At 41.5% G+C, this 71233-nt stretch overlaps 5 protein-coding genes and 1 pseudogene across 6 annotated transcripts; all 6 read left to right on the top strand.

The window, feature by feature from the left end:
• Nucleotides 1-4958: 4958 nt before the first annotated feature.
• Nucleotides 4959-9277, top strand: LOC143129387 (sulfotransferase 6B1-like). The gene is made up of 7 exons (XM_076289905.1): nucleotides 4959-5268; nucleotides 5716-5828; nucleotides 6155-6244; nucleotides 6452-6575; nucleotides 7001-7095; nucleotides 8450-8600; nucleotides 8940-9277. The coding sequence occupies exons 1-7, from the start codon at nucleotides 5079-5081 to the stop codon at nucleotides 9065-9067; spliced, it is 891 nt and encodes a 296-aa protein (XP_076146020.1). The 5' UTR covers nucleotides 4959-5078; the 3' UTR covers nucleotides 9068-9277.
• Nucleotides 9278-21387: 12110 nt separating this feature from the next.
• Nucleotides 21388-27757, top strand: LOC143129339 (sulfotransferase 6B1-like). The gene is made up of 7 exons (XM_076289902.1): nucleotides 21388-21755; nucleotides 23984-24096; nucleotides 24368-24457; nucleotides 26126-26249; nucleotides 26366-26460; nucleotides 26634-26784; nucleotides 27208-27757. Exons 1-7 carry the CDS (start codon nucleotides 21554-21556, stop codon nucleotides 27333-27335), a joined length of 903 nt encoding a protein of 300 aa, XP_076146017.1. The 5' UTR covers nucleotides 21388-21553; the 3' UTR covers nucleotides 27336-27757.
• A 354-nt stretch (nucleotides 27758-28111) lies between these two features.
• On the top strand, nucleotides 28112-33939 carry LOC143129323 (sulfotransferase 6B1-like; annotated as a pseudogene).
• Nucleotides 33940-35119: 1180 nt separating this feature from the next.
• Nucleotides 35120-40752, top strand: LOC143129355 (sulfotransferase 6B1-like). Its single transcript, XM_076289903.1, has 7 exons — nucleotides 35120-36129; nucleotides 37351-37463; nucleotides 38115-38204; nucleotides 39226-39349; nucleotides 39691-39785; nucleotides 39932-40082; nucleotides 40543-40752. Exons 1-7 carry the CDS (start codon nucleotides 35928-35930, stop codon nucleotides 40668-40670), a joined length of 903 nt encoding a protein of 300 aa, XP_076146018.1. The 5' UTR covers nucleotides 35120-35927; the 3' UTR covers nucleotides 40671-40752.
• An 863-nt stretch (nucleotides 40753-41615) lies between these two features.
• On the top strand, nucleotides 41616-48756 carry LOC143129296 (sulfotransferase 6B1-like). 2 transcript variants are annotated; one of them, XM_076289901.1, is made up of 7 exons: nucleotides 41616-42138; nucleotides 43270-43382; nucleotides 45250-45348; nucleotides 45794-45917; nucleotides 47342-47436; nucleotides 47695-47851; nucleotides 48048-48756. In XM_076289901.1, the coding sequence occupies exons 1-7, from the start codon at nucleotides 41928-41930 to the stop codon at nucleotides 48173-48175; spliced, it is 927 nt and encodes a 308-aa protein (XP_076146016.1). In that variant the 5' UTR covers nucleotides 41616-41927; the 3' UTR covers nucleotides 48176-48756. The 2 variants fall into 2 exon arrangements, with proteins under 2 accessions (XP_076146016.1, XP_076146015.1); XM_076289900.1 differs by having other exon boundaries at nucleotides 47692-47851.
• Nucleotides 48757-55179: 6423 nt separating this feature from the next.
• On the top strand, nucleotides 55180-65870 carry LOC143129280 (uncharacterized). Its single transcript, XM_076289899.1, has 18 exons — nucleotides 55180-55195; nucleotides 55829-55856; nucleotides 61245-61440; nucleotides 61621-61740; nucleotides 61838-61876; nucleotides 62012-62065; nucleotides 62167-62241; nucleotides 62322-62408; nucleotides 62522-62635; nucleotides 62735-62827; nucleotides 62927-63019; nucleotides 63119-63211; nucleotides 63475-63555; nucleotides 63642-63698; nucleotides 64315-64484; nucleotides 64633-64697; nucleotides 65323-65417; nucleotides 65682-65870. The coding sequence occupies exons 3-18, from the start codon at nucleotides 61248-61250 to the stop codon at nucleotides 65795-65797; spliced, it is 1545 nt and encodes a 514-aa protein (XP_076146014.1). The 5' UTR covers nucleotides 55180-55195; nucleotides 55829-55856; nucleotides 61245-61247; the 3' UTR covers nucleotides 65798-65870.
• Nucleotides 65871-71233: the final 5363 nt, after the last annotated feature.

The following is a 71233-nucleotide window of genomic DNA, read 5'->3' as shown; positions in this document are numbered from 1 at the left end:
ATAACGGGAGTAATGACCTTTCTCCGTTTCCGCCACCGGAACTCTTTGGATAGTTCCCTTGTCTAGAAGGGATGCTATTTTGGTTTACAGAACCCGGGCAGATTCCTCCTGAGCCTCTGAAACTAAAACCAGAGACTTTCTAATGTGGAGACACAGCACTCAAAAAATCCTCCATATAAATGCATGGGGCTAGTTTGTCACGCCAATATGGCCGTGTCTACACATATCCCACCCCTTCCTCTGCAAAACGTCGACATGTGAATACATTGAGCCAATCATGTGGTGTGATGTGAATACATTGAGCCAATCATATGGTGTGAATTCGCTGCTGGAGCATGTTGGTGTCGTGAAGCCTTGCGCACCCGCATTTCTGCTGAATAGGATGCCCGATGAGTGCCCAAAAAGCGTTGCCATATGGCCACCGAGTGGAGGGACTTGCCTAAAAGGACTTTGCTAAAACCCTGTTGAAATGAGGTGGTTTCTTTATCAGCTGTAACTGAAGGCCCTTCGACACGGTGGAGAGCACCTAAGGGTGGGCTCCACACGCACGCCAGGCCTATATGTATGCGTCGTATGCTGAGGGCCTGGATGTGGGAGAGAATGTATTGTTTGTTCGTGGCGGGAGAGATTATTTGCTGACACCGGTCGCACTTTTCTCCTCTCCAGTGGAGCTTCAAGAGGGGGAAATGTGTTTGCAGAAGTGCTTGTGTAAACTGACTGTGAAATGGGGAAGTTGGACAGGCCATGGCACATGACAGATAGCCCTAGGAGCTGGCTGTCCGTCCTGTTTTGTTGTTCCCCTGACGGTTGCCCGACCGATGCCTGGCGGCCGAGGAGAGGGCGTTCCTCCCCCAGGACCTCGGGGCTGATGCCCTAGGCTGGATGTCCGGGGCTTGCTCTGCTTGCTGGGGTCTGGGTGGCCTGGCAGGCTGCTGGAAGCTCATCGGCTGCTGCGGAGGTGACGCTGGGGCACGAGCCGCTGAAGTGGGGCGGGGTGCCGGCTTGTGAGGCAGGCATGGGTGGAAGTGAAAATGCACAAGTTTGAGCACTGAAAAAAAAAAAGACATTATTTCCCATGTTCTGTAATGCCGATATTACACCACTTGTGTCAGTATAATGACGGGGGAGATTACACTGTGGAAAGTTGATGTCTTGTCCAATGTTTTGTAATTGTTATATTTCCCTCAACATACAGTAAATTGTTAGGACATCTCTCTAGACTTTAGCAGCTACCACTACTCTTAATACTCTCTCCTAGATAACAGCTGTAATACATTACAGTAAGCTATAAGCCCCTAGAGGCCGTAGGTTCCAGTTATTTTAGAACATCTAAGGGGTGCGACATGAAACAGGGTGCCTAAAACCCCCCAATGGAACCTACAGTCTTGCTGGTCTTATTGCTTTTCAAAAATGGTTACTGCATACAGTATAAGTTGCAAGAGGCACAGCAATAATAAATGCAATGATGTATTCATAATCATTCTAATCCGCCAAGAAATATGTTTCTAATATTAAATTGGGTTGTTGTGTGTATAAGGGTAAATGTTCCTCCTTATTACAGGATGACAGGCTGAACGAGCAAAACATAATCTAATTTTTTTCTTTTCGTAATATAAGTTGACATGACAATAGTGAGATAGGGGCTGCTAAGTGCACATTTTCTCTGACATGAATAAGTTGCAACAACATGGCAAGATTTGTATTTATTACTGGAGTTGAAGACAACTTGCATGACGATTAGCCAGTGAGTGTGGTGCCAAGCTTATTCTGCTTCTGTGAAAAAAAATAATTGAATCCATTTTAAGATGAAAAATAACAAAATGTGGAAAACTTGAAAGGATCCAGTTGCACTGTAATCGTCCTTCAGGTCTACTGCAGTGAACCAGTTCCCCTGATCGGATAGAGCTGAACAGTGTTTTGTGAGTGAGCATTCTGAAGGTGAATTTTCTCAAATGACCTTTCAAAACTCGCGAATGGAGGATGTGGCGAAGCCCTTCGTCTCGTTTTGGAACAAGGAAATAACGGGAGTAATGACCTTTCTCCGTTTCCGCCACCGGAACTCTTTGGATAGTTCCCTTGTCTAGAAGGGATGCTATTTCGGTTTACAGAACCCGGGAAGATTCCTCCTGAGCCTCTGAAACTAAAACCAGAGACTTTCTAATGTGGAGACACAGCACTCAAAAAATACTCAATAGAAATGCATGGGGCTAGTTTGTCACGCCAATATGGCCGTTGTCTACACATATCCCACTCCTTCCTCTGCAAAACGTCGACATGTGAATACATTGAGCCAATCATGTGGTGTGATGTGAATACATTGAGCCAATCATATGGTGTGAATTCGATGCTGGAGCATGTTGGTGTCGTGAAGCCTTGCGCACGCGCATTTCTGCTGAATAGGATGCCCGATGAGTGCCCAAAAAGCGTTGCCATATGGCCGCCGAGTGGAGGGACTTGCCTAAAAGGACTTTGCTAAAACCCTGTTGAAATGAGGTGGTTTCTTTATCAGCTGTAACTGAAGGCCCTTCGACACGGTGGAGAGCACCTAAGGGTGGGCTCCACACGCACGCCAGGCTTATGTATGTGCCGTAGGCTGAAGGCCTGGATGTGGGAGAGAATGTATTGTTTGTTCGTGGCGGGAGAGATTATTTGCTGACACCGGTCGCACTTTTCTCCTCTCCAGTGGAGCTTCAAGAGGGGGAAATGTGTGTGCAGAAGTGCTTGTGTAAAAGGACTGTGAAATGGGGAAGTTGGACAGGCCATGGCACAGTGCTGATACTTTTTTAACATTACCCTGTACCAAAGCACAATGAACTGGCACGTCAGACGCCTCCTCTTCTGTGTACGGGGTGAAGCGCTGTGGGCGAGAGGGGACCAGACAGATAGCCCTAGGAGCTGGCTGTCCGTCCTGTTTTGTTGTTCCCCTGAGGGTTGCCCAACCGATGCCTGGCGGCGGCCGAGGAGAGGGCGTTCCTCCCCCAGGACCTCGGGGCTGATGCCCTAGGCTGGATGTCCGGGGCTTGCTCTGCTTGCTGGGGTCTGGGTGGCCTGGCAGGCTGCTGGAAGCTCATCGGCTGCTGCGGAGGTGACGCTGGGGCACGAGCCGCTGAAGTGGGGCGGGGTGCCGGCTTGTGAGGCAGGCATGGGTGGAAGTGAAAATGCACAAGTTTGAGCACTGAAAAAAAAAAAGACATTATTTCCCATGTTCTGTAATGCCGATATTACACCACTTGTGTCAGTATAATGACGGGGGAGATTACACTGTGGAAAGTTGATGTCTTGTCCAATGTTTTGTAATTGTTATATTTCCCTCAACATACAGTAAATTGTTAGGACATCTCTCTAGACTTTAGCAGCTACCACTACTCTTAATACTCTCTCCTAGATAACAGCTGTAATACATTACAGTAAGCTATAAGCCCCTAGAGGCCGTATGTTCCAGTTATTTTAGAACATCTAAGGGGTGCGACATGAAACAGGGTGCCTAAAACCCCCCAATGGAACCTACAGTCTTGCTGGTCTTATTGCTTTTCAAAAATGGTTACTGCATACAGTATATCTTGCAAGAGGCACAGCAATGATAAATGCAATGATGTATTCATAATTATTCTAATCCGCCAAGAAATATGTTTCTAATATTAAATTGGGTTGTTGTGGGTATAAGGGTAAATGTTCCTCCTTATTACAGGATGACAGGCCGAAAGAGCAAAACATAATTACATTTTTTTCTTTTCGTAATATAAGTTGACATGACAATAGTGAGATAGGGGCTGCTAAGTGCACATTTTCTCTGACATGAATAAGTTGCAACAACATGGCAAGATTTGTATTTATTACTGGAGTTGAAGACAACTTGCATGACGATTAGCCAGTGAGTGTGGCTGTCATGGCTATACAGCAGAGCACGTACTGTTGGGGTCCGCACACAACATGCAGGCACATGTAGCATGTCACTGTTATGTAGCCTGCAGGTGCACTACAGCACGGCCTGGAGGAGACACACCTACTGTAGGTGTGCCATCCGTCTTATTGTGTCAGATGTATACATGTATGTATTTGTGTGTGTCTGTGTGTGCGCTGAAATCATGCTTACACAACTGCAATAGCTAAGAGCAAAAGGCACCGCATGCAGAGTCCTAGTTTGATTGCCATTGTGTGATTTGTTGCCATGAGCAGTGACATGTAAGATGGATCATCATCAGCCTGTGTGTGTGTGTGTGTGTGTGTGTGTGTGTGTGTGTGTGTGTGTGTGTGTGTGTGTGTGTGTGTGTGTGTGTGTGTGTTGCGCTGAGATCATGCTTACATAAGCTCAATAGCTAATAGCAAAAGACGCATGCAGAGTCATAGTTTAACTGTCATTGTGTTATTTATTGCCTTGAACAGTAACTTGTATGGATCATCATCAGCTTGTGTGTGTGTGTGTGTGTGTGTGTGTGTGTGTGTGTGTGTGTGTGTGTGTGTGTGTGTGTGTGTGTCTCCAGTTGGCTAAAGTGAATGGTTCATTCTACAGTAGCAGTATTCCATTACTGTAGACCACATACCTGTACACATATGTACACTCAGCTGTACAAAGACAACAATGAAAGAACCATTGCATCCAGTGAAAACAGTTAAATTCCTTAACTGAAATACATAAACCACAAGCATGTAGTGCACGGCAAACATTCAAGAAGAACTGGATTGAAGATGCCATTTTACTTGTGTTGTCTTGCTTAAAGGTGCTCCAGTTCCAGGAATAATTTTTTATATATTTTTTTATATTTTAGGAATCATTTCACCACACATACACACACACACCACATATACTGAACCAGCTGAATCATGATCTTTCTGTCACTCACACATAACACGTGTCAAACACACACAGACACACAATATCTCTCTCTTCATCTCTCTCTCTCCTCGTCACCTTTGTCCAATTGCTACACCCACTCTATGAGTTAAATACGCCTCTACTCTTTACTTTCTCACTCATTGACTCCTTCGCTCCCTCTCGTTCCTTCGCTCCCTCCCTCTCTCTCCCTCTAGTGTTTTTCTCCTCAACGCTCTCTCTCTTCGTCCCCCTCCGTCCGTCCATTATGACCCAAGCGCCGGCTCCGCACCTCGCCATACTGGAGAGGTCCAAGAATGTCAAGGACGAGGACAAGATGTACCGCTTCGAGGGTCGCCTCTACCCCTCCATCGTGAGCCCCGCCGAGAACCTGGAGGCCCTTAGGACCATGGAGGCGCGGGCCGACGACGTGATGCTGGTGGCCTATCCCAAGTGCGGTGAGTAGATGTGGGAAGTCCTCAACTTGTATACTGACTGGTTCGTCTTGTTCATTCATTGCCTGCCAAAGCACACCTATGCAGTATACTATGCAGTATGCAGGGCAAAAGGCAAAGCATCAAGTTTCATTATGCAACTACAAAAAGGAAAAAGAAAACTAAGACAAAGGAGACTTCGGGGAAAAAAATATGATAATCAGTGCCCAGTGTACAGTAATTTCTTAGGTATATGGTGTAGTTCAACATATTAGTCTTTGGAAGAGGAAACATGAGGAGAAGTTTAAAACAATGTAAAGCAAACATTTCTGAACCCTGGCATGCTTCACCTGTGTATGATGTAAGTGTAGATTGGCCTCTGATTTCATGTGGAAGCTTTCATTTCTGTTTTCTGCATATATCACACCACAGATCTCTCATGGTTTCTCTGATTGCAACTCCATTTCCCAGGATTCAACTGGATGGTGGCAGTGCTGCGGAAAATCATAGCAGCATGCAGCGGAGTTAAGGAGTCCTCAGACATGCCTCCACTGATTGAGTTCTGCACACCAGAGAGACAGGAGGTAGGAGAACCTCTGGTGTTGATCTGTCACATCTACAAAAATAAATAAATAAAAACCTTGATTGGGCTTTTTAGTCCAGATAGACTACAGTAGGCGCAGTTATGAATCTGATTAATTTTGAGATCAGTTGAACCTGGTTGATCCCTTTCTCTCTCTCTCTCTCTCTCTCTCTCTCTCTCTCTCTCTCTCTCTCTCTCTCTCTCTCACACACATACACACACACACTCACACACACACACACACACACACACACACACACACTGTATATGCACACACCTAACAACACAACAGCACTTAATCCATTTTCATGTGCATTCTCTTGGCAGGCAATAGCTGAACAGCCTTCTCCAAGGCTTCTTGGTACGCATCTGTACCCTGAGATCATCCCCGCATCTTTTAAAGACATGAAAACTAAAGTGAGTGAGGAACTTTCACTCCAGTCACATTAATGAACTACATGCTGTTTACATCTATGCATTCGGGGAGAAAAAACTGTCTGGCGAAACCATTTTTATTTGACTATGTCCAAAGACCCAATTCATTGGGCTTTTTACGACTTGATAACACACATTGATTGGGGGGAAAAAGTTCTGTTTCGGACTTATGACCTTTGACCCCTGCAGATGCTGGTGGTGTGGAGGAACCCCAAGGACACGCTGGTCTCCTACTTCCACTTCATGAACAAGAACCCAGTGCTCCCCAGCGTGGAGTGGGATCAGTTCTTCTCAGACTTCATGAGCGGAGAAGGTACATGTTGGCTGCAATTTGAAAGTGCTTCTGTGTCCGCATAGCAACTATAACCTGCACAGATCGTATAGCCATACAACAGTTGTAGTTCAAGTCCTCTGGAGACTAACTGATTTCTTTCTAACAGATTTTATCCACTATAATTGATTTGGAGTTACAGGGTTATGTAGTGTCCATCTTTGGTCACTGCGATCATGGAGCCTTTGACCTCTGACACAGTGCATGGTTCACTGTTGAATGGGGGAGTGAGTTTGTTGCGCTTGGGTTCATTTTCCCATCGGTAGTTTTGGCTGCACCGAGCCATGGCGAGCTCATTTGCATTTCCAGCTCATTGCTGTCTATGGACTCCTAAATGTTGTGTGGATTTTGCTCAGTATTGTATTTATTCTAAAATTTCTGTCTTTCTGTCTGTCTGTCTGTCTTAGTCGGCTGGGGTTCATATTTTGATCATGCTCTCGCCTGGAATAAACTTATGGATGATCCAAATGTAAAGACTGTTACATTTGAGGAGTTGAAACAGGTATGCACGCACACACACACACACACACACACACACACACACACACACACACACACACACACACACACACACACACACACACACACAGCCCAAAAAAACACAGACACATGCTAGCAAACACTGATATTCCTCCAAACACACACTCAAATGCATAACAAACTAGCTGAAGCTTATATTCAAAAAGCACATGCATATATAAACATTGGGCATACGCACTAAAATCCTGTTTAAAGGTGCAGTCAAGAGGTTGTGTTTCTTTATGTTTATCTTTATATTCAAAATTATTAGCAGGCACTTTTTTTTGTGATTAACTTTTTATTAGGTTTTTAGTAAACACAAAGACAAAACAAAAAACAAACAAACAAACAAAACCGTCATCCTCATAACATGAAGTCAGGGAATAGTGGCCAAAGGGAGGGGGGGGGAGGGGTCATCCAGTGGGGCAGTAACCAAAGAAAATTGTTCAAGGAGGGATTAGCAGGCATTTTTGTCCAAAACAATGTAAATTATATTTTAACCAAAAACCAAATGAAACACGCTAGAGAGGTAGCTAACCCCTCCCTTCAATATACTCCACACAGTCAAAGGTTTTTTTTTTGTTTGGGGGACAGGCTGACTGGATTTGTTTCCAGTTTTTTGGGCTGCGCCTACAGAGACCTGTTTTTTTTACAGTGTACTCACGGAATGGGCAGCTAGCGGATTGTGGGGAGACAATTACTGAATGTGACAAAACATTTTATGGGCTTTAAATCGTGTACGATCGCTGACCACATCTTTAACAGTTTCCTACACATGAAATGGTATTTTACAAAGAAAAAAATGCTTACCTCTGCACATTGTCTCAAGGTGGGGTATGCTTGAAGTGTGTATTTTGGCAATGCCAAGAGGAACTAACTCTGATGAAAGCCAAATGGTCTGTTTATGAATCAGTGTGGTCATTTGCACGTATTGTTTATTGTGCACATTGCAACCATCACTGAACTTTGTAGCTGGTCCTCATGGGAAGTTCATGATATAGGTTTATTAAACTGAGGCCGATATCAACAGTTGTTTTGTAGTTCTGTCAGGCAAGTCTTTGCAATAAGCAGTAGGCCTACTGGTTTACCATTTGACTTCTTAATGTGCATTAAGCAAGAAAATCTGGAAACACTTGAAATGAATATTCCATCTTCTAATGCACATTCGATTTGCAAGAGGGCGGTTTATTATCAGATTAACTATCGATTCACATTTCTACACAAATTGTGAGATTGTGTGTACAGTACACATAGATTTACGGCAAGTTGTACACATCAATTGATACATGTGTCCCATGGTCTTGAAATCACACATCCTTGTTCTCCTACCATTCCAGGACCTGAGTGAGGGCATCAGGCAGATCTCCCAGTTCTTTGGCTTCCCCCTTACTGAAGAGCAGGTCCAGACCATCTACTCAGAGACAACCTTCAGCGCTATGAGTGCCAACAGTGTACACGGAAAAATGGGCAGTGTCTTCTTCAGAAAAGGTGAGCTTGATTATCTGCGTCTGTTAATTTGAGTTAATTTGCGTTTATTTTTTCAGAAAAATGTTGAAATGTCTGTCTATTTTAGTACTAAACATTGCATAATATAGGCTTTAGCAGACTAGCAAGCTTTTGACATTGTAAGCACTACTGTTATGTTTATGCATGTTTTTTTAGGTTATCCATTTTAGACCAAAACTCCTTTTTCCAGCAGCCATCACTGGCACTGGCCCTTACAGAAACCATATCAGTCTTTATCAGTATGTTTTAGTCTACAGTAAAACACTTAACTGGATTGCAGTCAGTGTTTTACTATATTATCACTGCTGTTGTCTTGACCAGGTGAAGTGGGTGACTGGAGGAATCACTTCAGTGAGGCCCAGAGCCAACAGATGGACGAGGAGTTCAACAAGAGACTAGCAGGAACCAAACTGGGGGCCCTGCTCCAATACGACACCTACTGCAAGTAGGGAGAAAATAACCAATGTGCCAACACCTTACAAGATGTGTATTTTTAAATAGACATGTTAAAATATTGTTGTTACAAAACACAAAGCAAATGTGAATAAGTACCAAAATAATAAATAACAAAATGTTACAAATTTAAATGAGATTACACACTGAAGTATTCTAAACATGTATAAGCTTTTTGAGAAAAATAAAAATCCTGAAATCTGGAAGTATTTACATTCTTTACCACTAGATGGTGGTGTGACACACACACACACACACATACACATACACACATCCTTGTTTTCTTATTATTCCATAATGGTGATTCTAATTGAATCACTGAAGCAAAAATAGTTTCAGTGAACAATTAAGCACAGTAATATTACACAGTGTAGGTGAAACTACAGAGACGGGTCAGTGTCTACTGCACTATAACGTGATCAAGTCAGCACTCTCTTCCACCCACCATGGAGAACATTAAAGAATCAATCAATTACTTCTGACCCTTTCAGGCAACAGTAAGAAGGAATTTACCACTTTCAAGGCATGTTCAACTGGGCAAGTGACAATCCTTAACCATTTTGACTGAAGGGTTCCCACACATTCTGGAAAAACTGGAATTTCAGAGACTAGTTTTTCCAGTCATGGAAAACACCTGAAAATTAATTGAACTAACCAAATACCTTGGAGATGATCTATGTAAGGGATAATGTATAGAACGCTGGTCATTATTGGGAAAATAGGTCCCGACAGGGCGAACCGGACCCCGACGCGCAGCGGAGGGGTCTTGTTCCGCCCTGAAGGGACTTATTTTCCAATAATGACCGGCGTTCTATACAGTGGCCGCTCAGGTAATCTGTAATCCAGGATACCAGGTGAGCGTCCACACCCATCTGCAAGAGCTTGTCTCTCAGTCTGAGGGGTTGGATGGTGTCTTACATGATTTAGCTTGTGATGGTGAGCAGTGGTGTTTGCAGGTGTACATACTGCCGTGCGCTCTGAACCATCAGGCTAATCAGAGGAGGAGTACAGGAGCCTGGTGGAGGACTTTGTGCAATGGTGCAAACTCAACCACCTTCAACTCAACACTTCAAAGACCAAGGAGATGGTGGTGGATTTCCGCAGATCAAAGCCTGCTCTGCTACCAGTCTCCATTGATGGGGTCAATGTCAAGTCAAGTCAAGTTTATTTATATAGCGCATTTCATACACAGAGGTAATTCAATGTGCTTTACATAAACAAAACCAAACAATAACTAGATGTACCGCAGAGCGGTACAAAATATGACCGCCGCCCAGTCCACGCTGAAAGGCCTATATGATTCTAACTGTCTCACTAAATTGCATTATCCACACTCAATTATCACTGGTATCTGCTAGACAACAAGTCCCAAAACATGATTAGTTCATAGATTTCACATGTAAAATTCATTTTATACAACCCCACCTCCATCTTGCCTGTTCATAATTCTGAGAAATTCTTGATTGTTTGTGTTATGTTTATGTTATGTGTGTGGGTGTGTGTGTGTGTGAGTGTGTGTGTGTGTGTGTGTGCGTGCTTGTGTGTGTGCCTGCGTATGTGCCTGTGCATGGAAGCGTACATATGTCTACTGTGTGAGTATATGTCATACGTATGATTACTGTGAATGTGTGTGTGTGCGTGTGTATCTGTTTGTGCACATGTGTGCACATGAAATGGGTTAACATGACCCCTGGAGGCAAATATACGGGAAAAAAATGGTCATCCTAGGCCCTTCAGTTCTCAAGATATTCACAGAGAACTGTGTCTGGCCTACCCTCCTTTCGGGGGGTCCAGTCCAGCGGGGGGGCTACAGATCAAAACGAAAAATGACGGTTCCATGCTATCCATGTGGGGGTACATGCCCACCAAGTTTTGTGTACCCCGGTCTTTCAGTGTCCCGGGAATCCTTGTTGGTGTACGTCACTAAATGTACACATAAATTATTTTATTGTAAGGCCCCCCATGAACGAAAGTACACAAAACTTGGCATGCATTCGGAGGGTGTCATAATGATCCTACACTTTCAATTTCGTGCAGTTTTGACCATGTCAGCCAGAGATATTGTGATGAAAACACCTACATTTTTGCTTTTTAATTTTTAACTAGGTGGCGCTATACATGAAATAAGTGGTAATGGGATGGGTTGACATGGCCCCTTGAGATCAACATACAAAAAAAAGGTGGACCTCCTAGGCCCTACGGTTCTCAAGATATTCACAGAAAACTGTCTCCGGCCACCTACAGGCCAGTTGGTGTATAGTAACATAAATTAATTTATTGTGTGGCCCCCCATGAACGGAATTCCACGAAACTTGGCGTGCATTCAGAGGGTGTCATAATGATCCTACACTTCCAATTTTGTGCAGTTTTGACTATGTTAGGTCACAGATACCTGCGATTACAACACCTCATTTTTACTTTTTTGGGTTTAACTAGGTGGCGCTATACATGAAATGAGTGGTTATGGAATGGGTTGACATGGCCACTTGAGATCAACTTACCAAAAAAAAATGGTCCTCCTAAACCTTATGGTTCTCGAGATATTCACAGAAAACTGTGTCTGCCCTACCCTCCTTTCGGGGGGTGCAGTCCAGCGGGGGGGCTACAGATCAAAACGAAAAACGATGGTTCCATGCTATCCATATGGGGTTACATGCCCACCAAGTTTCGTCTACCCCGGTCTTTCAGTGTCCCGGGACTCATTGACAGAAATTTGGGCATGCGAAAAAGAAAAAAAAAAAAAAAAAAAAAAAATCTGACTAAACCTATATGACCGCCGCTTCGCTGCGCGGCGGTCATAATAACAAATAAAAACATAGAAGGGCAATATAGTCAAAGAATAGTTAAAAGGTAAAGATCATAATAAAAAGAAAACATAAACACAAGGTAAAATAATTTAAAAATAAAGAATAATTAGTAAGCAAAAAACAAAGGCAAAAGTAGTAAAAAAGTAATAAAATACAAAGTAGAATAATTATCAAGGCAAATTCAGAATTTGTAACTTGGCACAGTTAGCAGAAAGCATCTGAGAACAGTTTGGTCTTAAGTCTAGATTTAAAACTGGCTACAGTTGGGGCCTTTTGATGTCATCCGAAAGTTGGTTCCAGAGCTGAGCCGCATAGCAGCTAAAAGCTGCTTCATCATGTTTAGTTCTAACAGCAGGTTTTACTAGCAGGTTTTTCACCTGGGACCTGAGAGGACGAGAAGGTGTGTACTGCTGAAGCATGTCTGACAGGTATTTAGGTCCTGCTCCATTTACTGATTTATGAACAAGCAATAGTGCTTTAAAGTCAATTCTGTGACTTACTGCAATGTGGAGGTGGTAAACACCTACAAGTATCTGGGCTTACACCTGGACAATAAACTTGACTGGTCTGCCAATATTAAAGCTCTCTACAAGAAAGGGCAGAGCAGGCTGTACTTCCTGAGGAGGCTGCGGTCCTTCAATGTCTGCAGTAAGCTCCTCAGGATGTTTTACCAGTCTGTTGTTGCCAGCGTCCTCTTCTATGCTGTGGTATGCTGGGGAGAAAGCACAAAGAAGAAGGATGCTGGGTGACTAGACAGGCTGGTAAGGAAAGCGGGCTCTGTCGTGGGAGCCGAACTGGAGTGCATCACTTCAATATCAGATAAAAGGACCCTGAACAAATTGATCAACATCTTGGACAAATGAATGTCATTCACTCCACAGCACTATTACAAAGCAGAAGAGCTTGATCAGCTGGAGACCTTGATCAGCTGGAGACTTCGCTCACTGTCATGCACAACTGACAGACCGAGGAAGTAATTTGTCCCCAGGGCCATTGAACTGTTCAATGCTTCACTTAAGGGTAGAGGAGAGATAGACTTCTCTGCATAGATCTCTCCATGTTTGTGTACGTACTGTCCACTAGCCTACTGTTTTACTGCTACACTGTTTACATGCTATATTAGTACATATGCACAACCCCTCCCTCCCGCCTGGACTGTGGCCGTACTTGATGCTTTTAAAATACCAATGACTAATACCAATTGACCAATGACTATTACCTCAACCTCTTGCACTGATATAGTTTTTTATATTACCTTGTCTACATTATACATTATTATGACCGCCGCGAAGCGCATGTCCAAATTTCCGTCAATGATTCCCGGGACACTGAAAGACCGGGGTAGACGAAACTTGGTGGGCATGTAACCCCATATGGATAGCATGGAACCATCGTTTTTCGTTTTGATCTGTAGCCCCCCCGCTGGACTGCACCCCCCGAAAGGAGGGTAGGGCAGACACAGTTTTCTGTGAATATCTCGAGAACCGTAAGGTTTAGGAGGACCATTTTTTTTTTGTATGTTGATCTCAAGGGGCCATGTCAACCCATTCCATAACCACTCATTTCATGTATAGCGCCACCTAGTTAAACACAAAAAAGTAAAAATGAGGTGTTGTAATCGCAGGTATCTGTGACCTAACTTAGTCAGAACTGCACGAAATTGGAAGTGTAGGATCTCTCTCTGAATGCACGCCAAGTTTCGTGGAATTCCGTTCATGGGGGGCCACACAATAAATTAATTTATGTTACTATACACCAACTGGCCTGTAGGTGGCCGGAGACAGTTTTCTGTGAATATCTCGAGAACAGTAGGGCCTAGGAGGTCCACCTTTTTTTTGTATGTTGATCTCAAGGGGCCATGTCAACCCATCCCATTACCACTTATTTCATGTATAGCGCCACCTAGTTAAAAAATTAAAAAGCAAAAAATTAGGTGTTTTCATCACAATATCTCTGGCTGACATGGTCAAAACTGCACGAAATTGAAAGTGTAGGATCATTATGACACCCTCCGAATGCATGCCAAGTTTTGTGTACTTTCGTTCATGGGGGGCCTTACAATAAAACAATTTATGTGTACATTTAGTGACGTACACCAACAAGGATTCCCGGGACACTGAAAGACCGGGGTACACAAAACTTGGTGGGCATGTACCCCCACATGGATAGCATGGAACCGTCATTTTTCGTTTTGATCTGTAGCCCCCCGCTGGACTGGACCCCCCGAAAGGAGGGTAGGCCAGACACAGTTCTCTGTGAATATCTTGAGAACTGTAGGGCCTAGGATGACCATTTTTTTCCGTATATTTGCCTCCAGGGGTCATGTTAACCCATTTCATGTGCGCACATGTGCACAAACAGATACACACACACAGTAATCATACGTATGACACATACTCACACAGTAGACATATGTACGCTTCCATGCACAGACACATACGCAGGCACACACACAAGCACGCACACACACACACACTCACACACACACACACCCACACACATAACATAAACATAACACAAACAATCAAGAATTTCTCAGAATTATGAACAGGCAAGATGGAGGTGGGGTTGTATAAAATGAATTTTACATGTGAAATCTAGAGCCCGACCGATTTATCGGCGAGCCGATATTATCGGCTGATATTAGGCATTTTCCAAACTATCGGTTATCGGCATTTATAATGGCCGATAAATGACTATTTTAAAAATAAAATAAAAACGGACGAAACACCCTTCAACCATGTCATGAGTGTTGGCGTTGTATAGTTTGTCCACCAGAGGGCACTCTACACCGTCACTGCTGGCAACACTCGTTTATAACGCGCCACACATCCTGCAACCTGCTGATCCAGCCAGAGTCAGGCAGAGAGAACCAGTTATCCGCGAGAGAGATCATCAGTTAAGTGTGTTCATGGTGATTTGGTATAACAATTGAAAAGAACATCCCCATCAGTTCTCTTAACTCAAGTAAGCATGACAAAATTCGTGAAAACAATGTCCAGTTTTGCTGCTGTTAAATAAGCCGAGTGAAGCGGAATTAGCTAGTAATTAAGTTACGTTGTTACAGTGTAGTTGACTGTCTGTCCTTTTAACTTTTGACAATGTGACTGAATATGACTCTATTTCTTTAATAGCGTGACAGTTATAGCAGTGAGACGTATCATCTCTCCCCGGCCTGTTATTTTGAAAGCGTATGTTTTACAATTTGCAGTATGACGTTATCCATTGCTAAATTATGGCTCATCATAGACTAGCTAACCACAAAGCTAGCTAATGCCATGAATATCAGTGGAAGACCGCTAACGTTAACATTAATGAGCTTGGAAACCACAACGAACTTATTCTGCCTAATAAAGTAATGATTACTGTATTTATAACTAGTATATCTGTAGTTACAGTCCCTGCATTGTAAAATGTAAGTTAGACGTGCGAGGAGTGAACATTTAGACATAGAGAAAAAGTATCAAACGTAGCTTGTGCATAAAAGTTAGCTTTTCTTTTAAACGTGTGTGAAATCCAATGACGCCAAGTGTGCCTTTCAGACTGTCGTTCAGCCGCAGCATTAACAAGTTACATAATGGATTTAGATCACTAAATAGTAGGTTTTAGAAGGCAGGCAGCAACTGATGATTGAAAATGGTTTGATGTAGCTTGATGGAAATAATTTTAAAAGTGCAGGTAAAGGGATAAGCAAGCTGACATTGTAATTATAAGGTAGCTTATAAGGCAATAGGGACTAATTATTACACACGCAAACATTTAGGAGTGACCTTTATCTTGTTTAATGATAATACAAATGATGATGATAGTAATAATGTCATCATTATTTTTTGTAATTAAGTCTTAGTTCAAAGTTATATTTATGAAGCTTACCAAGTCTTTTAATACTGCTAACTTTGATTTGGTTGTTGTTGTTATTGTGTTTTTGTTCAAAAGACTAAGTTTAATATCTTAAGTTTCTATTTTTATACATTTTATTTATCAGAACTTTAATATATTTCGATGTTCCACTGTGACAATATTATTTAAAAATAAACAAGTTTGTTTTTAAAATGCATTATCATATTATTTTAGTCAATACTCATAAATAACTACAAATAACTAATGTTAGGGAAATCTGTTAATGTTTTGTTTCGCGTTTCTGAAAAAAAATATATATATCGGCCGATATATCGGAATATCGGGTTTTTAAATCAACAAATATTTGTATCGGTATCAGCCTTCAAAATCCTTTATCGGTCGGGCTCTAGTGAAATCTATGAACTAATCATGTTTTGGTACTTGTTGTCTAGCAGATACCAGTGAGAATTGAGTGTGGATAATGCAATTTAGTGAGACAGTTAGAATCATATAGGCCTTTCAGCGTGATTTCTTTTTGTGGAAAAAATGTGCTGGACTGGGCGGCGGTCATATTTTGTACCGCTCTGCGGTACATCTAGTTCTCTTATATGTCCATATTTATTTTATGCTGGTCTCTAGACGTCATTCTTGCACTGTTGCACTGTTGGACTTACTTATTTGCACCATCATCATGACACTCACTCTCATAGAGCACCTTACAATGCACACTGAATTACAGGCTCAGTCCCTGCCCTGTCATGCTTGATCATCCTTAAGCACACTATGTTGATATTTGATTTAGTGTATATAGTATATTTAGTATTTTAGTATTATGTTTATCTTCTACTGTCTCTATTGTACAGTAGAGTTTTTTTATATGTATATTACTTTTTCTGCTGTATAAAGTGCATGTTGTGTGTGATGTCTGTATGCTACTGAGACCTTGAATTTCCCCTTGGGGATCAATGAAGTATCTATCTATCTATCTATCTATCTATCTATCTATTGTGGTGGATTTCTATGACTTAAAGGATGCATGTATGTTTTTTATAATCTTTGATATTACTGCAATTATTATGAGACTTCAAGGCCTGTACACATCTTAAGCAGACCAGACCAGGTGTCAAAGAGTGGGGTGAATGAGTGCACAGTGACACTGGGCCTAGACGGTAAAGAGCGAGAGGATGAGGTAATGGTAACTGGAAAAAAACAGAATCAGACAGTTTTGCATATAATTTTTATGCATGATATGACAAGGGGTCCCACCAATATCCGTAACCTTGGTGGATGCTGATAGGCCAACAGGTATCTTTCGAGGGGGCGAGAAGGCCCAACTTCAAGGTTAAGGAGTATAAAAGATAGGCCGCAGCCATTTTGATGGTAGATCTCATCGGGGGCCGCCATCTGATGACATCTCACCTCACCCTATTGCTTGACACCTGTTCTGAACATTGTTTAGACTGGATTATCACTGCAATACGGTGAATAAAGATTCAGCAGTCTTCAGAGATCTCCTGTCTATTCTGTCTCCTTCGGACGCCTTGTCCCAGAGTGCTAATTAGTAATAGTCAAGTGATAAATTGCTAGTGGATTCGAAAGTGGACTAGTTTTTCCACGACTCTATCTATCTATCTATCTATCTATCTATCTATCTATCCATCTATCCATCTATCTATCTAGTTAGTTATATCCTTGTAGACTTTCATATCAATTGTCACATTGAGAAAATATAAATCTTTGTCTTAAAACATGCTGTGTTGGGTCCTTGTATTTATGGGGAAGTCCTCAGAAAGAGTGGGAATGCTGTCATGTGAAGGAAACATATACAAACCTGTTGCTCCCACTAGCTGTGCAGATTGTTCTCTACATATATCTGTGAACTGGTTTGGATATCTGGGGAGAATATAAGACAAGCTTCCACCACACAATGTAGCAAAGAGGAAAACGTTAGCATACAAACTGTGCTGTTGCCAAGGTTACAGCATGCCTTTGTAAGATAGTCTGCTCAACTAGTTTTAAACTGATACTCCTCACGGTGGCTTTCGGTAGAGTGTTGCTTCCACGCACGCAACCTGCATGCACAGAAGCTCTTTCTCACGCAAGCGTTATCAGTGAATGGAGTTGTGTAAACGCTGGTCTCGCCGGGCAGGCTTTTGACTTCCTGAAATTATCTCAAGGCATTTTATTTTTTTTTCATTGGGGGAGATTATACTTTTTTTGCACCTTGGCAACTACCATGAATATTTTCATGATTTGATCACTGAATACCTTCTGTATTATGTAATATGCATACTGTCACGCACATACATCCATTCACACGCACAAACACACACACACGGACATGCAAGCACACATTCTGAATACAGGTCTTGATAAATACAACAGTACGGGGAACTAGCACTTTGGTGTTGATTTCAAAATCCCAATGTGTGAATGCAGAATTCTCTCTCTCTCTGTATGTGGTATGTGTGTGTGCATGCAAGCGTGTGTTTGGTGTGTGTGTGTGTGAGAGAGAGAGGTATTGCGTGTGTGTGTGTATATGCGCTTGTGTGTATCTGATCACATCTATCACCTTTTCCTCTTGTGAGAAGAACTATCAGATCTCACGCAAAGCAAACTGCAGTTCAAAGAGTGCAAAGAATGCAAAGTCATTGGCTCTTGCGTGACTTGAAACCATTAGTGGTGAGTGACATTGCATGAAAGTGTGGCTTGAGTGTGTACATATGTGTGTGTGTGTGTGTGTGTGTGTGTGTGTGTGTGTGAGGGTGTGTGCCTATATCCATCTGTGAGATTGTGTAAGAGTGTGTTTGTGTGTGTGGCGGTGCGCCAGTCTTTGTTTACATTGCAGTGACATTTGTTTTGCCGTCTCAAAAGCACATGGTTCAGTCCAACTATAGGCTAACATCTTTTTTACATTTTACTTTTACTATGTATAATCAACTATGAATTAGATCATCTCTTCACCAGACAGGACTGAAATCAGTGCTTCAGAAAATATATATTTCTTCTGCCATTGGTCATTTTTTTTCTGGCAACTACCCTCCATGCCTATTGTGTTTTAAATCAAAGACACAGTTTTTTCAAATTAGTGTTTTTTGTTTTGAAAACTGACTTCTATAGTTCTATAGCACATACATTATTATGACCGCCGCGCAGCGAAGCGGCGGTCATATAGGTTTAGTCAGATTTTTTCTTTTTTTTTCTTTTTTTCTCTTTTTTTTTTCTTTTTCGCATGTCAAAATTTCCGTCAATGATTCCCGGGACACTGAAAGACCGGGGTAGACAAAACTTGGTGGGCATGTAACCCCATATGGATAGCATGGAACCATCGTTTTTCGTTTTGATCTGTAGCCCCCCCGCTGGACTGCACCCCCCGAAAGGAGGGTAGGGCAGACACAGTTTTCTGTGAATATCTCGAGAACCGTAAGGTTTAGGAGGACCATTTTTTTTTGTATGTTGATCTCAAGGGGCCATGTCAACCTATTCCATAACCACTCATTTCATGTATAGCGCCACCTAGTTAAACACAAAAAAGTAAAAATGAGGTGTTGTAATCGCAGGTATCTGTGACCTAACATAGTCAAAACTGCACTAAATCGGAAGTGTAGGATCATTATGACACCCTCTGAATGCATGCCAAGTTTCGTGGAATTCCGTTCATGGGGGGCCACACAATAAATTAATTTATGTTATTATACACCAACTGGCCTGTAGGTGGCCGGAGACAGTTTTCTGTGAATATCTCGAGAACCATAGGGCCTAGGAGGTCCACCTTTTTTTGTATGTTGGTCTTAAGGGGGCATGTCAACCCATCCCATTACCACTTATTTCATGTATAGCGCCACCTAGTTAAAAATTAAAAAGCAAAACATTAGGTGTTTTCATCACAATAACTCTGGCTGACATGGTCAAAACTGCACGAAATTGAAAGTGTAGGATCATTATGACACCCTCCGAATGCATGCCAAGTTTTGTGAACTTTCGTTCATGGGGGGCCTTACAATAAAATAATTTATGTGTACATTTAGTGACCGTGCACCAACAAGGATTCCCAGGACACTGAAAGACCGGGGTACACGAAACTTGGTGGGCATGTAACCCCACATGGATAGCATGGAACCATCATTTTGATCTGTAGCCCCCCCGCTGTACTGGACCCCCCGAAAGGAGGGTAGGGCAGACACAGTTTTCTGTGAATATCTTGAGAACCGTAGGGCCTAGGATGACCAATTTTTTTCGTATGTTTGCCTCGAGGGGTCATGTTAACCCATTCCATGTGCACACATGTGCATAAACAGATACACACGCACACACATACATTCACAGTAATCATACGTATGACACATACTCACACAGTAGACATATGTATGCATGCATGCACATGCACAAACACACATACGCAGGCAAACACACAAGCACGCACACACACACACACACACACACACACACACACCCACACACATAAACATAAACGTGTACATGCACACATGCACACAATTCAAGAATTTCTCAGAATTATGAACAGGCAAGATGGTGGTGGGGTTGTATAAAATGAATTTTACATGTGGAATCTATGAACTAATTATGTTTTGGTACTTGTTGTCTAGCAGATACCAGTGAGAATTGAGTGTGGCAAATGCAATTTAGTGAGACAGTTAGAACCATATAGGCCTTTCAGCGTGATTTATTTTTGTGGAAAAAATGTGCTGGACTGGGCGGCGGTCATATTTTGTACCGCTCTGCGGTACATCTAGTTTTATTTACTTTATCTGTAGCTCACTCAGAATGCAAATATGTACAATGTATAACAGAGCCTAAATGAACTGATATAGCTTTTTTTATTACTCTACACTTTTGGCAAATCCTTCAGTGAGACGGACTCTGAGCTCATCAGTAACAGCAGATATGAGTGATTTACAGCTGGTACTTGAGACCGTGTGTGCAATCAAGAGCAAGGTTGAATGGAACGGAGTGGAGGGATCACACACCAATGCAAATGTTTTTTTAAATGAACTTACAATATGATGCTTGATACAAATTAAAGAACATATTCACCATGTTTGTACAGGATTTAACTTTTTTTCTGGAGAAATGAGATGTAAATTCCATTTCCCCAGGTGAAGTTGTGGACATTAGTCGTTTGTGTCATGCATAGACTGGAAACGATTGTCCAGGAAAGTTGTTGAAAGGGGGAAGAGGGAAAGTTGTTGTGTTTGAGTCAGTTCGGCTACAGAGGATGCAGAAAGGGGGTCTGTTTGTTAGTTCTGGCACGTTCGGCCCCATCCTGTGACGTAAAGGAGTTTCATAGCATTTAGAAAGAGAGAGAGGTCTTTCTGATTCTTTCTTTTAACATGCAGTATGGTATACAACCACAAAACTTAGATAGCAGATACATGGACACAAAAGGACACACATTCACATACATACATTCTCTCTCTCACACACACACACACACACACACACATTCTCTCACACACATACACACACACACACACACATACACATGCACTATTTACATAATAATACACGTTGAAACCCTATGCTTTTTGTATTACACATCTTCTATCTACAAATCCCTCCCACCCACATGCTACGGTCACTAAGCCACTAATTAACTCCCTCCCTCTCTGCCTGTCCCTAGAATAAATACACACCTCCTCTCGCTGCACTCTACACCTCCTCTCGCTGCACTCTCAGTGATCACTGCCTTTCCTCACCCTCTCTCTTTCTCACTCTCTCTCTCTCTCTCTCTCGCTCTCTCTCTCTCTCCTTCTTCATCATTCATTTTCTCCTGCACCTCTCTTTTCCTCTCCTCAACTCAACTGAGTAGCCAACATGTCTGGACCTCCAGCGCCCGGTATGAACTTGGGCCTGTCGCGCATGGAGATGGCTAAGGATGTCAAAGACGAGGACAAACTCTATAAGTTCGAAGGGGTGATCTACTCCTCCATCATGAGCCCGGCCGAGAACCTGGAGGCACTTAGGACCATGGAGGCGCGGGCTGACGACGTGATGCTGGTGGCCTATCCCAAGTGTGGTGAGTAGATGTGGGCGTGAACCCTGAAAGAAAGGGGGAGGTGCTGAATTCTTTCAGGGACTTGGTTGGGTCTCTTCTGGTTCATGTGTGTAAAGGAGGAGAAAAGTTTGTGGAGATTCTGAAGATATAGTGAGGCTTTGCAAACATTTAGGTTCACAGAAATTGACTCTTCACACATTACTTTCACAAAAGCAGATATGCACAGGACCAGAGGTCTGTGTCAATGTGTGTACCACATACTGTATGTGTGTTTACACTTATACTGTAAATGCATAACACACACACACACACACACACACACACACACACACACACACACACATAAAAAACACAAATAAATCATTACCGCCCCCACCTTTCCTTGTGATTAGTTAGCCAGCATTTTCCTTCACTGAAACCCTGTGGTCAGTGTGCAAAATGTGAAACAACAGGAACATCCAAACTGGTATCAGGTTACAGGATGTTGCACAACTAATGACCTGTGGGAGAGGTGGGACATGCCTTGGGTGTACAGTACAGAAAGAAAGCCTCTTTACAACACAATACAATACATGCTGAAAGGCCAGAGGTGGGTCATTGGGCTGTTGCTGCACTGTCTCAGATTTTGCTCAAACCTTGTCTATATCAAAAATATGGGTCTCAAAACCAAGGCCTGTAAAATATTTCTGTTCAAATCCTATGTCTTTTATTATTTTCAGCCCTTGAAATTACTTCAGTTTTACAGCCTGAAAATCACCTTGTCTGGTAAGCAATGTTTGGGCATAATGAAAAGTATCATTCATAGGCAGCCCAAACTTTGTAGGGTGAAAAAAAACAAAACTGTAGTGTGACTGAACCATTAAAAGTTTATATGGCATTTTCATTGATTTTCTACAAGGCCCTAGATTTGGGGGGAAAAGTGCAAAAAGAGTGACATTATGGGTATAAATACATGTCTGTATTCCACCCTACAAAGTTTGGGCAGGCTAGGAATAATACTTTTCAAGATATTAATGCCTAAACATGGCATCCAAGTTAAGGCATTAAATGATACAAAATCAAGTGGGACCTAAATATTAGGTAGACAAACATTGAAAAAAAAAAATGAGACGGCCACCATTTTCCTGGATTTTGTCTGATTTGACACGGAATGCCTCTGACATGGTTCATAGTAGATACTGTGTGAGATTTGGTGAAGTATATGACAGCAATGATGTAGGCCTTACAGCGATGATGTAGGCCTTACAGCGATGATGTAGGCCTTACAGCAATGATGTAGGCCTTACAGCTATGATTGGGGCCCGACCTTATGTTCTAGATCAGTGTTTCTCAAACTTTTTCAGACGAAGGACCACTTAACCAATAAAACAGAAACGCACGGACCACCTAGGTTAAAAAAAAAAGATTAGATCTACTTCAATAGTATATTAGCCTACACAATAGGCCTACTCACTGAACCACCTTGCTTATTGTCTTTGCACTTTGCTTATTGTGTTCATATGATTTAAACTGGCATATTTTACATAGACAGTGTTGCAGAACTGTTTGGATTTACATACAAGTTGGGTCAATATAGCAGACAACTCATCTATATCATATTTTACCAGGTTTGCTTGCGGACCACTTGGGATAGCTTGCGGACCACCAGTGGTCCCCGGACCACACTTTGAAAAACACTGTTCTAGATAATAATACTACTATTACTACTACTAATAATAATACCATGCAACACACAAACCTTAATTTAATTAGGAACCCCAAGGAAACTGTGGTTCTATCACTTCATGAACAAGAACAAGAACTCCATCGTGGAGTGGGACAAGTTCTCAGACTTCATGAGTGGAGAAGTGTAACAGAGGCTGCTCACGACCCTCGAACCCGCCACCTCAACACACACTGGCATGGGAGTCGAACGCTCTAGTAACCACTGAGCTAAAAGCCCAGGCTTCCAACTCAGTGGTCAGAGGTTTTCTTAAGGGGTATGAGGATTTACATGCACAACTAGCATGTTAGCTCAGTTCGCCTCCGTTACAGAAGGTAGGGACAAATTTAAACTGTGTGTGAAGGCACAGGAAGGAGTGTTATGTTAGGTAGTCTTGCTAAACAAGGGAACCCCCATCTGATTGAACCCCTATGGGTTGACAGTGTTTGCACACAGAGATGAACATGTTTGAACAGAACTTGTTCAGCTAAGCAGCACCTTGGCGACCGTTATCCCTTACATACCACACCTGTGCTGTATCTCCCAGGATTCAACTGGATGGTGGCCGTGCTGCGTAAAATGATGGCTGCGGCCAGCGGGACGAAAGAAACCCCTGCCATGCCCCCACTGATCGAGTTCTTCTCTCCAGACGCACAGAAGGTGAGGAAGGCCTCCACTAGGCTATTAAAATGGTCATGTCCAAGATTAAAAATAAACTTACTGGGTATTTAAGTAAACAAACAAACAAACAATTGAGTGAGTGAGTGAGTAAGTAAGCACATGGATATTTTGATTTATCACTGTCACTACTTGCAATCAATAGGTTAGGGGATAGTTAAGAACAAGTACAGAGTGTACATTTGCTCATACTCTCTCATGCTCTCTCTCCTTCTCTCTCTCTCCTCTCTCTCTCCATTTGTTTATTGAACAGCTCATAGCTCAGCAGCCATCTCCGCGGTTTCTGGGGACTCACCTGCACCCCGTCAACATCCCCGTTTCTTTTAAAGAGAAGAATACCAAGGTCAGAACAGATCGCAGGACATCACAGTTTTATTCGCTCTACTAATGACTATCCATGCCTGTTATACTCACTTTATACACTTTCTTTGAACGTTTGGGACCCTAGTTTCCCTAGCCAACAATGTTTCCCTAGCTAACAACGGCTATTACAGTGCAAACGGACCCTTTCAAGTTTTCCACATGTCATTCATAGTGACCATTTGGTCCTCCTTGGTTACCTGTCTGACCAAGGCCTTTTTCAGTTTGACTGGGAGGCCAGATTTAGGAAGACTGTTGGTTGTGTCAAATCTTTTCCATTGGAGAATAGAGGCTTCTGTGCTCTTGGGCACTTTCAGTGCTGCAGAAATGTTCTTGTACCCTTCCCCAGATCTGTGTCTTCACACAACTCTGTCTCGCAGGTCTACGGACAATTCTCTTGACCTTGTGGCTTGGTTTTCACTCTGACATACACCATCAACTGTTAGACCTTATATAGAAAGATGTGTGCCTCTCTTGATAATGTCCAATGAATTTATTTAGGCACAGGTGGACTCCAATTAAGTTGTAGCATCTCAAGGACCATTAATAGAAGTAGGATGTACCAGAGCACAATTGCAATCATGGTCTATATACTTAGGCTATGTAAATGAGATATTTCAGTCTTTTATTTTTATTTATTTTATACATTTACAAAACACTCCAAACTCCTGTTTTTTGTGGAGTATTGGAGCATTGTGTGTAGATTGATGAGATTTTTTTTTAATCATGAAACATAACAAAATGTGGAAAACTTGAAAGGGTCTGAAAACTCTCTGGTTGCACTGTATATTCCATGAACGTATAGGGCTGTGAAATTAATCAAACTAATCGATTAATAATAAATTATGAATTCATATGAAAGCAACATAATCGAAATATAACAGTTATTTATTTTACAATTATTTTGTATGCAGATTAATAGTGTTGAATAATCATGATCTCAATATTAACCAAAATAATCATGATTATGATTCGGACAGTCCTTCCATAAACTATCTTTACTCAGAAGATGAAATTGCACTAATGTATCATATGGTTAAAGGAACCGTCTGTGTTTCTGGCAATAGGCTGTTCCATTTGCAGAGCCATAATGTTGTCACACTGGTATTTAGTTTTGAGGACACTCACATGGATGACCATGAGAAGCATTTAGCTGAATTTGACAAAAAAGTCTACTGTAATCGAGAATTGAAATCTTTTATTATGGTGTTATTACCTTAGTTGAGGTCCCATCGTAGATGTATGTATAAAAAGAAACAATATACTGATGAACAATCACTCAACCTTCATAAAAAAACTATATTTATGTTGTTTATCTATTTTCTAAAAAACTCATACACTTTTTTGTTGCTACATGATGCAGATGTGACCGCTATAGCAAATAATAATCCCTGGTGGGTTGCTTAGCTACAGTATCACCCTTGAGTAAACGCTCTTTGCAGAAACACTGCACAGTCTGCAGTGATAAGTGGGAACCTCTGCAACAAAAAAGGTTCTCTTTTGGGTTGCTTAGATATCACCCTTTCTATACACACTCTTACACACTCATTCTATTCTGTTTTGAAGTGAGGTCCTGAATTACTGTAAATCAGACACTATAAAAACCCCACTGCACCGTATGAGGTGTGACTTACGACCTTTGACCTTCCAGATGCTGGTGGTATGGAGGAACCCCAAGGACACTGTCGTCTCCTACTTCCACTTCATGAACAAGAACCCATTGCTGCCCAGCGTGGAGTGGGACAAGTTCTTCTCAGACTTCATGAGCGGAGAAGGTAGGGACAGACTCTGAAGGCTTTGTGCAACACAGCAGTTGTAGTAATGTAGTAAATCCAGTATGGTATTATTTAATTTTGTCTATGTGATGACGCTTGCATGTTTATTGAATCAGTGGCTTGGGGTTCATATTTTGACCATGCTGTTGCCTGGGATAAGCTCATGGACGATCAAAATGTGAAGATTATAACTTACGAGGACCTTAAACAGGCAAGATACACACATCCATGCATGCCTGAATTCACACACACACACACACACACACACACACACACACACACACACACACACACACAATCCAAGTCATGTGCACTCACAGGTGCATTATGAATGCACAGCCATAGACTATGTGCCACACAGTAAATAACACACATCCATTGCAGGACCTGAGTGAGGGCATCAGGCAGATCTCCCAGTTCTTTGGCTTCCCCCTTACTGAAGACCAGGTCCAGACCATCTACTCAGAGACAACCTTCAGCGCTATGAAGGAAAGTGGTTCTCATGGCAAACATGGCAGCGTCTTCTTCAGGAAAGGTGGGTGAGATTGAACTGACACTCGATGAAGACACAGAGCTGAGATGTTTGGAGTGGATGGTGGAGTGTAGTAGGATTTTTTGGTGTCTGCTTTGTAGACCTCTCTGAGTTCAACAGTCACAGGATGATTTGTATATTGATCGTTTCAGACCCTGGGCTCTGTAAACAATTTCAATTGTTATTGGCGATATGTGAAATTGAATTGAATTTCTTCATCACTGTGAGAGTCCTCTGAGAGGAAATAAGAGAATAATATGTTTGAAACATCACCATGTTCTCACTATTACTTAAACTCCGTTTTCTCCCTTTTACTATAAATGCCCTGAACAAAACATATTTATCTGTACATTATGGTTTCTCTCACACATAAACAGATATTTTGTGATTAAAACAATCTCTAAATCACTTCTCTGTCTTGACCAGGTGAAGTGGGCGACTGGAAGAACCACTTCAGTGAGGCCCAGAGCCAACAGATGGACGAGGAGTTCAACAAGAGACTAGCAGGAACCAAACTGGGGGCCCTGCTCCAATACGACACCTACTGCAAGTAGGGAGCTGTTACACAGATCCCTTGCTTAGTTGAGCATTCGGTAGGCTATTTTCTAGCATATCAATAAAAATCAATAAAACATACCTAATCTTCAGTGTATAGAAATCCCTACACAAATATGACACCTACTGTACTGCAAGTAGAGATAAGCATAGTGATAATGCTGTTGAATATGCTGTTATTTGTAATGATTGATACAGAAGTGCAAGTGGTTGGAAAATTAATTCATTATCAATAAAAATCAATAAAACATACCTAATCTTCAGTGTATAGAAATCCCTACACAAATATGACACCTACTGTACTGCAAGTAGAGATAAGCATAGTGATAATGCTGTTGAATATGCTGTTATTTGTAATGATTGATACAGAAGTGCAAGTGGTTGGAAAATTAATTCATAATCAATAAAGTGTTTCTTTGTATGTGTGTCTGAGCATGGATATTTTACCACTAGATGGTGTGACAGTGCTAAGGGAACATGTGTACACACAGAGACAGACACAGACACAGACACACTGGCTCACCCAGATCTGGCCTAAAACTAAAGCAATCAGAAGTAAACTTCTGCTTCCAGTTCCCGCACATACGTTATCACTGATTGGCTAACAAAACTGCACATGAACTTCACAATGACACACTTACAAGCAGAAAAAACACACCCATACAAACACAAACACAAACACACACACACACACACACACACACACACACACACACACACACACACACACACACAGGCACGCAGAGCAAAGAGACACTCCCCCTTCACATATGGTCACAAGCGATATTGCAGCAGTTAGATATCTGAACTCCAAACTCAGAAAGAGAGAGAGAGAAAGAGAGAGCAAAGAGACACTCCCCCTGTGCAGTAGTTACATCTGAACTTCAAACAGCAGTATTTTTTTCAAAACAACATCATGAGTCTATCCGCTGCTCAGCAAGGAGGTGCCCCGACATGGAGAGAGGCCAGAATGGAGATGGCCAAAAGGCTAAAGGACGACGAGAAGCTCCACTTGTTTGATGGAATCCTCTACCCTGTGGTGCTCTGCCCGGCCGAAAACATGGAGGCCCTTAGGACTCTGAAGGCTAGACCAGACGATGTGGTTCTGCTTTCCTTCCCAAAGTGCGGTGGGTGTTACAGAGCTGCTGTGCAAACACGCTACCACAAATGTTAGCAAAAAAATAGGAGTAGAAAATAGTTAGTTATTTTAATGTCAATGTATCTTTATACCAGCTGCAGAGTCTCACTGTTAGTGAGGAAGGAGCTACACGACATACTTCCTAATTCTCCAAACAAACTTGCGTAACACATTCACTTCCTCTCCCTTCACATGACTGGCTGACTGAGTCCAGCCTCAGCCAATCAGATTCCTCCTGTGGTCCAAAGACTAGTGTGCAAGCGCATTGAGTACAGACGCACAGGGCAGCACTTTCAAACAAAGATTGTACGTTGGAGTAGGGAGGAGAGGTGTTCACATGGGGCACTGCCCTGGGCATGTGGGGATAAGGACTATATAAATAAATAATGGCACCCTTAATAAAAGGCACCCTAAATAGTGCACCCCCCCCCCCCCCTTTCCGAAATCAGAACACAACAGAGCTACTTTGCTACAGGAATTCAGAGATATTTTTCTACAGACTGGTGCATCCCCCCTATATTATATTGGAGTTATGTTCATACTTTGCTGCAAAAGACGCATATTTAGTTTGTTTATTATTGCACTTCTTAACCAGAGAGGGACCCTGAGAGGAAATCTTGCAAAGGGCGCCTACATAAATAAAATAGACTAATAACCCCTAGACTAAAAAATAGACTTCAACCCCCCCCCCCCCCCCCCCTAATTTAGCCATTTTCAGAAAACCATTTTGGTATACATATCTCCTAGTTTCATTTGTGCATATAGACTGAATAGATAGATAGGGCATAAAAGCTGGTTTATGGTGTAGTTTGATGTACCTTTTCCCAGGATTCAACTGGACGGTGTCTCTCTTACGGAAAATGCTGGTTGCAGCAAAAGGGAAGAGTTTCTCATCAGAGATGCCTCCACAGCTTGACTTCTGTTCGCCAGAGATGCAGAGGGTAACAGACATGACTGAGTAGCAAGGCACTGGTGTATTTTGTCATTCTTTCTGCAACTGATATGCAAAATGCACTTTCTTACGGCACACACATTAATTTATTCTCCACTGAATTCATCTAGACATTAAATGTATCAACAAAATATGAACACTTCAGAGACACCATGGCAGGGTCAATTCCAGGGTCCTCTATCATCGAGATGTTCTGTTTGTTCAACAGACAATAGAACAAGAGCTGTCGCCAAGGTTACTGGGCACTCATAGCCACATGGGGAGACTGCCTCTTCTGTCCCAGTCCATCAGAGACAACAAGACAAAGGTGAGCTCAACTCATGGACTGTATCTAAGGGCCTCTATCCCAAGGTCTGTGCACTGGCCTGGTTGAGGTTGCAACCCTTATTTTGATGCTGATGTTTGTTCCCACATACTGACTTGGTTCATGAAATATATTAGGCCGAGTTAGGCCAATTTGTTTTTTTAATGAAACAAAAAAATTTGTTCATGATACTAAGGTTTCAAGTGATTTGACAACTAGTAAAAATAAGCATTTATCTTATGCTAGTAACCCCCCCCCCCTCCCCCCTGCCACCACACACACACACACACACCAAAAATTAACCTGACTGACGTTATTGGTTATAATGCATTACGAGTGCCCCTTTTCCATTATACAATTTTCATAATTTCAAAATCATACTGTATTTTCCCACATACATTTTTTCACATTGAAATATAATGGATTGAAATATAATAACGGAATAACGGGAAGGTATGTAACGGGGTGGTACATTTCATGATAAAATAGCTTGTTTTATCCAATAACGGTCAAGTTATTGACTTAACATACATGCCTTCATTGTCATTTGCTTAGCAATGATAGTGTTAAAACTGTAATGAAAAACAGTTATTCATGTCTAATTTGTGTGACGGGGTGGTTGGATTAAGCTTGACGGACCCCCTCATGGTAATGAAAACACAAGAAATTAACCATGTCAAATAATAGTCTGCTTAGTTTTGTGGGTGCTCTACAGGCAGACATTAAAAAAGGGTCTTTGTGATTTTATTTCAAGTAACAATATGCTATTTACAGACAAAACAAATCACAAAAAATCATAAAATATTTACCAAAAAACATAATTTTATTCTGAATAAATATGTCTAATGTCATCAGGAAAATATATTTAATTCTGAAAATAACAGAAGTTTGGTGAGAATATAACATTTACATGATATTTTAGTTGTAAATGTCATGTCAGTGTGATACTCTAAGAATAGTATTTTTTGTATTATTATTTCTCTGCTGCATTTCTCTCTCTCCTCCTCTCTCTCTCTCTCTGTCCCCCCCCCCCTTCTCTCCCTGTTAGATGCTAATGATGTTCAGGAACCCAAAAGACACGGCTGTCTCCTACTTCCACTTCATGAACAGTAACCCAGCTCTGCCCAGCGTGGGACTCGTTCTTCTCAGACTTCATGACTGGGAACGGTGAGTCGACGCAGTCGCAGGCTACAGGCCCAGAACTCAACTATGACCACACACACAAAAATATGCTATAGCCTACCTTCAATTTCTACTTACCGGAGTCCATTTCTGTAATGCTAGATCTGGATCATTTGATCACCTTGATGGGTACTCATTTTTGCATTTTATAATTGGCCTGGGATTGAAAAAATAAATAAAAATAAATCAGCCTAGATATATATCGTCTGCCTTGCCAATGTAATTAGTTTTCTTTCCTGGTGGGTAATGCTGGTGACCAAGTTGTTAATAACACATTTTTTGTGAATTGTTTTCACTGTGTTTTAAATTCATAATGTATTATATCAGTCCGCATATTGCTTATGTTTTTTGAACCCTACCCTAATGAAATATGGAATGGTCCAGGGAGGGATGTGTGAATATCTAGCCTGAATCTAGATCTTAAACGATAATTGATATGTTGTAGAATATCTAGCCTGAATCTAGATTGGTTAGGGAACATACCTCACACATACCTATAGACCAAGAGAGGTGTTTATTGTTCAGCTTGCAAAGTAAAATGGCACAATCTTCAGCAATTTAACGTCCTTGTGCCCTATAATCATGAATCTTGGCGTAATGATGAAAGACTGGGCATCACTGATGGGCAACTCTATAAAAGCACATGTACTCTGGTGTCTCTAAACTAAATTAGTTGGTAATGGAACTGTTGTATAAAAGCAATATGACACTCGTGGTCGTGGGGTGAGGATGTCCTCACAGCCTTGATGGCCTGCGGCCTCGTACCTACGGCTGAATTACAGCCATGGCAATATTCTTTACCATCCCCACTCCCACTCGTGTCATACTGCTTAAATATTGCCCAATGTGTGGTTCCTGCAGTGCATAGTCTTTATTGCTTTTATGTGAGTGGCTTTACTTGTGAGCAAATGCTACAGCAAGTGTGGCAGTCCAGTGTGTATGTGAGTGGCTTTACTTGTGAGCAAATGCTACAGGAAATGTGGCAGTCCAGTGTGTGTATGAGTTAATAAACCAGCCACAATGTTCATCTCATCAATTGAATTTCACCATTAAGATGGTGATTTGATTTCATTAAGATGGTGGTGGTCTTGAGGAACTCATTTGATTACTGTCTGTGGGCTGCTGTGAGTGACACACAAGCACAGTGGTCTGACGCCAGAATAAAACAGAACATAATGGCAGAATACAAGTGAGGACATTTTACTGTAAAGGCGCTCTAAGCGATGTTAACGCTGTCTTTGCAGACAGGCCAGGCTCCAAAAACGACAACAAACCTGGTCCAGCCCGGACCATAAAAACATAACAAACTGTTCCAGCCAATCACTGACGAGATGTGCGTTTAGGAGAGTTTCAATTGCACGGGAGGGAGGGAGAGGGAGTAGGTAGCTAGCTCTCTGTTTTGTTTGAACGTCAACAAAACATTGTTTAGAGCACCTTTAAACTGTATACTGTTAAACTGTATGATGTCTTGTGTAGTTTAGTGTGGGGGATGTGTGTCATTATGTGTAGACATATTGTGCTTTTTTATGAAAGTCATGCAATCAATATGTGAGGGAATCTGGGAAAACCCATTATGATGAAATCAAAAATCCTTGATTTCTGCTCCGTTTCAACCCACTCTGGTGAAATTTCACCAACTTAAGATTTTGATACCATCCTGGCAAATTCCTGGATACCATCTCATCTCTATATTTTGCTGAGAAACAAATAGTTTGCAACAACACACGCTGAACTTGAATCAAACATTATTTAGAACACAGCTGATCAACCGTCTGCTTTCACTTTAGAATGAAGTTCCAGTCCTTGCGTAGTGATATGAAAGACCTGAATTAGAAGCACAAACTCCGCTGCCATTGACAGCGATCATTATTTTTTTCAGAGGTCCTTTCCTTGAAAATAATGACCGCTAGAACTTTGGGAAATCCTATTCAAGTCAATGGAGCGTTCTACTTGCCTTGTGAAGAGCCGTGTAATAAAGCTAGTATAACACATGCTTACCACTGTACATTTCTTATTTTGGCCAGTAACATTTGGGTCCTACCTGGATCATATTGAAGCCTGCTCCAAACTGGTCGATGAACCCAATGTGATGACAGTTATTTATGAGGACCTAAAGGAGGTAAGAAAAAAGAACCAAAAGTGTCATCTAGGGTCAGAACACACAAACACACGCACATGCACGCACGCGCACGCACACACACACACACACACACACACATACACAAACACACACATTTATCTTTCCCTCTCAGCCTCAGCCTCTACAAACCCCGGTTTTAGCAGGACTTGGCTGGAAATCTCCGGCGGATCGCCTGCTTCCTGGACGTCCCCCTGACGGAGGAGCAGGTCCAGGCCATCTCAGCAGAGAGCACCTTCAGTGCCATGAAGGAGAACGCCGTCAACACCCACGGCAAATTTGGCAATGTCTTATTCCGGAAAGGTGGGTTAGCAGTGGTGTCTTGCCAAAGCAATTACTCCCTTAGTGGTAGGGCAGTAATATATAACTATGAGTTGTGTGTTATTGGTTAGTAACGGGTCAATTTTTTTTTGTATGGTGACAAGTGCATAATTAAGGCAAACAGCTGCCCCAAACCTGCTTACTTGTGTCTGTTTAATTATCTTGTCTTGACCAGGTGAGGTGGGCGACTGGAGGAATCACTTCAGTGAGGCCCAGAGCCAACAGATGGACGAGGAGTTCAACAAGAGACTAGCAGGAACCAAACTGGGGGCCCTGCTCCAATACGACACCTACTGCAAGTAGGGAAAGGCAACAGGGATCACACTTCATCTCTGTGGTTCACAGTGGGCCCACCCAACCAAGACCAGATTAACATGTGCTGATTTGAATGAGAGATGCGGTGAACATCAGAATGTGGACGTCTCTTCTGTTAACTTTAATGAAGGACAATCAGTTCCCTGTGTTCAAAAAACAACATTTTAAACTACTTGCACGTTGGATGTATTTTATGAATGTAGACATTTCTGTTGTATGCAGTATTAACAAACATAAAAAAAATCACAATCTTTCATAGAGATAATGTCTTATGAATGTATGAATGAATGAATGAATGAAGCTTTATTAAGCAGACTCAAGTCAAGTTCTTAAAGGTACACTGTGCAAGATTTCCACCTTAATATAACATTTATGAAATCAATTTAATGGTATACAAACTTGTAATAGGCAAATCGTTCACATAACATAGCTATACAGCATAGACATAGCGAGTTGCTACCGAGAAAACCAGCCATGCAATTTCAAGAAAGAGCAGCCCGACAAATCTCGTGAGAATCGTAAAACATTAGGCTACCTTGTCACTAGATATAGCTCTTGGAGATAGTTTTTGCCTGTTGTTAATCATTTACCTCCACAACAAAAACATTTTCATAGTGTACAGGGGGGATAAGTCACAAGAAGTTTGCTAGAAGTTCTACAGTCGCCAAAAATACCCAAACCTGCATAGTGTACCGATAATGAATGAAAGTTATTAATGAACTAATACCGTAAAATTAAAATGCATATCACTACTGTCAGGTGGAAACCACCTAACTCCATAATTGTTTTTTGAAATATTTTCACAATACACATTTTTTTCAAGTTGGGAATTTCAGATCAGCAAAACATGTTGTACACACACAGACACAGACTCTTATAACACACAAAGAAAAATGATAATATTTTACTTGTTGTTGGTTCAGTATTGCAATTTTGCAGTCCTTACAGTTATTTAATATAACATTTATATAGGATTTCCTATATGAACAAAATGTTTTCAATCTCAAAATATCAAAATAACAAATTGTCACCCTAACTCAGAGGCTACTATCTATTTGTCTCCACCTCCTCTACACACAGAGATAGATAGAGAGAGAGAGAGAGAGAGAGAGAGAGAGTAAACTAACACTAAAATCAGTTCTCTGTGCCTAGAGGATACGAGAACAATGCTTGTAATTAGACGCTGTTTACAAACATGTAGGGTGTTTTGTCTCAAAATGCAGGTGCAGAATTATCATTCTTACTGGCAGGAACAGAGAAAGAACCGCTGTATATGAGAGATGCCGATCCCATTGAGAGGGCAGACATTTTCCTGAGCCTCCAGATGCTGAAAGCGATGAGAGTGTATGTACTGTAAGATACCTTTTGTACTGATTATCAAAATGTGAAGTATGTAGTAAAGGGAGAGAGCAGTGACCCCACCAGGTCTCTGGGATACTTGGAAGCTTGGAAGCCTGAAGCTTGACCGCAACGTCAAAGAGCCAGGCCTGTTGATATGGCGGTCAGAGCGCATACTCAACCTATGGGAAGCATGCCCATGGAATTCATGCACACTGGAATCTTTCACGCAACCACCAGCCGTATTTATCCCAGGGTGCCCAACACACGTGCTTCACCCATCTCTGGGGTCCTTCACACCGCTCACACATTGGGCAAGCTTCCGATGACCTCATGGCAAGCCATCCCACTTTTGACATCATATGTAGCAAAGGGAGAGAGCAGTGACCCCACCCGATCTTGAAATCAGGTCTCCGGGATACTAAACCTGCATGTTGACCACCATAATAACAGCACTCCGTCCAGTGACGTAAAGGAGTTTCATAGCATTTAGAGAGAGGTCTTTCTTATTCTTTCTTTTAACATTAGTAGTATAACCACAAAACTGAGTTTGCAAAAACATGGACACAAAAAGACACACACATTCATATACATACACACACATAATACTACACACACACACACACACACACAATTGTGCACTAGTTACATAATAGTACAAGTTAAACCCTTTTTTATTAACTTATCTTCTATCTGTACAGATTCCTCCCACCCCCATCCTACACTCACTAACTCACTAATTCACTCTACTGTGTGCCCGTCCCTAGAAAAAATACACTCCTCCTCTCGCTGCTCTCTCTCACTCTCTGTGATCCCTGCCTTCCTTCTCTCTCTCTGTCTCTCTCTCCTCCTCCATTCTTTTTCTCCTACATTTCCCCTCTCCTGCCTCAACTGAGTAGCCAACATGGCTGGACATCCAGCTCCCAGCATGACCTGGGCCCTGACGCGCATGGAGAAGGCTAAGGACGTCAAGGACGAGGAAAAGTTCTACAAGTTTGAAGGGGTGATCTACTCATCCATCATGAGCCCGGCCGAGAACCTGGAGGCACTTAGGACCATGGAGGCGCGGGCTGACGACGTGATGCTGGTGGCCTATCCCAAGTGTGGTGAGTAGATGTGGGCGTGAACCCTGAAAGAAAGGAGGAGGTGCTGAATACTTTCAGGGACTTGGTTGGGTCTCTTCTGGTTCATGTGTGTAAAGGAGGAGAAAAGTTTGTGGACTTTCTGTTGCATAACATTGCAAGACATTTGCCTTTGCAAATATTTAGCTTTACAGAAATGGACTTTGGTGTTTATATTCACACAGTACTTTCACAAACACAGACATGTTGTGATATGTGCCCATGTTCTGTGTGATCTGTATGAGCGTGTGTACCACATATTGTATACACTGTATTACACACACACAAACAAATAGGAAAAATGTAATAACATCAGATGACACAAAAATGGCCAATGACTTAAATATTTTCTATATAAGATTTGAGATGCATGACTTCTAGAAAAAAATCTATTATTTGTTATTTGTTTTGCAAAAACCCACCGCTCCCGGTTCATCTGGTCCAATCAGCGCAGGGCTGTGTGAGATCTGACTGCAATTGAAATACATTAGTCTGCGAGACGTGACCCCATTACAAAAATCTTCTATATATCGTGATGGTATCACAATCTAATAGATTACTTTTCATGACGCCATCACAAACTGCCGTGATAATATCGCACAAACTCGATGGGAGGGTGCTCAGTGGTAGTGGGGGAGGGGCGTGAGAGTTGTAAATATTCAAAACGTTGGCTAAGTCCCCTTGCTAGACTTGCCGAATGCAGCTTTAATATAAGATACTTCTAAAAGGAAATCATGAAGACAACAAAGACGAGGCTACAGGAGGTTGCAACTTGGAGGATATCCGGTTCCCACTACTGACCATTTTTAAACTCAGATTGATGAGAGGGCTCTTTATCTAGGCTGCAATCAATGTGATTTGGAACATGGACAATAATATAAAGACTGGTCTACTTTGCTTTTGTAGAATGGAGCTAACTTTTTAATTGCAAACAGAAATGTGAAGCAACATGCCATTACATACTTCCATTTCCAAAGCAATAAAGGCTACTGATAACAACTTAATATGAATATGTGAACAAGAGCTGGCAAAAGGGCATTATGAGAACCACAATGACTCCATGCTCTTAAAGTGACAATGCACCATTTATAAGTCAAACCACATTTGAAATCTTCTGAGTTAAGACTATCTATCTGTCTACTCTACGCATCCACACAGGTACACCTGTCTAAATATGCCATACCACACCTGTGCTGTATCTCCCAGGATTCAACTGGATGGTGGCCGTGCTACGTAAAATGATGGCTGCGGCCAGCGGGAAGAAAGAACCCCCCGCCATGCACGCGCTGATTGAGTTCTACTCACCAGACGCACAGAAGGTGAGGAAGGCCTTCACTAGGCCTGAGGTTCCCAAACTTTACACTGCTGAGGCCCAATTTCAATTTTGAAAATCTTCTGATTTGCTTGAGACACATTAACAACTTTATTTTGAATTAACACACTTTAGTTTAGTATATAATATAATATACCATATAATAACACCCCCATCAAATATGTTCTGGATCAACATCAAATGAATATCTCTAGCTATGTTTTGAATTTTAACTATGTAATCATTAACTTTTAAAGTATGTCAACCTCAAATATGCAAAACTGAAAATAAATAAAATAATGAAGGCTACCTCTCGCGGTCCATCTCCAATACCTAGATAGTGGGCCGCCGCCCACATTTTGGGAAACTGTACAAGGCTTTAAATAGCACATGGTCATATCTAAGATTTAAAAATTGCCTAAAAAGTGGCTATTTAAGTAAACAAACAAACAATTGAGTGAGTGAGTGAGTGAGTGAGTGAGTAAGAAAGTAAGCACGCTTATATGCACATGCATAAAGCCATGGATATTTTGATATATCACTGTCACATAATACTACTTGCAATACTACTATACTATACTACAGAGTGTACTGTACATTTGCTCATTCTCTCTCATGCTCTCTCTCCTCTCTCTCTCTCCATTTGTTTATTGAACAGTTCATAGCTCAGCAGCCGTCTCCTCGGTTTCTGGGGACTCACCTGCACCCTGACAACATCCCCGTTTCTTTTAAAGAGAAGAAGACCAAGGTCACAACAGATCACATGGCATCACCATTTTTTTCCTTCGCCTAATGCCTTTCCATGCCTTTATACTCCTTTGGACACACTTTGAACATTAGGTTTCCCTAACTAACAAACTGTATAATATTTCATGAACTTATAGGGCTGTGCAATTAATCAAGCTAATCAATTACCGGTAATTATAAATGATGAATTCATAAAAACACGATGCAAACATACGGAAGCATATTAGGGCCACATGAAGAGAAAATATTTTTGAAAATTCCGAGATAAAAGTAAAAATTTTCGAGAAACAAAGTCAGAAATAATTTGTGAGATTAAAGTCAGAATTTTTGAGAAAAAAGTCAAAATTGTCGAGATAAAAGTAAAAAATGTTGAGATAAAAGTCAAAATTTTCGAGAAACAAAGTCAGAATTTCTGACTTTAAAGTTAAAATTTCTGACTTAAATCTCAGAAATTATATCTGATTGTTTCTCAAAACATTTGACTTTTATCTCGAAAATGTTGACTTTTATCTCGAAACTTTTGACTTTTTTTCTCAGAAATTCTGACTTTCTGTTTCTCAAAAATGTTGACTTTTATCTCGAAAATTTTGACTTTTATCTTGGAATTTTTACAAATATTTTCTCTTCATGTGGCCCTAATACGTTTCTGTACAAACAACATCATCTGAATATAACAATTATTTTGCTGGATGTTGCAATTTTTTTTGCATGCAAGTTTAGAAAATGGATGATGTTTCCAAAATCATGAACTAACCTTTTTTGCCACCGTGAAACTGCAAAACCCCTGTCCTGCTTTGTTTAGCTATCACCCTGTAAACATTCTTTGCAGAAACACTGCACAGTCTGCAGTGATAAGTGGGCACCTTTGTAAAAAAAAAGATTTTCTTTTGAGTTGCTTAAGTATCACCCTTAAGTACACACTCTCTCTATTCTCTTTTGGAGTGAGGTCCTGAATTAAACCAAACACCATTAAAACCCCACCATATGAGGTGTGACTTACTGTATGACCTTTGACCTTCCAGATGCTGGTGGTGTGGAGGAACCCCAAGGACACTGTTGTCTCCTACTTCCACTTCATGAACAAGAACCCAGTGCTCCCCAACGTGGAGTGGGATCAGTTCTTCTCAGAGTTCATGAGTGGAGAAGGTAGGGACAGACTCTGAAGGCTTTGTACAACACAGCTGCATTAGGCACAATACAAAATAGTAATGTGATGATGATGTTGTTTTTTAATAATATAGCAGTTCAAGTATGTACTCTTTCAGTGAGAGCACTTTGATGTCACCTACAGTATGGGATATCGCCTCTGGGCATACTTACCTACTGAACCCTTTTCAGCCAAATGTGTGCTTGTGCCAAAGCGTCTAAGCGTGCACGATGGAATATAAAATTCTCTCTCTTTCACCTTAGTAGTAACAGGAGGTGTTTTTGTGTGTGTGTATTTTTTGTTTGTCCATGTGATGACGCCTGCATGTTTATTGAACCAGTGGCCTGGGGTTCATATTTTGACCATGCTGTTGCCTGGGATAAGCTAATGGACGATCCAAATATCAAGATTATAACCTACGAGAACCTCAAACAGGCAAGATACACACATCAATGTATATGCATTCACTCACACACACGCGCACACACACACACACACAATCACACACACTCCCAGTCATGTGCACTTACAGGTGCATTATGAATGCACAACTATGTGTGCAACATGGTATTGCATTGCAGGACCAGAGTGAGGGCATCAGGCAGATCTCCCAGTTCTTTGGCTTCCCCCTTACTGAAGAACAGGTCCAGACCATCTACTCAGAGACAACCTTCAGCGCTATGAAGGAAAGCGGTTCTCATGGCAAACTGGGCAGCGCCTTCTTCAGGAAAGGTGGGTGAGATTGCACTGACACTCAAGTAATGATGAAGACACAGAGCTGAGATGTTTGGAGAGGATGGTGGAGGGTAGTACAGTAGGAAGTTTTGGTGTCGGCTTTGTATACGTCTCTTAGTTCAACAATCACAGGATGATTTGTATGTTGATCGTTTCAGATCCTGGGCTCTGTAAACAATTTCAATTGTTATTGGTGATATGTGAAATTGAATTGAATTTCTTCATCACTGTGAGAGTTCTCTGAGAGAAATAAGAGAGGAATAACACTGTTTTCCACTGTAGACATGTAATATGTTGTTGACCCTCAATACCAAATAAATATAATTATATATACTGTATATACAGGATATCAATGAAAAACGGTAAAGGCCCTGAACAAAACACAAGATTTCTCTCACACATATACAGGTAGTTTTTGATAATTACAAACTCTAAATCACTTCTCTGTCTTGACCAGGTGAAGTGGGCGACTGGAAGAACCACTTCAGTGAGGCCCAGAGCCAACAGATGGACGAGGAGTTCAACAAGAGACTAGCAGGAACCAAACTGGGGGCCCTGCTCCAATACGACACCTACTGCAAGTAGGGAGCTGTTACACAGATGCTTGCCTAGTTGAGCTTTCGGTGTCTTGTAGCATATACTGTAAATAAAAAATCCATAAAACATACCTAATCTTCAGTGTCTAAATCCCTGAAAGTTTTATGATTGGTTTTGAATGAAATACATGTGACACACACACACACACACACACACTCCAGCACACCAAACCAAGAAAACGCAATGTACAAATACAGTAGTGTCACTACGACTCCATGATTCTAGCCTGCCTCGTTGACACCAGACCCTTCTCAATTGAGATTTCACATTGGTTCATTGACTTACAACTTCCAGCAGGGCCGTAACTAGCAGTGAAATTAAACTTACATTGGTGAACTAAACTCTTTAACAAATTGTTTCAAAAGTTTTACATTACATTACATTTGGTTGACGCATTTTTAACCAAAGTGACTAACAACATGGTAAACAGTTGAATTTTAAAGCAATTCTCTTAACAATTCTAGGACAATTTAAAGGGGAACTTGGCAACTATTTCAAAGTAATAAACCAATTTAGAAATCATTTGGATGGTTAAATGACCTGTTCCGGTGAAAACGGTGACTTTCCCCGCTGCCCCTAGCGTCCCCAGGCGGAAAACCAACCTTGCAACATTGAGACTACCATCCCGGAAAGTGAGAAACAAGAAACTCGTTTTAAACCGTGTACCATGTAAAATCCACATTGTTCTTCCAAACTTATGCTAACCGTTTCGCTAGGTTGTAAACAAATCCATGTGCTTTATCATTACCTTTTCCACAGTTTGAAATAGCATAATGCACAATTTCTCCAGCAGAGGGGGAAATCCTGCCAAGTTTCCCTTTAAAAAAGGTAGAGTACAATAAGAATAAGTGCATCAGTGAGTGCTGTTTTTAAACAGTTGAGTGTCAGTTCAAGACAGGTGGGATGTGCTAGGATCAGTAAGACTAGTTGTAAGTAGTGCTATGAGAGGAGATGTTCTCTAAAGAGCTGGGTCTTCAGGAGTTTTTTGAAAATGTCCCTGCCCTTGTAGGAACTGGCAGTGCGTTCCACCAACGAGGAACAACAGATGACTGTTGAGAGAGACTGCTCGTTCAATGCTTTTGGATAGGAAAGGCAGGAGTGAGACAGGGCGACTCATGCGCGCGCACGCACACACACACACACACTCAAAGAGAGAGAGAGAAAGAGAGAGAGAGCAAAGAGACACTCCCCCTGTGCAGTAGTTACATCTGAACTTCAAACAGCAGTATTTTTTTTTTAAACAACATGAGTCTATCCGCTGCTCAGCAAGGAGGTGCCCCGACATGGAGAGAGGCCAGAATGGAGATGGCCAAAAGGCTAAAGGACGACGAGAAGCTCCACTTGTTTGACGGAATCCTCTACCCTGTGGTTATCTGCCCGGCCGAGCATGTGGAGGCCCTTAGGACCCTGAAGGCCAGATCAGACGATGTGGTTCTGCTTTCCTTCCCAAAGTGCGGTGGGTGTTACAGAGCTGCTGTGCGAACTCTGTGCACACTTTCACAAATGTTAGCAAGAAAATGGAGTAGAAAATAGTTTGTTATTTTCATGCAAATAAATTAAGAGTTTGGTTCCAAAACATATCCACCATTTTAATGAATTTTCATAAATACTTTTTTTACATTTTGTTTTCGAAGTAATTTCAGTAGAACTGTAATATGGTATTGTTACTTGATTTATCTTTACTCAATCAAAACAACACAACTGCAGTTTGATTGATATTACCTGAAATCCACAATTAAATAGCCTGACTTTTTAATGTTTTTAAAAACGGATATAACGTTTTGGCACCAAACTCTTCATATCTTTATGCTGGCAGAGTCTCACTGGTAGTGAAGAAGGAGCTACAGGACATATCTTTCAGAAACTCACTTTCTGACAAACTTGCATAACACATTCACTTCCTGTAAAATAGAGCTCTCCCTTCACATGACTGGCTGACTGAGTCCAGCCTCAGCCAATCAGATTCCTCCTGTGGTCCAAAGACTAGTGTGCAGGGCCATTAAGTGCAGAGGCACAGGGCAGCACTTTCAAACAAAGATTGTACGTTGGAGTAGGGAGGAGAGGTGTTCACAGGGGGCACTGCCCTGGGCATGTGGGGATAAGGACTATATAAATAAATAAACTCTAATGGCACCCTTAATAGTGCACCCACCCTCCCCCAGCCCCCTTTTCCGAAATGGGAACACAGCAGAGCTGCTGTGCTACAGGAATTCTGAGATATTTTTCTAGACTGCGGTCGGTGCACTCCCTCTATATTATATTGGAGTTATGTTCATACTTTGCTGCAAAAGACGCATATTTAGTTTGTTTATTATTGCACTTCTTAACCAGAGAGGGACCCTGAGAGGAAATCTTGCAAAGGGCACCTACACCCCCCCCCCATCCCCGCCAACAACACACACACACACACACAAATAGGATAGTAAACTTCATAAACAAAAGCAAAATGAAGTCTGAGCCATTTTTGTGTGTCTTTTTTGGTATATCATTTCTTTTGTGCACAGGCTAAATAGTTAGATGTGTGAGAATTTTTAATAGTTCTGCATAAAACCTGTTTTACGATGTAGTTTGAAATACCTTATCCCAGGATTTAACTGGATGGTGTCTCTCTTACGGAAAATGCTGGTTGCGGTAAAAGGGAAGAGTTTCTCATCAGAGATGCCTCCACAACTTGAATTCTGTACCCCAGAGATGCAGAAGGTATCCCTCATGACTGAGTAACATTTTCCTGCAAAGCACTGGTGTATTTCTTCATGCTTTGTGCACACGCACACACACACACACACACACACACACACACACACACACACACGCACACACACACACACACGCACACACACACACACACACACACACACGCACACACACACACACACACACACACACACACACACACCATTACCCCCACACACCCACTCACAAGTAGCCTGGCCATTTGCCATCCCCTTGGTACGCTTCGCTTCTACAAGGGTCTGGGATCTCGGCTATTGACGAACGTTTGCAAGCTGGATGCGTGGTCTCTGTAGAAGTTTGAAACGATTGGATCTGATTTCACCCAATCGCTAACGTTTGGCCGTGACGTATGTTATGCGCCAGCTCGATCGTGAAGTAAGCTACACTACAACGCTCAGAAATTGCGTGCGCTGTATAGCCTACAACAACCATTCCCCACCAGAGCGAACAAGATGGATGTAAATGACCGATGCCAGCTTTGCGATACAAATGTAAGAGTTAGTGGAAGAATAGCAAATAGCAGATTACTATTCAACAGTAAGGTTGAAGATAACATATTGTAACGCCGATGAGAAGTTAGGAGACGGGGAGGCTGATATATCGTTCCAAAACTCCGGTAGTTTATTTCCTATAGATGTACAGGCTAGTGCACGGGCAACAGGGGGTGTCCACTACAAAACAACAAACTGATCGCTGATAAATCACGGTCTCAAATCACTCATCATTCACACTCATCGGCCAACAACACGCAACACAACTCACTCGCACGTAATCAACTTCTACTCTGACTAAACTTACTAGACGTCTTAGAACCCCCTATTCTATTCCCTCCCCTTATCAATCGCTAACCTATCTGAATCCCTAAATATTCCCTCCCGGACACCTCCCCCCAATCAAAACACATCAGAACTCATTGACACATTCCATGACACAGGAGGGAGAGGGAGACACAAATGGTGCATTCAGAGCACCTCGGAATGACAAGGACCGCCCCCATGGCTACTTTGTTTTTCTGACAGCAAGTGTTCATGTGCTTTGCCATCGGAATTCAAATTTAGGACTACAATTCAAACACAGCGCAGAATCTCGACGTCGTCTATCACAACTCCCGCCTCCTGCTCGCTGATTGGCTCGGAGTCGAATTCTCCGTTGCGAGCGAGGCCAATGGCCGGAATCCCAGACGGAGTCGTGGAGGGAGATGAAAATCGAGAGGAAGTACGTAGGAAGGCAAGGCCAGGCTAACTCACAAGCAAACACACACACAGACACATAAAACACACACACATGCAGGCAATCAGACACACATGAACGCACAGACACACAACAGGTATGCACACACTCACAAGCGAACACACACACACAGAGAAGCACACGTATATACAAAAGCAAACACACACATGCACACACTAATTTACATACACAAAAGTTGCAAGAGTAGGGAATGGAGTAGGAGAGAGTAGGAGTAGTACATTTGTGATTTATTTTTGCGGAGAAACTGTGCAGGACTGGGCGGCAGTCATATTTTGTACCGCTCTGCGGTACATCTAGTTCTCCATTGATTTCATCTCTACATTAAATGTACCAAATAAAATATGAACAGTTTGGAGACAACAAATCTGACAAGGTCTGTGCATATTGACCAAAACATTTGGCAGGTTACAGTAACTTTGAAAACATTCTGTCCACAATTCCACCAGGCAGGGTCAATTCCAGTGTCCGCTACCAAGAGCCATCTCCTACTCCATCTTGCAACTTTTGTGTATGTAAATTAGTGTGTGCATGTGTGTGTTTGCTTTTCATCCACTATCATCGAGATGTTCTGTTTGTTCTACAGACAATAGAACAAGAGCCGTCGCCAAGGTTACTGGGCACTCATTGCCACATGGGGAGACTGCCTCTTCTGTCCCAGTCCATCAGAGACAACAAGACAAAGGTGAGCTCAACCCATGGACTGTATCTAAGGGCCTCTCTCACAAGGTCTGTGCCCTGGCCTGGTTTTGAAGCTGATTTTTGTTCCCACATAGTGACCTGGCTCATGAAATGTGTAGCCTCTGTTGGTGCCCAGATTAGGCCTCAGTTCGTGTTCAGCAACTTGAGACAATACACATAGGGCAGGGTGGTGCTTCTTCCTAGTTTTTCCCTAATTTGATTTTTATTTTAACACACATGCTGTTCATGCTACTAAGGCTTCAAATGATAATCATTTATCAATTGAAGGATAACCTGTGTGTGCCTCCCCCTCGCACACACCCCCCAAAAATGAACCTGGCTGACGTTATTTGATATAATGCTATATTGATAGCATTATAAGTTATAAGATATAATATAAGTTTTCTATCAATCTCTCCATTTCTCTCTCTCTCTCTCTCCCTTGCCAGATGCTAATGGTGTTCAGGAACCCCAAAGACACGGCTGTGTCCTACTTCCACTTCATGAACAGTAACCCAACGCTGCCCAGCACTCAGTGGGACACGTTCTTCTTAGACTTCCTGACTGGGAATGGTGAGTTGAAGTAGTGAGCCCAGAACTCACAAAGTAATATGTGCTATCACCCCGAGAGAGGAAATACTCTTCTCTGATTGGCTGGTAGGGTGGCTATTAATTAATTAAGCAACAAGCCCCAAAAGGCCATAGGTTACACTGATTATAGAACAGCTAAGGGGCTTTGTTAGGCATGACGCACACGCGGAGTGCCTAAAACCTACCTTAGCTGTTGTAGAATCAGTGTAGCCTACGGACTCGAGTGGCTTATTGCTTTTTTTAAATGGTTACTACATATATCTGGCAAGATTTTATAAAATGAAGGCACAGCAACGAGAAATATAACGATTTATTCATAGACAATAATTCTTCCGGCAAGAAATATATTTCCTCTATTAGAATGGTTGCCAAGCAACATTGAGATGCAGCAACTCCATCTTTTGAATCAAGTTTGTGGTATAGGCTAATATTGAGCAAAATGCCGTCAAAGTGTGAGGTTGTGCTGGATTATACGGCATTATAACAGCATTGAACACGATTCAGTCAATCATAATTAAGGACCGGAACTATCCATTTTAGAAATTCTGAATAACGGGACACCTATGAAGTAGATTTGGTAAAAAAAGACTTTAATCACAGTTCCATATCAATGCTTACTGAATGGTAAATATTACAACTAGTAAACAATGGGAATGGTGAGTTGAAACAGTGATCCCAGAACTCACAGTAACATGCCATAGCCTAGGCTACCTTCAAATCCTACTTACTTGAGTCCACCTCTACGATGCTAGATCAGGGGCAGTGTCTTACTTTGATGGGTACTCATGTATGCATTTTGTAATGGGTCTTCGAATGATATGCATTTTGTAATGGGTTTTGGAATGAATTAATATCTAGATAATCCACCTAAATATGTTGAAGAGATATGTTGTAGAATATTTATCCTAAATCTAGAGTCTCCAAATTGATCAGGTAAGATGAATTTACAGACCAGTAGAGGATACTTTTATTGTCTGGTTACAATAACAATGTTGTACACTGTGTCTATTTCTCAACAATTGTAACCTAATCAACAAATCTAACTTTAATCTATCAACAAATCTAATCAAGGAAAGGCCAAACAAATAGCATTTATATGTAAACATGCCGTTCTATGTAGTTTGCCACTCTAACTACCGTTTTGGTGGTGAGCAACGCAGACACAGGACACACAGAACTGAAAAAGGTGAAACATGGCGGAGATGCAACGGCCCAGCTACTACGTTGAGTCGATGCAGAACCATAACTCAGCCATAAAATGTCACAATCTTCAGTAATTTACTCATTTTTATGCCATATAATTGAGTCCTGAATAGAATAAGGCTTAAATGAATGGGATGCTTAACAGAGTTTCAAGGAGGATCACTATGCTAGTGTAACCCACAAATATTTCTTATTTTGGGCAGTACCATTTGGATCCTACCTGGATCATATTGAAGCCTGCTCCAAACTGGTCGATGAACCCAATGTGATGACAGTTATTTATGAGGACCTAAAGGAGGTAAGAAAAAAGAACCAGAAGTGTCTGGGGTCAGAAAACACACACACATACACAAACACTTGCGCACATGAGCACACACACACACGCATAGACACACACAGACACACACACACAGACAGACACAGATGTGCACACATGCACACACACACACACACACACACACACAGACATACACGCACAGATGCGCACACACGCGCGCACACACACACACACACACACACACACACACACCTCACCTACAAACCCCGGTTTTAGCAGGACTTGGCTGGAAATCTCCGGCGGATCGCCTGCTTCCTGGACGTCCCCCTGACAGAGGAGCAGCTCCAGGCCATCTCAGCCGAGAGCACCTTCAGTGCCATGAAGGAGAACGCCGTCAACACCCACGGCAAATTTGGCAATGTCTTATTCCGGAAAGGTGGGTTAGCAGTGGTGTCTTGCCAAAGCAATTACTCCCTTAGTGGTAGGGCAGTAATAAAACTTGAAAAACTTGTCAACGGGTCAATTTACTTTATGTTTTTTTTTTTTTTTTTTGGTGACAAGTGCATAATTAAGGCAAACAGCTGCCCCAAACCTGCTTACTTGTGTCTGTTTGATTATCTTGTCTTGACCAGGTGAGGTGGGCGACTGGAAGAACCACTTCAGTGAGGCCCAGAGCCAACAGATGGACGAGGACTTCAACAAGAGACTAGCAGGAACCAAACTGGGGGCCCTGCTCAAATACGACACCTACTACAAGTAGGGAAAGGCAACAGGGATCACACTTCATCTCTGTGGTTCACAGTGGGCCCACCCAACCAAGACCAGATTAACATGTGCTGATTTGAATGAGAGATGCGGTGAACATTAGAATGTGGACGTCTCTTCTGTTAACTTTAATGAAGGACAATCAGTTCCCTGTGTTCAAAAAACAATTTTAAACTACCTGCACGTTAGATGTATTTTATGAATGTAGACATTTCTGTTGTATGCAGTATTAACAAACATAAAAAAATCACAATCTTTCATAGAGATAATGTCTTATGAATGAATGAATGAATGAATGAATGAATGAAGCTTTATTTACAGTAGCAGACTCAAGTCCATAAATACAAACATAAGACAATACAGATACAATACACAGAATATAATATGTGCTGATTTGAATGAGAGATGCAGTGAACATTAAAATGTGGAATTTGCTGGTCTGTGTCATCAGCTATGATCACAAACACTGATTATTGATTATTGATCACAACTGTATTAAGAGTTGCAAAAATTGTTTCATTATGCATATGTTACGGACTCTTCTTGTTACAATTCAGAAAATGTCAATAAAATCATAAATGGAAGAGAATGTGATTTTTACACCTGTGATTTATACATCAGTGTGGATGCATCTGCTGAAAAAAATAGGATATCATGGAAAACCATTATATCCCACAGAGGTCTTGCTATCATTTAGTCCACAATTACCTTATTGTTCTCTATTTCCATTTGCCTGTGAGTGAAAGAGTTACTTATAATGACCAATGTATACACAAAAGCCATTGTAGGTTATCTAATCTCTGTGGGCGTAGACTTACTTAAATCAACATAGTTGTTTTTGGACTGACAACTGTCCACTCTCTGCCACTGATGTTCTATTGTGGCAAAGTCTTTAAAGTCGACATGCCGACATTAAACTCAAAATACATTTTAAACATAGCCTACAGTTAAGCTATGTAGCCTACACTAACACACAATATGTGACATGAACTAGATGTACCGCGGAGCGGTACAAAATATGACCGCTGCCCAGTCCAGCACATTTTTTCCACAAAAATAAGTCACACTTGTCAAATTGTGTTCATTTCCTACTTTGTTCCTGCTTAGCTTCAGTAATTCAGCAAAGTCAGGGTATCTGCTGGTCTGGCTGCTGGCTAAAAACAAAAGGTGAAAGGCATATATGATTCTAACTGTCTCACTGAATAGCATTATGCACACTCAATTCTCACTGGTATCTGCTAGACAACAAGTGCCAAAACATGATTAGTTCATAGATTTCACATGTAAATACATTTCATACAACCCCACCCCCATCTTGCCTGTTCATAATTCTGAGAAATTGTTGAATTGTGTGCATTTGTGCCTGTACGTGTTTGTGTGTGTGTGTGTGTGTGTGTGTGTGTGTGTGTGTGTGTGTGTGCGTGCGTGCATGTGCTTGTGGGTGTGCCTGTGTGTGTGCATGTGCATGCATGCGTACATATATCTACTGTGTGTGTGTGTCATACGTATGATTACTGTGAATGTATGTGTGTGTGTGAATATCTGTTTATGCACATATGTGCATATGGAATTGGTTAACATGACCCCTGGAGGCAAACATATGCAAAAAATTGGTCATCCTAGGCCCTACGGTTCTCAAGATATTCACAGAAAACCGTGTCTGTTGGTGTACTGTCACTAAATGTGCACATAAATTAATTTATTGTATGGCCCCCCATGAACGAAGGCATGCATTCAGAGAGTGTCATAATGATCCTACAATTTCAATTTCGTGCAGTTTTGACCATGTCAGCCAGAGATATTGTGATTACAACACCTAATTTTTTGCTTTTTAATTTTTAACTAGGTGGTGCTATACATGCATTGAGTGGTAATGGGATGGGTTGACTTGACCCCTTAAAGGAACACGCCACCCAAAATCAGTAGTAATATATGTTCTTACCTTAACTTTCATGAGTTGAGTCGTACCTCTCCCGCGTCGGTATGTGCACTCAAATGCTCTGGCGCGCGGCGCGAATGTGTTAGCATGTTGCTATGCTAGCGGGCTCTGCCGTGGCCGTAGAGAGAGTAAGATGGCATTAATCAAACACATCCACATTTTCGCTACTTAAATACAGTTGCACAAGTAGTTGATTAAAAATGTTAGGGCACACAACATGAAACGTGACGATTTTCCAAGCGAATAAACAGGAGAACTACAATGTCTGGCGCAATAGCACTTGGGAGTACTTCGACCTAGGTAGTAATATTAATTAACACCTAATTGTAGATCCTATCCACCACAGAGTTTAGAATCCATGCTTGATCGACCCCTCAGCCTCCCACTCCCCTCTGAGGGAGAGAGAGGCACACACAGATGCGCTGATGGGCTATATTATAACATTGCTGTGTTTATAATGTATATGGGATGTTATGATGCGGCGCTGCTGACGTGAGGCTAGAAAGCACATTGGCTATGTTGTAGCCTATAGAATATCAGCAGCAAACTCAGTCTCCGTCTTGCAAAACAGTCTCCAAATAAAACGCACATCGGCCTGTTGCCTAGCCTAATTCTGTGTGCCAATATAGCCTATCGTCCCAATGCTTGATTGCATTGCATTCTCCACATTTTTAGCTAAATTCTCATGTACCATATCGGCGTTTTTGTTCAGTGAATCTTTTGTAAATTGCTTTACAATAGCGTCGGGCCCTTGTCAGCAGCCTTCGGCTTGACTCTTGCCACTATTCACTCCTTCGTCTTCAACATTCCCTGTAGAATTCTCAATATTTTTGGCCTCAATGTGTCCAGTTACATAGTCTGTTCTTAGTCTTGGATTTTGTGAAATAAATGTCTAAATATCACCTGTTTGCTGCAGCTTCGGTCTGCACGTCCTTTTAAAACAGCATCTTTTTCTCTCTCGAGCATTTAATCTGCTGCCGGCTTGTCTCTCCACGTCGTCCAAAATGCTTGATTGCATTGCATTCTCCAATTTTTAGCTACATTTTCATGTACCAAATTTTCATGTACCACAACTTGTCAGCAGCCTTCGGCTTGCCTCTTGCCACTATTCACTCCTTCTTCTTCCGATGTAATTTCTGAGTCATCTACAAGATGTTTACACACACACACACACACTCACCTCAGTAAATAGAACCAACTTGACGTTGACTTCAACCTGTGCTATATACTAGATGAGACTGCCTGGGTTATTTTGTTTCGATATCAAACACATAGTAATTGTAGCCTTCAGGGAATAGGCATTTAAAAGAGAGACAGAGAGTGATATGACTATATGACTTCTACAAGCTATTGCACTGTCTGTCTGAAAAAGACGCGCTTTCTTCCGATGCAGTCAAAATGAATGGGAGTCTTCAGAACAGGCTTGTCATAGTGTCAACCTGACATGCCAGTGCGTAAAGTAATGTGAATGACTTATTTTATCAAGGAATTCTTTCTTTTTGCAAAAAATAAAGTACAATAGGCATTAATTAGTAGGCCAGCAGCATGTTGAAAGTATGTGCCAAATTGCGTTTTTTATTACAATGACAAAATTGTAAAAGGATGTGACCGAAGCTGAGGCAAGCCTGGCAATAGGCCTAGGCCCGACGGTAATTGTAAAGCAATTTACAAAAGACTCACTGAACAAAAACGCTGATGTGGTACATGAAAATTTAGCTAAAAATGTGGAGAATGCAATGCAATCAAGCATTTTGGAAGACGTGGAGAGACAAGCCGGCAGCAGATTAAATGCTCGAGAGAGAAAAAGATGCTGTTTTAAAAGGACGTACAGACCGAAGCTGCAGCAAACAGGTGATATTTAGACATTTATTTCACAAAATCCAAGACTAAGAACAGACTATGTAACTGGACACATTGAGGCCAAAAATATTGAGAATTCTACAGGGAATGTTGAAGACGAAGGAGTGAATAGTGGCAAGAGTCAAGCCGAAGGCTGCTGACAAGGGCCCGACGCTATTGTAAAGCAATTTACAAAAGATTCACTGAACAAAAACGCTGATATGGTAGGCCTACATGAGAATTTAGCTAAAAATGTGGAGAATGCAATGCAATCAAGCATTTTGGACGATAGGCTATATTGGCACACAGAATAGGCTAGGCAACAGGCCGATGTGCGTTTTATTTGGAGACTGTTTTGCAAGACGGAGACTGAGTTTGCTGCTGATATTCTGGGGATATAGGCTACAACATGTGCTTTCTAGCCTCACGTCAGCAGCGCCGCATCCCATAGGCTACATTAAAAACATCCCATATACATTATAAACACAGCAATGTTATAATATAGCCCATCAGCGCATCTCTAGTGTGTGTGCCTCTCTCTCGCTCAGAGGGGAGTGGGAGGCTGAGGGGTCGATCAAGCATGGATTCTAAACTCTGTGGTGGATAGGATCTACAATTAGGTGTTAATTAATATTACTACCTAGGTCGAAGTACTCCCAAGTGCTATTGCGCCAGACATTGTAGTTCTCCTGTTTATTCGCTTGGAAAATCGTCACGTTTCATGTTGTGTGCCCTAACATTTTTAATCAACTACTTGTGCAACTGTATTTAAGTAGCGAAAATGTGGATGTGTTTGATTAATGCCATCTTACTCTCTCTACGGCCACGGCAGAGCCCGCTAGCATAGCAACATGCTAACACATTCGCGCCGCGCGCCAGAGCGTTTGAGTGCACATACCGACGCGGGAGAGGTACGACTCAACTCGTGAAAGTTAAGGTAAGAACATATATTACTACTGATTTTGGGTGGCGTGTTCCTTTAAGACCAACACACAAAAAAAGGTGGTCCTCCTAGGCCCTACGGTTCTCGAGATATTCACAGAAAACTGTCCGGCCACCTACAGGCCAGTTGGTGTACAGTAACATAAATTAATTTATTGTATGGCCGCCCATGAACGGAATTCCACGAAACTTGGCGTGCCTTCAGAGGGTGTCATAATGATCCTACACTTCCAATTTCGTGCAGTTTTGACTATGTTAGGTCACAGATACCTGCGATTACAACACCTCATTTTTACTTTTTTGTGTTTAACTAGGTGGCGCTATACATGAAATGAGTAGTTATGGAATGGGTTGACATGGCCCTTTGAGATCAACATACAAAAAAAATGGTCCTCCTAAACCCTACGGTTCTCGAGATATTCACTGAAAACTGTGTCTGCCCTACCCTCCTTTCGGGGGGTCCAGTCCAGTGGGGGGGCTACAGATCAAAACGAAAAAAGATGGTTCCATGCTATCCATGTGGGGTTACATGCCCACCAAGTTTCGTGTACCCCCGGTCTTACAGTGTCCCGGGAATCCTTGTTGGTGTACGGTCACTAAATGTACACATACATTATTTTATTGTAAGGCCCCCCATGAACGAAAAATGATGGTTCCATGCTATCCATGTGGGGTTACATGCCCACCAAGTTTCGTGTACCCCGGTCTTTCAGTGTTAGACAAGAACCCAGTGCTACCCAGCGTGGAGTGGGATCAGTTCTTCTCAGATTTCATGAAAGGAGAAGGTGAGAGGCTCAGGTGTCACACATATCTACTGTAAGTGCAGACAATCCCTATCTCAGCAATGAACGGTCAAAATGTAAGCTATATTATATATTAAACTACATTATATCGTCAATGTCCAAATACAATGATAAATACATAAATCCACATTGTGGTAAGTGGAACTAGCCCTTGTTTTGGAGAACAGTACAGATACTCATCTACAGCAGACCAGGTCATTGTGTGCACAACCATTACAAAGGTGTGGGCTTTTTTAGTAGCGTGAAACTCACAGGATGTGTATCATGTAATTCTAGATGAATTGGCAGTTTAATTTTTACACTGAAGGGTAATATGCTTTCAAGTAAGGCTCTTAACTTTATCAAAGGCTAACACACCTTAAGTTCATTATCGATAAAATCCACTGCTGTCAAGTTCTAGTTCAACTTAAATTTATTTCTTTGTCCCAAATGGGCAATTTGATTACAGACAGGATCACATACCACACACCAATAGACACAACCAGAGCCATAGAGAGAAAGAGTTGCGACACTCTTTGATGTCGCCGCCAGTGCAGTCACGTGGTTCGTGTAAACCGCTATAGTTCCAAAACATCATGTCTGCTGCTGTCTGTCATGTTCTTCTATGGGACAGACAGCAGCGATTGCGTTATTTAACGGTAAATATATATCTATAAACATACACCCTACTACTTTTTCAGCTGTTATTGCATGATTACATATTTGTTAATGTCAGTTTTGCATTTTGAGAGGCAGGGTGACAACGAAAAAGCTGTATATTACTTAGATACGTTTTACATTTTTGGAGGGAAAAGCTTCCCACCCAGCACACAACGTCTTTTGGACGTTGATATCTGGGCTAAATCCCGTCGGTCCGTTATGGCCGTGATTTCAACCAAAATTAGACGTAGAAAATCAGTCTTTGTTTGGCCGGTCCATTCTGGTCTAAATAAAGACGTCTTTTAGACGTCTGTTTCAGACCACATATCAACCAACTCAATACTGTTATAAATTAATTTAATCTCTTGGTAGCCATTTTAATTTTGGTCTGTTTTCATAGTTGTTGCTACCAAAATGGCGGTGTTATTAACAAAATTAATGTTCTTCTGGTTAATAACGGAAAGGAACAGCCTTGTTGCAGGACGAGTTGGAATGCTGTAACTTAGAATCTTGATGACAAGAACGACTTCGAACGCGATACAGCCAATCATGTTCAAGCGCGGGAACTCTCCGTTTTGGTAAATGCATTTCTAAAACCGTTAGAGCTGTGGGTTTTGAGAAAGCTGGAGAGCGGTCAGAGATATAGCGTAGTGAGCGATTTTGTAATAGTGGTAGATTATATAGTAGATTCATACATTAATAGCTTAATAGATAATAGAATAATAGTTATATATCGATATTATACTTAATAGTAATCATTTTTCCATAAATTAATTTGTTCCTGTTCGTCTGTTTGTGTACTCCTGTTACCCTATTCCCCTATTCCAGGATAAATACAATCATCATTTTCCAGGTGAGTTATAGTGTTCATTTATGAATTTAAATAGTTTAATTTCTTAGGTTTTCACTAATACAGATGACGTGAGCCTGCTAGCTGCTAATGACATTACCGGACTCTAACGTTACATGGCTGGCTAATACTAGCGCTAGCTAGCTGCTCAAACTAGCAACGTTTCTCAAAGTGTCTTAGACAAGGTCTTGATAGCTAACCTTGCCAGTAACGTTAGCACCGAACTAACGTTAGCTACCGATACACCTGGCAAACCATTATGAGTATATATGCATGTTCCTGATCTGGCAGACATTAACGGGTGCATCACTGCATCATATCATAGTGTTTGCCACTGACTTTGGCGCCATTATCTAAAATTTGATTAGAAAAAAATATGTTTGCCATCCCAAAGCATACCAGAGGCACGGGAAGATATTTTCGGCGGGGGGATTCCACGGTCCATTTGCGGCTTGCATCCTTTCTGTTTTTGTTGTTTAGAAAACGTTTTATACTATGCTTGAATTCTTAGGCTTAGTTAATGCATTAGGTAGGTGTAAACATTGTTTGCTTTTAATCCATAATCGTTTTTCCATAAATTAATTTGTTCCTGTTCGTCTGTTCGTGTACTCCTGTTCCCCTCTTCTCCCATTCCAGGATAACTACAGAAATCATCATTTTTCAGGTGAGTTATAGCGTTAATTTATGCATTTAAATAGTTTCATTTCTTAGGTTTTCACTAATACAGATGACGTGAGCCTGCTAGCTGCTAATGACATTACCGGACTCTACGTTACATGACTGGCTAAAGCCACTCAAACTAGCAACGTTTCTCAACGTGTCTTAGACAAGGTCTTGATAGCTAACCTTGCCTGTAACTTTAGCACCGAACTAACGTTACGCTTGGCAAACCATTATGAGTATATGTGCATGTTCCTGATCTGGCAGACATTAACGGGTGCATTACTGCATTCTATCATAGTTAGTGTTTCCCACTGACTTTGGCGCCATTATGGAATGTGAAAAAATATGTTTGCCATCCCAAAGCATACCAGAGACGCGGCATATTTTCGGCTGGGGGTGCGGGGGGATTCCACGGTCCATTTGCGGCTTGCATCCTTTCTGCTTTTGTTGTTTAGAAAGCGTTGGTATTGAAGTCTTAGGCTAAATGCATTAGGTAGGTCTAAACATTGTTTGTTTTTAATCCACCACACAAATAGCCAGATACAGATTCTGGAATTGCATGCGTGCATTCTAAATCTCTCTCCAAAATGTGCCCGTTCTGTGGGCTTGCAGGCAAAGTAGTTCTGCTGTGCTGCATAGTTGAACGAAAACATTTGTTTATTGTAGCCTACAGAAAAATATAAATAACCTACTGTCAAGCGGTCAATTGGTTACAGTGCAGTCAAGAGTTGGAAGTAGCCTAGGGCAAATTAATTTACGAACCAGAACGTGGGCCATACAATTACCTAAGCCTCTATTGTAAAAACGTCCGCTAGATAAGACAGTTTAAATCGCCAACGACATTGTTTTAGCAGTAGCCTACCCTAGGCTACAGATTATTTCTTTAAAGTAATTACTCCACTACTGGCTCATTTATCAAACGGGTGCTTTCACTCGTCCTCTGCAAATTAAGCTACAGGTAGTTCGGTGTGAATAAATTCGGGTTTGCGATTGACAACATTGTGATAAGTAGGCTATACTAACTTTGCAAAGTTAATGCATCAATTTTGAACTCAGTTGTGTAGGCTACACCGCGCCAGTTGTAATCTGCATGAACAGTCCTTCTCAAGCCACTGATTTGATTTGCGTAGGGGAGATGTGGGCTGAAGCCAACCTGTTTGAGTGAACAGTGCAGCTAGTAGCCCGGTCTTTTCTGACAGTCCGTTTCAGTAGCAACTAGACTTTTTGACGTTCGCTATCGCATAATTTAGGACTTACTACTATGTAATGTAGTACTACTATATAGGCCTACATTACATACTGTAGGGATAACGTCCGCCGAGGTGTCCCGTTATTCACAATTAATGGACGAGGCTGAGGCAAAGAACTCCTGAGCGCAGCACCCGAGTTTGTAGGCTAACTAGTAGGCTAAACAGCATATCACTAACGTGCATCATCAATCGGGAATTCGCTAAATGAAGTGGGTGCTTTACTTATTGATCCGGATCAAAGAGACAATAGATTACAAAGTGGTGTATTTGTAACTTAAGGGTAGATGATTGTGATTCATTGCAACTTCAGCAAACAGCATATCACTAACGTGCATCAATCGGAAATTAGCTAAATGAAGGAAGTGGGTGCTTTACTTATTGATCCGGTTATAGCTTACAAAGTGATGCTTTTGTAACTTCAGTGTAGATGATTGTGATTCATTGTAACTTCAGCAATGTAAGGTACCTTCCTTACCTTCAAAAAATAGCTCCTTACAGCTGAAGCCCAGTCTACAGTCTGCCTCAGTGAGAATCCTAAACTTTCTCTGTGTTCAGTTACATAATGTTTCTCTGTGTATCCCTTACATAATGTAGGTCATCATAAATGGACTACAAAAGTAGTCACGTGACTTTACCCTTCCACTTACTCACGGTAGCATGGTTTGTTTATTAGCCTGGTTAGCATTGACACTTAACACTTACTGCCAGCTCTTCATGTGAGTAGGAGCACAACACTACATCGCGCTCCGTTATTACAAAAAATATGTTAAGCCAGTCAAGCCAATTGCCCGTTTTGATCAGTTTGAGATGAAGCGCCCTAGTGGTGACGTCGCATGCAACTGTAGTTTGTTATCACCATGTTACAAAAAAAAACTCAAAACAATTCAACTGATCCTAAAAATAAGGTATGACCACAAGAAGCAATAGAGGTGACCCCAGTGCATAGCAAATGGAAGGCATTAAATTAAGTTCCCAATGTGCACCGAGATATATTTTTTCTAAAAAAAAAAAAAAAAATCTCATCCACTCCACTAAAATCTAGGAACGCAACCAGTAGGTGGCGATGTGATTACTTTCCCTCCCTATAAGTCATTATATGAGAGATATGTGAGTAACACCGGAATGGACGTTACAGTTCTTCAGTAACTGTAACAAGTTACTGAAATTTGAATTCTAATGCGCTACCTACTTAGTTACTCAATAAAGTAACTAAATTACAATACATTTGCAGTAATGTTACTTTGTAGGCTAACTTGTTACCCCCAACACTGGTCGTTGTGTGTGATTGTGAGTGTATGCTGAATTGTAATCATGTCAAGACAAATCTGATTGGCCAGTACACTGAAGATAAATTAAATAATTTTCAAATTACTAAAATTATCCCTCTCTTAATCCCACACCCCAAACATGACATACAATATGTCGTGGAACAGAAACAACAACCAGAGATATGCCTATGGCAAGTTGTGGATGTGTTTGTATAGTCTTCCACTACAATCTTTGACGTTAATTAGCATGTTTTATATTGAGGTTGTTAATTAGCTAGAGGATTAAAAAGGTCATTTCAAAAATTCCCCTCTTGAAACAAATAACAGGATAGTATTTTTGTACAGTTTAATCTATACTCCAAGCTCATAATGGCTGTGTGAGAGAGCATAACCCGAAAGACATGATATAGCCTACCTAAAGTAGCCAGTAAAATAAAGTATAAACATTACAGTATGATGACCCAACCACCCCCCAACCCCCATAGTTTTAGAAAATTCTGTGGGAAACACTGCAAAGTTAGTCCAGCAGTTAGATAATGTTGACAGTTGCTTCATTTTATTAAGCAATATGTCGTTTAATACAGTTGATCATTCACAGATAAAAGTAGGTAGCTAGTCAAACATTAGGAAATATAATTTTTCAGACATTTTGTTGGTGATCCAAAACACCATCTGGAATTTGTGAAATAAGTGACCCTACTACTTTGCCGGAGATTCTTTTTAGTAATTTCCCATGCTGCACTGCATCTTACTGGACATGACCAAAGCATGCAAACCTCAAAAACACAATACTACATTGTATGATTTGTTTCTTGTTTCAGTTTGTGGTCTAAAAACTATGGATTCGCTCTACCTCAGGAACTGGAGAAGGGTTGAGTCAACCATAAAGCAGTGGGCTACTGAGGATGAAGAGAACTCAATGGAGTCAGAGTCCACTCACGATGATGACATCAGCAACATTGATACGGCTAGTGGCAGTGATGACGAGGGATGTGACAGAGAGGCTGTGTGGCTTGAATCTGAAAACGAAACAGAGGCAACGTCGGAAAGTGATCTTGGGAGTGACTTGGCAGATTGGGCATTGGCTAACAAACTTACCCATAAGTCAGTAAATGAGCTGTTGCACATTCTACAACGACATGGACATGAAAATTTGCCAAGGGACTCGAGGACCCTTCTGTCAACTCCAAAAGTAGTGAGCTTGCAGGAGCGATGTAATGGCCGCTACATTTACTATGGTTTAGAGAGAGGCACACAAAGAGCACTTCAACAGTCTCCTGCCTGTATAGACCGAATTTCCTTGTGCATAAATGTGGATGGTGTGCCAATTTTCAAGTCAAGTGGGACTCAGTTCTGGCCCATCCTGGCAAAGGCAGAGGAATTAGAGCCATTCATAGTCGCACTTTACAGTGGCACATCCAAGCCTGAGCCTCTACAAGAGTACTTAAAAGACTTGGTGGAAGACATCAATAATCTCTCAACTAGTGGCTTTCAATATAACGGGGCAATTGTGAAAATTACGGTCAAAGCCTTCATCTGTGATGCCCCAGCAAGGGCTTTTCTTAAAAACATCATTTATCATACAGGCTATAATAGCTGTGAGAGGTGTGAGGAGCTGGGTGAATGGAAAGGAAGAGTGGTGTTCAACTCAAAAGAGAAATTCCCTAGTAGGACAGATGAAAAGTTCTGCCAGGTAGCCTACAAAGGACACCAAAATGGAGAGACCCCACTGTTAAGAGCAGGAGTACCATGTGTGACGTCATTCGTCCTTGATTATATGCACCTTGTGTGCCTTGGTGTTGTAAGGCGAATTCTGCATTTTCTCTGCCGTGTGACCAACCCCCGGAAACTATCTACCAGGCAGAGATCTGAATTGTCTACAAGACTTGTAGGGCTAAGAAATGAAATGCCAAGTGAGATGGCAAGGAAGCCCAGGGCAGTCACCGAGTTGGATCGATGGAAGGCGACAGAGTTCCGCCAGTTCCTTCTTTACACGGGACCTGTGGTCCTTGATGGACTGGTTGATCAAGATGTGTACGATCATTTTCTCTGTCTGACAGTGGGAATGTCCATCCTGCTTACCACCGATGCCGACAGGAGGAACACTCTACTCCAATATGCAGCTGACCTGCTGACCTATTTTGTTAACAGTTGTCAAGATATCTATGGAGACAGATTCACAGTCTACAATGTGCATGCGTTAAAGCACATTCATGAGGATGTTGCACATTTCAGTTGCTCTTTGAATGAGATTTCTGCTTTTCCATTTGAGAATTTCATGCAAACCATCAAGAAAATGGTCAGAACAAGTCATGATCCGCTGACTCAAGTGGCAAAGCGACTGGCAGAGAGGCAGGATCTGCAGGGGGCAAAATCAAAACAGGCCAAAGAAAGACTTACCGTTTCAGTGAGGCCCAAGGATGCCTGCTTCGTCCTAGGGGACAAGAGTGTGGCCATCATAGAAGAAGTTGGAGAAAATGGAAATTTCAATTGCAGATTTATTCCTGAAAAGCACACGTCAAACCTTTTCATAACGCCATGTGAATCAAAGCTGATAGATATAGCATTTATTGGCAATACCACATACCGCATGGCAAGGACAAAAATCCTTCAATCCAGTGACCTAAAGAGGAAAGCTGTGTGCATCCCATACAGAGGGGGGCATGCAATTTTTCCACTTCTGCATAATTGAACAATGAGGTACAGTGTTTCCCACAGAAAATTAGTTAGTCAAGGTGGGGGTGTGCAGGGTTCTGATGGGGATGTTAGTCCGCATCACTAAATAATATAGGAATCCTGTCGCGCCACTATTTTTTATATTGTGTTCAGTATAAGTCTGTTGCATAATAACTCTACTTTTATTTGTTTCAGATTATGGCGTTTGCGAGGGCTGTGTGGCAGGAGGGCGATAACGTTTTTGAAGGGGTGCTGCCAATAAATTGGATTGACGAAGAAAGGAAAGTCCTCAGATGGCCAAAAAAGGGACGGGCGTCAGCCTGGAAAAACAAAACAAATCCAGCTGGAGACTGGCTGGACTTTCCCCTCATAAAAATAAAATTTACTTCAGGTATGTGATGCTTAAGGCGAGACACGGCAGGTGAAAACATCGATTTTTCATGACCTGGTCAAATTTGAGATTTTGGGCTAGTTTACATCCATGTCATTTTTCACACTGCTATAAAGAAAATTTCCAAATAACACATGTCGGTTGGTTTACATGACTTTGCAACTTCTGACTTTTTTACAGAAAGTGAAAAGGAGTGCACTGAGTTTAATTATACATCGTCAGCACAGACAGATTCAGAAGACCCTCCAGAACTGGGGAAAAGGGCAATAAAAAGAAAGCAATTTTCTGATTGTATTGAAGGCAAGCATACTAACAGCTGTTTGTAATCCATCACATTCCAAATGTTGAAACATTTGTATTCCTGGAATGTAAATTAACTTTTGTTGTAATTCATTAGAACCTGAACTCTCAGATGAAGAACCCAGACCCAAAAAAAGTGAGTCTGTGCACCTTTCTTAAATTTTTATTGTTTTTGCACATCGCCAGGGTTGTTTAATGTAAAAAGTCTTAAATATGTCTTTGCCAAACAAATACTGTTTGCGACATGAATACTTTCTCTGTTTCTATGTAGGCAAAAGCACAGGACTGCTCAGCAAGCCACCAAAGCCACCAAATATGACTAATGGTAAGTCAAGTGGACTAGTTAAGAATGTCAAAAGAAATCCAAATCAGTTAGCAGGGAGAGAGTTCAACATTTTTTGGCATGATCATTTATATTTGTTACAGAGACACCCAGTGTCAGAAACCAATCTGAGGACCAGACCTATTTGGATAATACCCAAACTCTAGATTCATCATATAGTAAGTTTGCCTAAATGGACTAAAAAAAGAAATGTATGGATGAATCACTCAATTCAACATGTTCTCTCACTTTGTCACAGCCCACCCCCAGAGGAGCCCCTCCCCCTCCAATCATTCTGATGTTGGGGGTGAGTCCTGGCAGGATAGCTCACCTTCATCTCCAAGGAGTAAGTTAACCGAATTGAACTCAAGAATAAAGTGCCTACTTTATGTCCACTTTCACCACTTTCTGTCTAACACACGACCCCAACATGTTCCCTGTCTCTCACTCTTGTCACAGACCAGTCCATAAGGAGCCCCTCTCCCTCATCCAGGAGCCCCTCTCCCTCATCCAGTCATTCCGGGAACCACAGAGGAGGCTCCCATTCTGGTGGTCCTCCTAGAGCCTCAAACAGTAAGTTGGCCTGAATGAACTGAAGCAAAGAATGCTGTCTGAACGTTACTGTATAACACACAACCCCAACATGTTCCCTGTCTCTCACTCTTGTCACAGACCAGTCCATGAGGAGTCCCTCTCCCTCATCCAGTCATTCCGGGAACCACAGAGGAGGCTCCCATTCTGGTGGTCCTCCTAGAGCCTCAAACAGTAAGTTGGCCTGAATGAACTGAAGCAAAGAATGCTGTCTGAACGTTACTGTATAGCACACAAGCCCAACATGTTCCCTGTCTCTCACTCTTGTCACAGGCCAGTCCATAAGGACCCCCTCTCTCTCATCCAGTCATTCCGGGAACCACAGAGGAGGCTCTCGTCCTGGTGGTTCTTCTCGAGCCTCAAACAGTAAGTTGGCCTAAATGAACTGAAGCAAAGAATGCTGTCTGAACGTTACTGTATAGCACACAAGCCCAACATGTTCCCCGTCTCTCACTCTTGTCACAGGCCAGTCCATGAGGAGTCCCTCTCCCTCATCCAGTCATTCCGGGAACCACAGAGGAGGCTCTCATCCTGGTGGTTCTTCTCGAAGTTCAAACAGTAAGTTGACCTAAATGAATTGAAGGAAAGAATGCCGTTTGAACCTTATTGTCTAGCACAGTGGCACAGTGGTTCTCAAAGTGTGGTCCAGGGACCACTGGTTGCTTAAGATGTTGTTCTTTGAACACAAAGAGGCTCCCGTTCTGGTGGTTCTCCTCGAGCCTCAAACAGTAAGTAAATGAACTGAAGCAAAAGATGCTGTCTGAACGTTACTGTCTAGAACACGACCCCAATATGTTCCCTGTCTCTTACTCTTGTCACAGGCCAGTCCATGAGGAGTCCCTCTCCCTCACCCAGGAACCACAGAGGTTCCCGTCCTGGTGGTTCTCCTTTAGCTTCAAACAGTAAGTTGATCTAAAATTAATGAATGTGTCTGTATAGCACATAACACTTAATCTAACATTTTCAATGTCTGATGTTCTTGTCACAGGCATCAGGGCCCGCTCCCCCAGAGAGAGGAACAGTGTATTCCCCATGGAAAATGACAGTGAGTTTTAAATATTCTTGCTACAACCAGATGTTTGAGCAATCTAGAGCTCTAACCACATTTTTATTGTTGATTTTAATCAGTTCAAATTGGAAATGTGTCAATCTGTTGCATTAAAGTGTAATTCCGGCGAAAATTGACCCAAGGGTGTTTTTCTGCATTAAAACACATCAAATAAGCCGTGGAGACAGTCATTTTCGTTGATCAACCACTACAGAGCTTGGCCATAGCCCCATATAGTGGTTGATCAACGAAAATGACTGTCTCCAGTAGGGCACATTGGCCTGAAAACATGCCATTTTTAAAGGGGCAGGTATGGCTCCAAGGAACTGACTTGAATGTTACAATTTTATCTTTGAAAAGATGGAATGTTCATGTTGCACAATTTAATACAAAACACTGCAGTTAATCTGAGTGAAGATATTCTGGAATACCAGTGTCATGCAGTAATCGTATGTTTACACATATCAGACATGATCCTGAAAGATAGTCTTTGAATTCTATGAATATGGCACTAGATCTAGATGCTAGATTTATCTTACATGTATAACCAAATCACTAGGCTATAGGAAGAGATTGAATAGAAGATAACTAATCCGAAAATGTCACATTTCAGAATTCCAGAGATGTGTGATGAAAAAATTGGTGGAGATCATGGAGGTGGTGAAAAGAATTGAGGCAGACCACCAAAGGGGAGGGACAAACCTATTAAAAACCATGACGACCATGGACGAGGTCCTCATGTTAGAAGACAAGCTCAATCAGGAGGAGGAGAGACAGGCTCTGGTAAGATATCATATACCACTTACCACAACCAATGCAAACTGATGAGGGCATTGATGACGTGTTGTTGTCTTATGCCCTCATCAGTAGGTTATTGACTTAATAATTGGCTTAAGATTCTATATTTACTGTCTATTTACTTCTTTCACAGTTGGCACAGTTAAGCAAGGTCGGTGGGAAGGACATAAAAGACTGTGTTGCAAAAATTTTGAACAGGTATGTTCAGATACAGGGTACAGTACTTCTTGAAAATGTAGTTTTTGCTGTTTAACCTTTATGCTGACCTTATTTGGCCTGTGGCCTCTGATGTTTCAGTCTCTCTTGTGTGCCTTTGTCTATTGCATTGTCTCTTTCCTATTTAATGAAATCCGGATCGGTTTTAAGTATAAGTATAAATACTCTTTTGATCCCGTGAGGGAAATTTGGTCAATCTGTGAAACACACTCAGCACACAGTGAACACACAGTGAGGTGAAGCACACACTAATCCCGTGAGCTGCCTGCTACAACAGTCTGGAATGGCAGGAGACTTGTCATGATTGCTACAACAGCGGCGCTCGGGGAGCAGTGAGGGGTTAGGAGCCTTGCTCAAGGGCACTTCAGCCATTCCTACTGGTCGGGGTTTGAACCGGCAACCCTCCAGTTACAAGTCTGAAGCGCTAACCAGTAGGCCAGGGCCTAATTTTAGTTTTATTGTAGAAAGAATGAACATGAAGTTGTAATCCGATTACCGGGAGTGCACTGCACACATTATAGAGACTCCACAACATAATCTAGTGGAAAAAGTAATCTCATTTTGAATTTGTATATACAAATGTAACTTTATGTGCTAATCTTTTCAGATTGATGACAAATGGCCTGATGTCCCATTTCAATATGATGGGCCATGGTGGGAAGACAGCTTTTAAAGCCATGACTCTCTATGGCGTCCTAACAGGTATGGATCTCTGATACTGGGTTATTTATCTTTCATTTGTTTGTTCAACTTGCACAAACATATTTTGAACAAGGAAGAGTACAGCACGGGCTACACTCTGCATTAACACATTTGTTCATTGTCCATTCATTTCTCAAGTTTGTTAAAGTCTCGATTAGAGCAGTTTCACATGTTCAAGTGCTGAATCTGCTATCTGAGTTGTCTTTGCAATATTGCCACTTCAGCACACCTAGTCTAATGAAAATGTTTTTCTTGTCATTTCAGCTGCTGTTAAAAAATGGAGTGAAAGGGCCACCGACCATGACATCGGGAGAGCTGTGGCAGACCAATTAAAACATGCGCCTGGACGCTCTGGTGGTGGAGGCTTTAAGAACAATTAATAAAGGGATAAAGAAAGCAATCAGTTATTAAAATGTTTTGTTTGACTTATAGGCCTGTAATGATATCAATATTTCAGAATACGATTATCACGACAAAATATATCACAATAACATTATTGTGATATCAATAGTAATCATTATAAGAAAGCAAACACTTAAAGTATATTACATTTCTTATTAAATGTCTCTCTATTCAAAAACATAAAATTTTACAGTACAACTCTCACTTTTTCCCAAATTCCCAAACCAGGTCAACAACAATAGTTATTTTCGACTGAAAAGACAAATTTGAACATGAAATTGAAACTAGGCCTATATATTCCCTGTAGTTATAAATACCTGTAGTTTCATTGTTTCTATAGGCATAATTCTAATTGCAGGTAGGCTATCTGGAATGGCAGGAGACTTGGTCATGGTTGCACAAACTGACAGCTCATGGACAAACGATAGCCTACATAACTTACCTCCTGTCAGAGCAGCTTAATTAGTGATAACATGTGGTGATGCTGTTATGCTTTGATAGCTCATAAATATCACTATACATAGGTATGTTTTAAGCCTACTTATTTATTATTATTTTTTTTACAAAGAAACGTTTAGCATGATCTTCAAATTCATAGTGATGCTATAGGCTATGGGCATCATCATACGAATGCAAGATGGGAGTTACATTACAGCCTACTTTGCATAACATTTCCAATAGGCCATGTTTATGTTAGTTAGGCTAGTTAGTTAATTAATAGAATTAGATACAATCTCTTGATATCGCCTTTTACTGCGCAGCGTACGTGCATTTTCTAGCTGCGGGGCAGAGCAGTATAGAGACTGGTGGATAAATGTTTTTCCATCCCCTGCATTCTCCATCATGTCCGGCATGTTTTCAAGCCTACACAATCAAAAGTTTGGCGTTGCTATGACATCAGGTTTGCGTGTGTGACATTGAAGGGAGCAAGTGAGGAGACATCACGGGAGAGAAGCCTAACAGGAAAGAGCGTTCCGATCGCGTAAAAAACTCACCTGTTGATTTAAATATAGCCTACCATTGTTGTGCTACACGGTAAGTGGGTGCATTGTTTCCACGATATTCATATTATCATGTTTTAATGATCACAAAACTGGTAGGCTATATCGCGACACCCAGCTGACTTGTTTATTTACAAAAGCCTTGTATTCAATTATGTATTTATCATCTTATAGATGATGGGTTAAGTTAGTAAATAGGAAATGCATAATGCACATTTTTAAAAGCCTATAATAGGATAATATAGGCTTATAAATGAATACATAACAGCAATATTTTAGTCGAAAATAGGTCAATGGCAGCACCTAAACAAGACGTGGTTTCAACCAAATATAGGCGTTGAAAAGACGTCTTTCAATAGACGTCTTTTCAACGACCGGGAAAAGACGTCGTTTCACCTTTCACTTTTCAACCAAACTCAAACGTTGTTTCGACGACTTGAAAAGACGTCTTTTCAACGTCTTTTCAACGTAATTTTGCTGGGTGGGTTATGTTCATGTTCGCATGGACAGAAGTACAGGCTAGAACGGCTCTAACTTAAGTTTTCTTTTCCATATCATTCATGTGATGACAGATGTCTCATGATTTTCATTTTATCGCAACTGGGCTGTATTATTGATTACCGTGATTTTGCTTATAAATTCCGATTCAGCCATTAGCTTACCTTCGTGGTAGCGTTAGGTCTGCCGTGGTCCATTCAGCATTCGCCTAGCAGCTAGCTCACTTCTGATAACCCCCAGACCACAACGTGAAACATGATCATGTTAAGACTAAGAATATAATTTTAAGATTAAGCCATTCACATATTATCAAAAGCATTATGCTTATATGTTTGGGTCTATAGGTAAGTGCAGAGCTATTAAGATTTTTCTCTACGGCTCTGGGTTAATGCACAGAGTAAGAGTAAGGTTAGCTGCAGAGAGAGTGATAGAGAACAGTGACAGGTGACACTCCCATTGGACTCCGTTGTACCTTTTTGCTTTTTTGAGAAAGAACAGTCCATTCAGCATTTACACCCACTTCTTCTGATGAGGCAGGAGTTGACCACACAACCATGATAATTTTAATACTAAGCCATGCACAAAGAATCAAATATATTAAAGAATAACAACTCATTAAGCTTGGATGAATGAATCAAATATTGTTTAATAAAAAATACTGAGTGAGACAACAAGATGTGTGTGTGTGTGTAAATGTGTGTATCTAACTGGAAAAACAAGAACAAAGTGAAGGAACAGGGAGGAATATTATAAGTGATTAATACATTAAATAAAAATAAACAGTGTGGAACCAAAAAAAATGGGAACAAGCATGAACAAGGAACAAGCATGAATAATATCAACAAACATACGTACAGTGGCCACAACAACGATACTCGTGGTCCAGCAAGATCTGTTGAGACAAGGGCACAAATATATTCTAACAAGCCAGTTCACTCAGGACTGCCTAGAAAATACTTTCTCTTGCATACATCAGACTCACACCTGTGGAGTTCCACTATGCACTATGGCCAGTCACTGTAGGGCAGTTCCTCTCGACAACGCATACTAACATCCTCTTCATCTGTGTCCTGGACACTAAAAAGCAGATGAAGCGAAATAGGGGTAGATTCAACAATGGACACAGCAGGTAACACTATATATAGGGCAAACTATTCACAACATATTATAACGTCGCAAATATACTATACTTTACCACACTTATAATAGCCCTGAGCAAATTCAAAAGTGGTTGAGGAGAGAGAGGGAGGGAGGATCCTTGGATGTATTCGGCCTCTCCATTCCCGGCACACCGTCAGCAGTCGCCACCAGCAGCCACTACCAGCAGCCATGGCCAGCACCAGCCACCATTACCAGCAGCCACCACCAGCAGCAGCCGCCACCAGCATCCGCCACCAGCAGTAGCAGCTACCAGCAGCAGCCGCCACCTGCAGCAACAGCCACCATTACCTGCAGCCGCCACCATTACCATCACCATCCTTCGCCAACACCAGCCAGCTCAAGCAGTCATCGCCTCCAGCAGCAGCCGCCTGCAGCAGCAGTGTTTGGGAAACAAATTAGTCACACTACTGTCTGAGTAATAAACATTTTAAAGCTCATTATGGCTTATGATAATTTTTTGTGTAAAATAATTTGTATTCCTACATGCAATCCAACAGCCCTTTCAAGGGTGTAATTAAACAAACCTTATTTCTACTAGCATCAGATACACAGTACTCAGCTGACTAGCTAACATCGCCAGGTTCAGCAGATACAACCTAAAAAAAAACTTCCTTAATCAACCTTAATGATCCTAGTAATCTAACATCAATAATTTACTAAATAAAAAATGTCAGAGATTCACTACTGAACTTCGTAATTTTTGGTGTAGCGATACCTTCTTCACAGCTTGCAAAATCGAGATAACTAAGTAGCAGGCAATGACTGAAAATCGGTTGTCTACCAAGTTAAGAAAATATATATAAATTGCACTGTGCACATACAAATAAATATAAGCATATGCACCATAAAGGGCCTATTTATATAATATACAGAGTTGACAATTCAAAAGAGGTAGCTATTTAATGAATTTACGCCTGGATATAACGTTAACGTTACCTTTACAGAGGGCCAAGTCAAGCTAACAAACTAGCAGGCAATCGGTGGTCTACCAAGATAAAACATATATATAATTACGCTGTGTACATACAAATAAAGATCAGTATATGCATCATAAAGGGCCTCTGATAAAATATAAACAGTTGACAGTTCAAAAGAGGTAGCTATTTAATCAATTTACCCCTGGATATAACGTTACCTTCACAGAAGGCAAGTCAAGCTAACAAACTAGCAGGCAATCGGTCGTCTACCAAGATAAAAAAATATATATATAATTACGCTGTGTACATACAACAAAAGATCAGTATATGCATCATAAAGGGCCTATGCTACAATATAGACACTTGACAATTCAAAACAGGTAGCTATTTAATCAACTTACCTCAGAAGTTACTCGACAGTCAGCAATGGAAGTGAATGATGTCCAACGCCATAGAATGGCTTTTTGGAACTACGTGAGGCTGCATACCCAGGAAGTAGGCGGCAAAAAGCGTACAACGGAGTCCAATGGGAGTGTCGCAACTCTTTCTCTCTATGGCTCTGGACACAACACACTACAATACAGACAGATATGCACAAAATAATAATTTAGTTGTGATAAATAGGTCTGGCAATGCCTAAAAAGATGAGAAGATACATTTTCAGTAAATAAGTTAGATATAAGAGGAGGAAGTGGATATGGGGGTGGGGTGGGGTCTAAATGGACAAGTCTATCTTTTCCTGTTGTGTGCATTCAGTACTTGGATAGAAAAGGGGATGAAGGAATGTTTGTACCTCTGTTTAAAAGCAATGGGAGTTTTAAAACGCAAGCCAGATGGCAGCAGCACATATTCAGAATACAGGGGATGGCCTGTGTCTTGATACCTTTGTATAGGTTTGTTGAACACCTGCTTATTAAGTTAACATTAATGACACTGTGCTTTGGAGCAGGGGGAAGAAGGCGTCTGAAATCTATGGACATGTCCTTGGTTTTGCTGATGTTCAGATGCAAAAAAGCATCTTCACACCAAGACACAAAGTCATTGATAACAGGGCCATGCTCTTTCTCGTGGGAATTCAAGAGACTGACAAGAATGTGCCTGTTGTCATGCTGGCGACGGCAGTGATTGGTGTACAGTATGTACAACACGGGGGAGAGGACACACCCCTGAGGTGAGCCTGTGGATGATGTTAGGCCACCGGACAGCACTTTATTTACCCTCACTCTCTGAACTCTCTGCGTGAGGAAATCAAGTAGCCAACCAGTCAGGCTTGGATCAAGGCTAAAGTTGTTCAGTAATTTGTCAATTAGTAGGTGGGGTTGGATAGTGTTAGATGCTGAGGAGAAATCTACAAAGAGCAACCTTGCATGATTCCCGCTTTCCTCCAGGTGTTTAAAGAAGATTTAGTAGAGTGATGGTAGCATCCTGCACCCCCCTCTTGGCCCTATAGGCAAACTGGGAAGGATCCAAAAGAGGTTCCACCTTGATTAGGAGCTCAGCTTTAATCAGCTTCTCTAAGGATTTTGTAATAAGAGATGTGAGGGCAACCGTCCTGAAACCGTCCTCAGCCTAATGGCTCACAATGTTAAATAATGGCATACACCATTTCCTAAATATAGCCAATGTTTCACATTGTAGCACATTTCTCATTCACATTTGTTTTAAATGTAGGCTTGTAATCTTTCTTGGACCTATGTACAGGCATTGTAAGCTATGATAAGATGTGCAACACATAACATATTTGGCTGTGTTTTTTGTTTTAATAATTTGCCATTCTTAAACAGTGATTTATGGATCCTACTTTAACCATGCTGCCACTTGGGAAAAGCACTATGAT

Source organism: Alosa pseudoharengus, unplaced genomic scaffold (assembly GCF_046254945.1).
Source record: "Alosa pseudoharengus isolate Yale_2024_CS ecotype anadromous, Long Island Sound unplaced genomic scaffold, YU_APseudo_1.1 YU_APseudo_1.1_scf_1, whole genome shotgun sequence".
Lineage (NCBI taxonomy): Eukaryota > Metazoa > Chordata > Actinopteri > Clupeiformes > Clupeidae > Alosa > Alosa pseudoharengus.
Note: the sequence above shows the minus strand (reverse complement) of the source record. Positions and strands in the feature narration are given on the sequence as shown.

What these genes read in the sequence shown, in the direction of transcription:
- LOC143129355 (XM_076289903.1), top strand. Translation starts at nt 35,928, where the DNA reads ATGGCTGGACATCCAGCTCCCAGCATGACCTGGGCCCTGACGCGCATG. An exon ending in GGTGGCCTATCCCAAGTGTG is followed by an intron (nt 36,130 to 37,350) that starts GTGAGTAGATGT and finishes TGTATCTCCCAG; the next exon opens with GATTCAACTGGATGGTGGCC. An exon ending in CCTACGAGAACCTCAAACAG is followed by an intron (nt 39,786 to 39,931) that starts GCAAGATACACA and finishes ATTGCATTGCAG; the next exon opens with GACCAGAGTGAGGGCATCAG.
- LOC143129280 (XM_076289899.1), top strand. Translation starts at nt 61,248, where the DNA reads ATGGCGTTTGCGAGGGCTGTGTGGCAGGAGGGCGATAACGTTTTTGAA. An exon ending in GCCACCAAATATGACTAATG is followed by an intron (nt 62,066 to 62,166) that starts GTAAGTCAAGTG and finishes TATTTGTTACAG; the next exon opens with AGACACCCAGTGTCAGAAAC. An exon ending in AGGAGGAGAGACAGGCTCTG is followed by an intron (nt 64,485 to 64,632) that starts GTAAGATATCAT and finishes CTTCTTTCACAG; the next exon opens with TTGGCACAGTTAAGCAAGGT.
- LOC143129339 (XM_076289902.1), top strand. Translation starts at nt 21,554, where the DNA reads ATGTCTGGACCTCCAGCGCCCGGTATGAACTTGGGCCTGTCGCGCATG. An exon ending in TCTCTCCAGACGCACAGAAG is followed by an intron (nt 24,097 to 24,367) that starts GTGAGGAAGGCC and finishes TTTATTGAACAG; the next exon opens with CTCATAGCTCAGCAGCCATC. An exon ending in CAGCGTCTTCTTCAGGAAAG is followed by an intron (nt 26,785 to 27,207) that starts GTGGGTGAGATT and finishes TGTCTTGACCAG; the next exon opens with GTGAAGTGGGCGACTGGAAG.
- LOC143129296 (XM_076289900.1), top strand. Translation starts at nt 41,928, where the DNA reads ATGAGTCTATCCGCTGCTCAGCAAGGAGGTGCCCCGACATGGAGAGAG. An exon ending in GCTTTCCTTCCCAAAGTGCG is followed by an intron (nt 42,139 to 43,269) that starts GTGGGTGTTACA and finishes ACCTTATCCCAG; the next exon opens with GATTTAACTGGATGGTGTCT. An exon ending in CAATGTCTTATTCCGGAAAG is followed by an intron (nt 47,852 to 48,047) that starts GTGGGTTAGCAG and finishes TGTCTTGACCAG; the next exon opens with GTGAGGTGGGCGACTGGAAG.
- LOC143129387 (XM_076289905.1), top strand. Translation starts at nt 5,079, where the DNA reads ATGACCCAAGCGCCGGCTCCGCACCTCGCCATACTGGAGAGGTCCAAG. An exon ending in TTAAAGACATGAAAACTAAA is followed by an intron (nt 6,245 to 6,451) that starts GTGAGTGAGGAA and finishes TGACCCCTGCAG; the next exon opens with ATGCTGGTGGTGTGGAGGAA. An exon ending in CAGTGTCTTCTTCAGAAAAG is followed by an intron (nt 8,601 to 8,939) that starts GTGAGCTTGATT and finishes TGTCTTGACCAG; the next exon opens with GTGAAGTGGGTGACTGGAGG.